This window comes from Homarus americanus, unplaced genomic scaffold, assembly GCF_018991925.1.
Source record: "Homarus americanus isolate GMGI-L3 unplaced genomic scaffold, GMGI_Hamer_2.0 scaffold74, whole genome shotgun sequence".
NCBI lineage: Eukaryota > Metazoa > Arthropoda > Malacostraca > Decapoda > Nephropidae > Homarus > Homarus americanus.
The window spans coordinates 6,354,256-6,426,344 of NW_024716951.1; the positions used below are offsets into that span (position 1 = coordinate 6,354,256).

The 72,089-nt window shown below is 37.9% G+C and overlaps 3 protein-coding genes across 9 annotated transcripts; all 3 read left to right on the forward strand.

Moving 5' to 3' along the window:
* The first annotated feature begins 307 nt into the window (after positions 1-307).
* Positions 308-28,030, forward strand: LOC121858732 (serine/threonine-protein kinase Warts-like). Of its 4 annotated transcripts, none has more exons than XM_042355359.1 (9): positions 308-457; positions 2,300-2,753; positions 15,525-15,649; positions 19,034-21,236; positions 21,549-21,733; positions 22,189-22,286; positions 23,083-23,261; positions 24,716-24,996; positions 26,534-28,030. In XM_042355359.1, the coding sequence occupies exons 3-9, from the start codon at positions 15,569-15,571 to the stop codon at positions 26,948-26,950; spliced, it is 3,444 nt and encodes a 1,147-aa protein (XP_042211293.1). In that variant the 5' UTR covers positions 308-457; positions 2,300-2,753; positions 15,525-15,568; the 3' UTR covers positions 26,951-28,030. The 4 variants fall into 4 exon arrangements, with proteins under 4 accessions (XP_042211293.1, XP_042211295.1, XP_042211294.1 ...); XM_042355361.1 differs by having other exon boundaries at positions 319-470; XM_042355360.1 differs by lacking the exon at positions 308-457 and adding an exon at positions 489-662.
* Positions 28,031-30,166: 2,136 nt separating this feature from the next.
* Positions 30,167-56,438, forward strand: LOC121858733 (elongation factor 1-gamma-like). Of its 4 annotated transcripts, none has more exons than XM_042355365.1 (10): positions 30,167-30,231; positions 35,772-35,921; positions 37,608-37,743; positions 40,906-41,117; positions 41,219-41,407; positions 44,649-44,767; positions 51,844-51,963; positions 54,096-54,145; positions 55,837-55,961; positions 56,239-56,438. In XM_042355365.1, the coding sequence occupies exons 1-10, from the start codon at positions 30,193-30,195 to the stop codon at positions 56,392-56,394; spliced, it is 1,296 nt and encodes a 431-aa protein (XP_042211299.1). In that variant the 5' UTR covers positions 30,167-30,192; the 3' UTR covers positions 56,395-56,438. The 4 variants fall into 4 exon arrangements, with proteins under 4 accessions (XP_042211299.1, XP_042211300.1, XP_042211297.1 ...); XM_042355366.1 differs by having other exon boundaries at positions 44,652-44,767; XM_042355363.1 differs by lacking the exons at positions 51,844-51,963; positions 54,096-54,145; positions 55,837-55,961; positions 56,239-56,438 and adding an exon at positions 44,973-49,617.
* An 11,084-nt stretch (positions 56,439-67,522) lies between these two features.
* Positions 67,523-69,224, forward strand: LOC121858577 (F-box/LRR-repeat protein 16-like). The gene has a single exon (XM_042355066.1). The coding sequence runs from the start codon at positions 68,013-68,015 to the stop codon at positions 69,222-69,224; it is 1,212 nt and encodes a 403-aa protein (XP_042211000.1). The 5' UTR covers positions 67,523-68,012.
* Positions 69,225-72,089: the final 2,865 nt, after the last annotated feature.

Here is a 72,089-nt window from a genome sequence, read left to right on the forward strand (position 1 = left end):
TAAGCTGATATGTATTGACTTAAGAGAAATAAGGAATTAAGGAAATGCGAAGTAAAGGGGAGGAGACAAAACTTGGAGTATTGGCCCCTCGACCGCCGTCTGCCTCCCTTCAGCTCAACACCATCCCCACACATTCCACAGTAACCAAACGCTACTCACTCGCATTCCATTGATGGATATTTGTGTGCAGAATAAGGTGGCTTTCTATTGGCTAGTATCGTGAGAGTCCTTGTCTCTTTGTCCAATGAGCGGCGGGATTTTGTTCACCCGACCAATAGGAACATTTGTAACATTTACTGCCGCATCTCGCATAGAAGTTTCTTGATATTACTTTTGAGTGAGTGGACTGAGTCGTGTGTGTGAGCTGAACCTCAATCATGTGTTTTAAGTGGATTAATTAGTGACTTTGTGATTACGAAACAAATTCTCCTTCCCTGAAGATATATTAGTCACAAAGGTAAGAGAAGCAGGTCCGTAATAATATGAAAAACTCTTGAAAATTAGAGCGTAGACCGAAAAGTCCTGTTTGATTCTTAAGGAATTCTCGCTTCAAAATGGCGTCCTGCAAAAGGCTGAATAGAAATCATAACATAAGAATTAGATGGTCTCTTGTGAACATAGTGACAACAGCTATGTGTCTGGAAGCACGGCCATAGATCCCAGTAGGTATTGGCAAGTGTAAAAGCTTTGAGAAATGAGGAGAGTAATGATGGTAGAGGTGCGTGTGATGCAAGGTATCGCCCGCCAGGCTGCTAACTTCCTGGCTCATGCACTTCACTCTCCCACTCGTATATCAGTGCCACTGTGTGCACTACATACCTTTCACACCTCCTCTTATTTCGGTTTAGCTGTTACCGAAAAATATTAAAATAGTAGGTTTGATGTGTGGGTGGGAAGTGTGGTGGGGGAGGCTACGTGATCTCGTCTAGTGAGTGCTGGTGTGTTGTGGGCCTGTGGCTGTTTTTTGTATTAGAAAAATGGTTTCTCTGCAGTTCATTTTACGTGTGGACTACAGCTGTACACTGTGTTCAACTCGTGCTAGTGAAATTGGCTTAAATTTGACAGTTGTTGGTGATTGTGAACAAGGAAGTTGTGTTATAGTTGTGTCCAGGTCTGATATTTAATAAAAAAAAAAGTTCTCAAGTGTATGCAGTGGTAAAATTACAGTACAGTATCTGTATTAATGTTTGTTGAATTTGGTCCTGCAACATTGAAATTCCAGTGTTGAATTATATTTTTTACACAACTAAGTAAATGAAATTTTTGAGATAATCTTTTGTGAAATGTAGCTTGTCTTGTGTGATATGTTAAGGAAGACTGAAGGCGGCTTCTAAGCTTACCTATAGAAAAACTTAAAAACTGTAACCCATTTTCTTGGTAGGGAGTATCCCTCAAGCACTGGCTTAATACAATTGTGGACTACCATACAGCATAGAAATTCTTAACCTCTGACAAAATAATAAAATAAAGTGAACAATGTTGTGTGCAAATAAAATTTGTGAAATCGTTTCATATGGTACGAGTCATCCTTAGTTTCGGAATAGATATAGGTACAGCAGCTATATTGACGGACTGTATTGTTAATGGTTAGGTTATGTTACATTAGTCAGAAAGAAGACCATAGTAACAATCATTGTATAGTCTGTCCACCACATGTGCACATTAGGTTGCTGTACCAATGAGCAATGATGTTTCGCATATGGTTATTTTATATAGGAATCACTGAAGGTTATGGTGCCTGTTATATAGGAATCACTGAAGGTTATGGTGCCTGTTATATAGGAATCACTGAAGGTTATGGTGCCTGTTATATAGGAATCATTGAAGGTTATGGTGCCTGTTATATAGGAATCACTGAAGGTTATGGTGCCTGTTATATAGGAATCACTGAAGGTTATGGTGCCTGTTATATAGGAATCACTGAAGGTTATGGTGCCTGTTATATAGGAATCACTGAAGGTTATGGTGCCTGTTATATAGGAATCACTGAAGGTTATGGTGCCTGTTATATAGGAATCACTGAAGGTTATGGTGCCTGTATATATACTGTATAGCAAATTTCTATTGGTGTTTCATATGGAATTTTATTATTCCTTGATTTATAAACTCCATATTAAGATATATAGTATGGGGCATTTAGTTGTCCTATGCCAGTTTAATAATAGGCCTGTATTCTAATAATATACTGTATAAAGGTGTGTATTTGGATTGATACTCTACCTACAGAGTTAGGTTTGTAAATATTTTTAGCTTCAACACATTGATGGTTGACTTAAAAAAGCTTAATTTTTCCCAACAGGTAGCTGTATTTGACAAGAGGTTACGGTAGGATCAGTAGCGTGGATGTTGTGTGCAGTCCATTCATCTCACCAGTGTGCAATACGAAATACCCATTGCAATACGCAACACAAGACATAAGTTTTTCTTCATATAATCTCAAGCAGCCAATGAGAACTTTCTGCTGTGTCTCTTCATCTCTGAAGAAAGAAAAGTGTTGCCTTTTCATGTGGTTTTACTGTGTATAATTGTGCTAGATAATGAGACAGAGAAAATTATATTTTTGAAAAGTGATAAATTATATTGAAATCAGCCAAAGTTATTATATCCAGGAATAGTATATATATATATATACATATACATATACTGTATATACATATATTCTATCCAAGAATGTGCCAGTGACAGAAAAATTCTATTGCATTCTGTGCTGTGCTCATCTGAGTACACTCTGAAGATCTCCCAGTAAATATAAGGTGAGTTGACTACACTTTTATAACCACATTTTTTAGTACTGTACTGTATACATATTGCGGAATCAATGTAAATAAGTTGACTTATTATTCCCAATTTATTTACAATTGCTAATACCATTTTTCTAAATTCAGACGTTTATGGACTGTCTAACCCTTTGCACACATACGGAAAATGTTTGGGTTGAGACACTGTTGCAGATCTTACTGAAAAGTACATACTGTATGTGATGTATATTTATTCTGCATGATATGGGAATCTGACTAATTCTGGATTCATCCCAGGCAATATAAGAATTCTTATACAGTACTGTACTGTAATGCAATGCCAATTCTGGAATTCTTCCGTATGTTTTTCATGGCAATAGAGTCCCTTGAAAAAAAAGGAAAGTACAGTACTTTCTGCAGTAAAGCACAATCAGATTGTAAACTTTCTGAAAGAGCCCAGGTTTGATTTGGGTGTGCTTGACATTATTGTGAAAAATGCAGCCGAGTTTAGTTGTATCAAGGGAAAAAAAATTTCATCTAGTCAACTTTCCTGAGCTCATCCTTATTGATGTTTTCTGCATTCTGACAAAGAAGCAAGTACTGTATGTAAACTTTGGTGTGGCAGTGCTATTTTCCATCTTCACCTCTCTGTCAAAGGAATGGTAACTACATACTGTATAGTATAGTACACTGTATATGTTGGGCTCAAAGACCGAAAATGACCAGGAAGTGGAATTTCTCAATATGTTAGGTTTGGTTAGATTAGTTTAGGTTAGGTTCAATTAGGTTTGGTTCAATTAGGTTCGGTTAGTTTAGGTTTGGTTAGATTAGGTTTGGTTAGCTTAGGTTTAGTTAGATTTGTTTTGGTAAGATTGTAATAAAAGTGTTTATTATACCTGTCTTTTATTTCTTCATAATTCTTTTTTCTCTATTTATTTACTTTAATCTCTCTTAATTTCTAATTCTCTTTATTCATGAGAGAGAGGGGAGGTGTGGAGGGGAGCAAGGGAGGCAGGAATAATGGCTGGTTGTGATCAGGCCACCCTCACACCAAGGGGAAAGGGCGGGAGAAGGGAATAAATGGGGGAGAATAGGCCAACATACAATAGCTGAGACTAGGAGACATTGGGGATAGTTATGTTATTACTAATGGGTCACTGTGTCACTGCATAACACCAAAGACATGTAAGGCGAATGTTTTACTCAATACAAAGAGGGGGAATTCATGACATTATTTAACGGTTCTTTGTTTATTGAACACTTTCAATTAAGATTGACAATTACACTTCCAAACAACACCTATTTTCCTAGCTTGTGAAACAGATGATACCTAAAGTGTACTTAAATATATACACCTCGCCATGTTGAAACCTGCAACCTCACTCATCTACACTTCACCATCGCTAACCACACACTGTCTTAAACAAAAGGCGCCCTATAGGACGCCACATTTTCATGACGTCACATCTCTCAGGCTCTCCCTATTGGTTCAGGCTTAAGGCCCTCACAATGTAATTGGTCAGTTTGAGTGGACACACTCTGACAGCTCTCTGTTTCTCAATTGAATTTTCATACATATTTTCTCTAAAACAAAATGCAAGTTACTCTAAAATCATGGCATTGCTACAAGATTAGGTTAGGTTTGGTTCAAGGAATTTCAAGACTCCAAAACTGTAGGGAAAACACGATGCAAATTTTGTTTTCAGGTTATTTTGGAAATGTCCACAATGCGTTGTGGTCACTCCCCCCTCCCCCCAGTGAGCGAATACATATACGTACTGTATGTAGAATTCCAAGAGGAGGTTCATATTAAATATATGAGTCAGTACCTAATCTAACATTACCTTATGGCTATTATATGTTTCAAGAATAAAGGCTGAGTGCTTGGGTCTCGGTGAAATTATGAAATATAATTTGGGCCTATATAAGAAGTGCTTGGTAATTTATAAAGAGGTAACAACTGCATTGGCTTTACCATACCATACCAAGGAGGATATAATACGAATTTAGAAATTTTATTAAAAACACACAAATTGTAACATGTCCTGTATGTTGAAGGATTTAAAAATACGTGTAGGGGGTCTGCGGGTTACAGGTGGATTCCGTTCTTGAGGATGTTCCTAAGTCGGATTTGTATGCAAGTCCGAACACATGCTATGTGCATACCGTACTTACAGAACAATGTTTAAAATCCCACTGTATCATAGCCTAAGTCCTTATATACATCTAAAATCATTTAATTTAAGAGAAAAGAAAAAATAGAATGACAAAACAGTACAGTCTTTCCGTGACTTACGACGGGGGTCCGTCCAGATGATCAGGTCGTAAGTCGAATTGGTCATAAGTCGAAAAGACGATAATAATACATAGAAATTCTAAATGGGTGTCTCTATTTCTTCTCAGCACCATGAGAACTCTCACTTTTACACTTGCCAGCCATTTCAAGGGAATTACAAACGAAAATTTTGTCAGTACACAGCGCGTTCACTAATGTCGGGACTTGAAAATACGTAATATGAAAAATATTTTATACGACCATGGTCGTCGTATGTCCAGGTTGTCGTAAGTCGAGGAGAGACTGTAAATGAAAGAAAAATGAGTCCTCGGGTAAAAAAAACTACTGTGAATTTCAAGTTTAACCCCGTTTGTATCAGTGGGCGTTTGTAAATCGGGGACCCCCCCTGTACATTTAATGTACTGAATATATGGTAGTATCAGGAGGAGTTCCAGAACCCTTGGACCTCCTTGATAAGGTAAATTAATATTTTATAGTGCTTTTGTAGTATGTACTCTGCGATATTTATTTCATTCTCTTAATTTTGACAAAAAAAAGTGGAAATGTGTGGAACTGTGGATACAATACACTGTACACAAGGAGGCAGCATGGCTGGTACCGTACTGCTCTCTACTGCCTTCACTCCTCCAAGTTGTAAACTAGGTACTCATTTACAGCTGGGTGAACTTCGAGTGCTTGAGAATCGATCCACTTAATTTTGTATTATAATGAATGTTGTATATTTGTTATTGTCACTGTTAATGTTACAGTTCTCTATCAAATGCTATTGGCTTCCACTTTGCAGCTTGAATTTATTTTGTAATTTTATATGATTTTTATTGTCGTATTCAAGTTCTGTATTACGGTATTAATATTTACTCAACACATTAATACTACAGTACTGCCATTAAACAGTACTGTACATCTATGGCAAAGGAGTTTTACTTTCTTAGAAGCAGCACTGTGTTCATAGACATTACAGTATGCTAATACTTATTGGTACTGGCGATATTTATAATTGTATTGCATATTCGGTTTTGTATATACATACTGTACTGTAATTCATTTAAATCTTTTTGAAGTGCAACAGTTAATGTAGCTAGAAGAAGCGGTGGCTTTTATCATCTGAAGGCTCATTTAGTTTCAAATATACAGTACTGTATAGAGCTGTACTATATTGATTTAGGCCTTTAAAATTTACATTTAATTATCTTATCATAAATTATTTCATGTGATGATTTGTATCACTGTATTGACCTGTAAACATGGATTCCAATCATGATGCATTATCTCTGTATGCTGTACTGTACAGTGCTTGTAAATAATAAATGTAGAAAATACTTAAATAATGTAATATAGAGTACTTGCCAAAATTTGTAAAACTTAAGGAGTTATACAGTAGATGGATTACTGCATCGGGAAACATTCTTTATAGCACGACATGAACTGCTTCTTCATACGTATACAGTATATCATGCACAGTATAGCTAGACTAACCACAGTCTTCATAGGCAGCTGGCTTTTATTATGATTGGAAGATTTGGGGTTCTTTTTCAGCATGGTGAACACAAAAACATGCTACTGTACAGTATTAAAAGTTACAGTCCAGTATGGTACCATACAGCATATAATTAACTACACAACATAGCTCTTATTATTTTTTCCAGCATGGCACAGTTATGCAATGATTTAGTGTATTCTTTTATTTTATTATTAATGTAGGTACAACTATACAGTTTAATAATGCCCATGTGTACTGTACCTAATACTGCTGCAATATTAACAGTCTTCATAAAAAATAACTATACATGTATATCCTCGAAGCAATTGAATCTTGTAGTTAATGGATTAGGGTTATATCTTTATTTAGTTTATATTGTTAGATAATATAATTCATCAAAAATGTCACATTTTCTTAGGCAAAACATTGCTGCATAGTGGATAATAGGCATACTTATATATCTAAAAGTTTTTTCAAGAATGCTTGTTTCCCCGGAAAATACACATGTACATACCCTGTGTATGGTATTTAAACTTTCAGCAACTTCAAGGGTCTTAGGCATCTCCAGAAACCCCCTGTACAGTATTGAATTCTCATATTGCCCTCATACTTCAAATTTTATTGTCATCTCAGATATGTCTTATAATTGTTGGAAATTAAAAATAAAGTGTTATACTTCAGATATTGATATTTATTTTTATAGTGTGGTACCAGTAGCTATTTATTCATGGATGGTCAGTCTTCAAAAGTGGATCATCATTCCCCAGAATACTGTACATGTTACCAATGTATAGTATAGTACTTGGTTTGTTTCAGTGTTTATTACTAGTGAATCATACTTGAACACTTGTCTTCAATAAAATATTTGTTTGTTCAAATTTGTCACTAGCTCTTCATAAATTTTCATAAGAAGTTACTCATCATACTTTTTTTTTTTTTTTTTTATATATATACAGTACCGTAAATGAATAGCAGAATCTGCCATGCAGTGATGAACTAAGATACTTAGCATTGGCTTCACAGTTGTGAAGGTTATCTGTCTCAATAAAAGTCGATAACAATTATTCGATACAGTACTGTATTTTGCTCCCTGTTTTAGGAGATTTAAAGTATGACCAGTGCTGTACTGTACATTTTTGTTAATATAATAATGTATTCCATCATTTCATACACAATACAGTATTATTATATATTGGTCTTTCATTACTTTTAAAAATAAAAGATTAGCTAAGTTGGCAATATTAGTTGCTTTAGTTTATGAGTTTGTTTGTCTCTTCACACTCTAAGTGTCCACAATTTCATCCAATCATTGCAAAAAGTCGACCTAGGTGTAGAGTACGCACTACGGTACAGTACTTATATTTGGTTTACATCGGATAAAGGTCAAGGTCATTAGTCTTCAGTGAAGTTCACCCCACTCACCAAACATCCACATGCTCTTATGGTCACTATACAGTACCTGTACAGTACTCCATTGTACACACTGAGATTTTACCATGTACGTAATGATTCATATTAGATATTGTTCATGTATATATTTCATTTTATGTATTATTTATTGCTCTTAATTCAGCTATATTTTGGATGAAATTTGTTTTTGAGGAGAATACTGAGTTCCAGTGATGTAGTTGAGATCATGAATGGGATCATTTGCAATTTTAGCCTTTAGGAATCACTTGAAGATTAGCCCCTTGAGTTATTATTTGAAGATTTGTCCCCCCCCCCCAGCCTAAAGTTTTTCCACCCTAAAATTATCGGGGGGAGGGGGGGGTCTTGATGTGATCCGTAAGCTTGTAGCTCAAGGTCATTGCAGTTGATGAAACTGAGAACAATTTATTTTTATATCTTCAATTGTATGTACACGCATGGTACTGTAGAATGGTAGTATATGTATGGTATAACACAGTAGCTATTCTTTAGTGGTAAGAAAGTATCCCATTGTATGATCAAAGATCAAGGTCCTTGCAACCTGAGCAAAAATAATATCACGCACACACACATGCTGTACAGTACAGTGTATATTCCTGTCTCCGCTATGATATTGTTTAGTAGTCAAAGAAAGTACAGTACTGTACTGTAATTCTACAGCTAGATTATTATTATTATTTTTTTTTTCTTTTTTCTTTTTTTTTACTTAATACAGGTTGAACCTCTATTTAACAACATTGGTGAGACCTGGACCATGCAGTTAAATCGAAGTGTGGGGGGGTGGCAAATTTTAAATACTGTACGGTCTAGTTTATGTATCATTTCAATCTGCACAATGTTCAGGGAAATTCTGTTCTTTGGGTCACTAGCAACTCCGTTAGGGTTTTCAGGTCGCTTAGAGGCCATAATTGATGCAAAGAAAGTAGAAATTTAAGGTGATCATGAGCACAGAACCGACTGGACTTTAGTGCCAAAACAAACTGACTGCAGTGCCGTGAGAGCATTGCAGCAGGTAGAGGAACTAGTGAAAATTACAGGCGGGCCTTTTAAATTCACAATTTCAAAATTTTGATGTTAAATGCGAATTGCCAGTAAAGCCAGTGCCGTTAAATCGAGGTTCAACTTGTATCTCTTAAGTTATCATTTTTACTGCAAATAAATTTCACTACTGGGTAATTTAGAGAATAGCCAAAAGATCCCATTCACATAAGTTCTTATCAGCCTTTGATAAGTTACAGTAATCCACTCTGGCAATAAAGGTACCATACAGTAAGTGGTAGCCCTGACATCAGCCCATGACTAGAGCCAATATACTGTACTTTATATTACGAAATCACCTGTCTGAACCAAACTTCACATAATAAGATGAAGATCCTTTTTTTGTTTGAAGATGACAAGTTCAAAAGTCAAGGGCACTAGTTGTAACACTGCTAGTGCTGTGCAGTGTTGATTACTTGAGCATTTGCAGAGGTTATATATTTTGGTAAAGATTGTAATGTTAACAAAGCAAACTTCCATATGTAATGTGATGAAGTTTTTTGAAACATTTCTCTATAGGAAAGGTTTAAAATTTTTATAGGTCTGCCATTTTTTTTTTACACATTTTTCATATGTATAGTAGCTCTATCATAACAGTTACAGTATTTTCTTACAAACAATTCTCCAGAGGATGTTTGTGGTTTCTGGTTGCTGGTGAAAATTATGTTTTCCTCTGAAGTTGTTTGTGTAATGTGAAGCTAATAGAAGTGTCACCCTTCTATTCACGATCATTGTGGGTCCTTGAGGGTGCCACTAGAGATATATTTCCTCTGATTTCTAAAGAAGAATGTTGATTGTCCGTGAGTGCTGGAATTTCCTGTAGTTACAGTGAGGTAAACAACCTGACCATTGTCTCACAGGAGAGATTCTCACAAGTTCTTCGCTTTCTTACCATCTTCATTAGTTTGAAATTCTGTTTATGACATAAATAAAAAGCATGCCAAGTACTATACAGGCTTAAGAAGATAAAAGCAAAAGATCTTTTTACTTTTTCACAGTGAATAACAATAATAAACATTGATAGGTAGCTAAGTTTACATATACAATCTCTTGTTGCAAAATACAGTGTGGTACTGGTGATTTCTTATTATTATATGTCACACATGACCTTTAAGTCTTAATTTTTGGGTTTTATAATTATGGTACTGTACCCTGTGCAGTACTTTTATAGACAACCTTCTGGTTGGTATAACACGCTGTATTTTATATAATTAAGGATTAGTGCTCACAGTATTCAGGTTCTTATCTAGTCCACATATAAATGTGCAGTGTTTAGAACTTCAGTATCTGTATAGCAAATATTTCAATTTCATCATACCTAATCAAAAAACTGCTGAATGCATTGTAATCTCACACTAGGCCAGTGGGGCTGTCCATTAAAATATATTTGCCCTCAAATTCCACCAATTACAGTACAGTATTTTACTATACAGTATATAAATTCAAGGGCTCTAGCATCAAATGAGAGCACAATATCTTTTAGTCAAGTTGTTGTAACTGAATTAGTTAAGTGTTTGAATGATCTACAGGCATTTTTCGTAAGAGTTTCTAGTTTATTTAGAATTTATTCCATGTCTGTAACTAAAAAGGAACACAAAATAGGTTGTGTAACTCCAACTGAATGATTCATAGGATATCTTGTAATTAGTGGTTGTTGATTGGTGGATTATAGTGGTAAAAGAACCAAAAGTTGTGGCAGCATGAGTAATGTACTGTATTTAAAAACATTCAACATTAATTTTGTTATTATGTCAAATATAAGTACAGATGAATACAAAGTAATTTTGTTTAGATAAAACACCAGTTGTACACACTAAACAGTCCACATTTGTTTGTTGCCTTTGAAACACATTGGCATTTGTATCAATCATACAGGATGAGAGAGAGGTTACCTCCAGTGGTCCTCATAGCTATCTGAGGAAATGCCATGACATTCTTATTATTTTTTTTAGGTACAGTACAGGATTTACCATTCCAGTAGGCTAGGTGTCCACTCTTGAGATTTTTTATGAGTGATCCAAGATATAGCTGTTGGTTGCCTTCAATGTGCTTATCCATCATAAATTGTTAGTTCTGCTCTTAGTAAAGATAAAAAGTTTCAGTTTCTGATGTATGTTTTTGTAAAGGTGAATATTATTGTTCTTTGGACATTACAAAACTGACAGGACACCTTGAACCTCTTACAGTATATTGCATTTCATATTTCTCTGCCAGAGGAACAGACAGGAAATGAGGACATTTGCCCAATGGTTCACTAGATTGCCTATCAGTAGTGCACATTTCATTCTGGTAATTGTCATTACTTAGGACTTTTTTTCTGATAAAAAGTAATTCATATCATCTTTTGCTGAAGAAACAATTTACTAATTACATGACTTGTGTATTATTAGGATGCTTACAAGAATTATGTTTCATTACCTTTAACTCTTATGAGGAACTACATTTTTTTTTTTTTTTTTTTACCCAGTTTTCTTGCCAGTACTTTTAGATGTATGATCCCTGACATTTTGAAGTATTTCACATAATAATTACCGGTATTACAAGGTCAAAAGGTTCATTTAATTGGTGACATGCTCAAGCAGTAGCTAAACCTTACTATAGTACGGTATACAGTATCCTGGAATTGTTGGAGGCTTCACTAAACTTTGAAGTAGTTTCGAGTTATTGTCCTTCTCATTTTGAGGTATCACGTGATTACTTTTCCTCACTAAATTTTGATGAAAGTTGCAGAACTTATTTTTAGTTTGCATATACAGTACAGTACTGTACTGTAAATCTCACTATTGTATACATACATTACACTATTTTAACTTTTTTGTTAGGGTGCCACTTCTGTATCATCACTGCTTTAGAATTAAACTTCCTAATTAAAGAAGTTTCTAATGAGTTTCCTTAAAGTAACTTTTAATTGAAGTAAAGGATTTATTTCAGTCTTGATTGGCAAGGGTATTTACTACATACAGAGTGCAGTACTGTATGGTATTCTTCATTAATATTGACAGTGCAATACTGTATAGTACTGTATTATGTTTCTTGTGTATATAGTACTGTACTGTACTGTACTGTAAAATTAACCATACAGTACTGGTATTTTGAGATTATAAAATTATAGACTTGTGAATGAAGTGTGATGCATATGTTTTTAAAAATGAACACAATTCGTTCCAGAGTCGTTCGTTAACCGAAAATTTCGTTAACCGAATCTAGTATTTCAATGGGATATTGGGTTATTGGTTCCAACTCAAAGAAAAAGTATACAGGTACTCCTCGACTTACGACCACCCAGACATACGACCGCTGTAGTCGTATAAAATATTTTTCAAATTACGTATTTTCTAGTACCGACGTTAGTGATCGCCCTGAGTACTGACAACATTTTCGTTTGTAATTCCCCTTAAAATGGTTTTGGTTACCCAATGCCACCTGTAAGATAAAAAAAAAAACATTGACCTTGTTGACTGAGAATCAGCTAGCTACAGGTATGTACTTTAATCTAATCATTAAGGAATGTAGATATTTAATCAGCAGATAATGGGGAGTTCAGTTAATTTTAACATGTACAGTGGCTGTTTTGTGCTGTGTTGGATGTTTTGTGAGGTATTGGATGAAAAACTTACTCTTTTGTTGTAAAAGATAAGGTTGAACTTAAGGTGTTTGTGGTGCCTTGTACAATATGTATAGCAAACTGCCATACTGTAAAGCTTTATCAGGTACCACACAGGTATTTTGTTAGGTTTTGCACTGTTGCACACATGTCTTTTGTTGTCAAAAGACCAAAACAGCAATTGGCAGGTAAGAGTCATTAGTATAACTCGGGCTAAACTCAGTATATCATGAAAGAAATACTTTAAGTGATTTTTTTTTTTTTTTTTTTTAGATAAGCAAATGTAATTTTTGCGTGGATATTGCCTATGGAATTTAGTTTTTGAGGTAACACTTGTTTGTCCATCAACCTGGCTGTTTCCTTAGCTGATGCTTAAGTGTATTTTTCCTAAGTACCATACTGTACTGTACTGTACTGTACTGTACTGTACTGTACTGTACTATACTATACTATACTATGAAGAAAATTACCCTCAGTAGTTGCCTCTTGATGGTTTTACAGTATTCTGTTCATAATATAGTTTTATTTACTGGCATCAAGTTCAAGTGAAGGATCCCTATTTATCTCTGATCATTACCAGTTACCCGTACATGGTTCTCTACATTTTGTCAAGTTTAGTTTGTACATTCAATGATGTGATTCTCTCCAATTTGTAGTACTGTACATTACTGTAATTTTTTAATGCTTGTTAGATAACCTACCAGCCTTTCCTGGATCATTCTTGTTTGATATCTCTGTTGTTTGCTTTCCATTGAAATACAGAATTCATTGTAGTTAATATATTAATGCATCACTTTTATCACTGGATGATTAATACAGTATACCTGTGTGCTTTCACCTCAGCATTTTACTTTAACTTATAAGGTGTCACTCAATGCAACAATTATCAAGACAGGACAATTTATTTGAAGAGTGTCATCATTAACATAACTTGGGTTTAAATGTTCCTAAGGACACAACCATCATCTTCACTGATGTCACATTGAAGACTTCTGCATTGTTGCCACTGAAGTACATTCATTATCACAAATAGTTGAAGCTTTTCTCTTAAAATTTAGTGTCATCCGTGGAGAAACTGGTAATGGTGTGTGGCTAATGAGCCGATCAGTGGCAAAGAGGATAAGAGGAAAATAGAAGAAGGCACTTAGATTCCTACAGTAGATGGTCTGTCTCTTGTAAAGGTCTTTAAAAGTGGGGTGCTTCCTTGTTTGAAGTACATTACAGTGTACTTCCATCCCATTTGATCCTGTCCAAAGGAAGGCCACCAGATTGGTGCCTTCACTATGGAACCTCAGTTACCCAGAGATTAGAATGCCTGCAGTTGCTTAGCTTATACTTAAGATGGCAAGGGGTGACTTAATAAAATTTATGAACACCTCAGAGGAGAGGACAATATTCAGTTGAGTGTCTATAGCTGGAGGATGTCTGCTCCACTAGGGCTGACACCTTCAAGTTGAAGAAGCCACAAATTCAGGAAACTGTAAGGCCCTGTATGGGCCAGTCGGCCTCCTGCAGTATCCCACTTTCTTATGTTCTTATGTTCTTAAACTTTTTTGGAGTGAAGATTATGAACTCTTGGAACAATTTGCTAGAGAACATTGTGATGGCACCAAGTCTGAACTCATTCAAGACCAGACTTGACCAACTTAGCACAGGTACAGATACATTCTTGAGCCAGTACCATACATGCCCAGTACTTAACAGAGACGTAACTGACTGCCCAAGCGACTAACAAGCCAATCATTGGCAAAGAGGATAAAACTAAAAGTAAATTAAAATTTTCTCATAATAATCATAGATATGGTAATTTCTGGTGTAGGGTAAGGGAACCTTTGCTTTACATTTGTGTTTAAGTAAATGCTTTGAGTCAGCCTTTATGCTTTTGAATGATGAAAACTATTGCTTGTTGTGCATCAATAAAACTTGCATACATTAACAAAATTACATGATATGTGAATGAACATTCATGTAGATAAACAAACAGTAATACAAACTGCAATTAGCATCAGTGCTAACCAAACACAACTTACCTCACTTATTCTGATACTATTATTGAGTGTGCAAGTGGGTTTAGTATTGATGTTGTGCAGTGTGATGCCAAGGATTTTATAGTTTACACTATATATATATATATATTGGAGTGTTAAATAGTGTACTGTACTGTAATGTGTAAATCATATAGGCTTCAGTTAGCTTTTGTTCTAGTGCAACCAACTACAGTACTATATTGAAATACAGTACTATTGTATATTAGCAGCCTGTGTATTTTTTGTATGGTACTGTACATTAGAAATAGTGTACTGTATTTAAAATTATTTTAAAATCATGATATTGTACAGTACTTGTAATCACCAGACATTTTAAGGGATGGTGAAGAGTTCTTGGAGCCACGAATCGATAGTCATTAGACCAAGAACCCACTGCAGATAGGATGAATGCTTGACAGAGTTAGGTAAAAAACCTGTCATGATCATAACTTTGTTAGGCCTATTAGGATGGTGTAACAGAGCAAGTGTCATGTAAACCCAGTAGCTATGTGTGTTATAGATTTAAAGTACCGGGTTTGAGGGATTACGGCTAATGGATATATTACTGTACCCCGCTATTACAGTACAGTACTTGTTAGATAGTACATTAATTATGAGTGACATTTACAGTAATAGTACAGTACACAAGTTTCAGATTAAATAGGCCATGATCATATTAGACACACCCACTTGTGCTTACTGACAATTTCATTTGTCAGATTATGGTTGGCATACAGTATTTTGATACAGGATTGATACTACTTTTCTAACTGGCATTAATTCCCTATGATATAATATCAGATTAATTAGGAGTGGGATTCATTCCCTGTTTATTTGTCCATGAAATATTATTAAGTACCATATCTCTTTTCAAAGGTGATAAGTTTTTTAAGTGTATAAATTTCTCTTACAGGTTAAATTGGCCATGGTTAAACTGTGGTAGATCTTCATGGCCCGATGGCCCCCCAGATGCCTCATGCGGGTACCATGAGCACCAACACAATAGGCCGGTCTGCTCGAGCTAATTATAATAAGGAGGTAAGTCTATCTTATCTTAAATGTGGTTGAATTTTGTGTTTTTTTTTTTTTTTTTTTTATTGTATGTGACAGATTGGCTTATTAAAAATGTGATTGATAATTTTCAATGTGTATCATCTTTACACCTCTCAATTTTGTTTGTGGTGGATTAAAGGGGAACAGAAGCTCAAAGATGGGAAATTGCATTGGTGACAAACTTTGATGAATCTTGCATTTTTTCTTGATAGTTTTAAAGTTTTTGATACGGCTCCCGTGTTTTATTCTGCCTGAATCTTAAATGTTTGTGATTTATAAAATTTTCTCCAATTGCCACATCCATGCAGTTGTGGAGGATTTACTCCCAACACTGTTATAGCGCAGGAATGGGGTGTTTTGGGTAGACATTCCCATGTATAGTATGAGCATGTGTTTTATCCAAAGTTTATTTCTATAAAGATTTTTTGGGCTAACTTGCCAAATTATCGATGAAAGGAGAAAGTCCACCTTACTCTTTTTATTATTGTTATGAATGATCTCATCTCCATTCCCCCATAACAGCACATCATTCCATCATTCTTAATAATGCCACCACTATTCCATAGAAGATCGATGTGGTCAAACTTCATCATCAGTCACCTTTCTCATTTCTCTCAGTTTTCATATGTGGAATTCCTTTCCTTCAAGCCTTTCCATTCATATACAAATTACAATACTTTTTAAATGTTAAGCATTCACCCACCTCTTATTACACAACTGATTGTACACTCGGTAAAAAAAACTACAGTTACATTTCCTGCGTGAAACAAACTGACACTACAAACGAAGTGTTTCAAAAAGCCCCCCCCCCCCCCGAGGTATTCCTCGCATTGGTAGTCCTGCGCGTGTATGGGTTTGGCCACAAGTGCTTGAAACAAGTCAGCGTTAGTGCTGCCACACTAACTCAATTTGAAACTTGATAGGAACTCTATGCCTCATTTCTCTCCATTGAATACACATTGTGAGCGGTGTTGTAGCACCCCAATATTGTGATTTATGTAATTAGTGCTACCAATATTTCCTGATATCTTACATAAAGAATGTGTATGTTATCTGAACTGTGGAGCTATTCAGATGTTTCGGAACAGCACTGTATATTTTCCAATACGAATAAAGAGTGACAATGTGGCCTTAGCCCAAAGTGAAGTAGCAATACAAATACAGATTCAAAATTCGGTTGCAAAATAATCTTATACCTTTACTATATCCACTAATTCTACCAAATATATAATGCATTCCTATATGGCAACTCATCTACTTCCATGGTTACTGTAGTCCACGGTGTGTGGAACACAGTAAGATCTCGTATTTCGTGCGATTTCATTTCGCGTTTTTTAATTTCGTGAGAGGGTTTAGATGTTAACGCCTTCTGGTTATTTTCAAGATTACTGTCTAGTGGAACACTTTCACTTTCACCAAGGATATTGAACACACTGAAGGATATTTGTAACAAGATATTTCTATTTACAAGTATTTACACATGAACGTGTGTAGGTATGGGAGTGCCGGACTGTCAGTCAGGAGAGATGTCAGGAGTGTAGACATTAGATGTGAAGCGTGGGGTCATATACTGTATTTCAACACAGAACAGGTGGTAAATAGGGGTCTTCTCCTCGACAAAATTGGCGATGGAGAGCAAGTATCCTCCTAACCGGCACAGGTACTGGAGAACGGACCCGGGAGGAACAGCACAGAGGCTAGGGCTGACAACGTCCTAGCTGGCGTGCTAACATGCAGGGCTAGGAGTGCAGCTGTTCACACCAATGTGACCATGAATAAAAAGAGAGGTAGCAGGTGACCAACTGGGTCAGAGGAAGGGAGCCAAGTGACCACCCATACGATCATACCCGCACTATGACTCGGTTCGAGCTACCCATGAGCAACACCTGCTTCATATGCAGAGAACAAACCCAACACTGTACCAACAATCATTGAACTGGAATATAAACCCCTTTCATACAGTACTCGACATACACATACTATGTGTTACCAAGTTTTCCCAAAAATTTGTACAGTGTTCTTTCTTAGTTGCCAAGTGTATAAACCCCGACACAATTACCATATTTTCCCCCTTTACTGAATATACCCCCATACATATACCTTCCCTTTTACTGAATATACACCCACAAGACACTTTCCCTTTTACTGAATACACCCCATACAGACACTTTCCCTGTGATTGAATATAGCTACCATGCGCAGTGACTTTTCCACACCAGCACTTTCCCTGTTAATGAATATGCCCCACATGGATACTTTCCCTTTTACTATATTTACTCCACATACCAAGCACTTTCACTGTTAGCTATTGAATATACACTACACAGACACTTTCTCTGTTATTGAAAATACACCACAAGGACACTTTCACTTATTGAATTTATACATATACCCTTACTGACAGTTTTCCTTTTCATGAATACACTCCTCAGAGACATTTGTTGCCCACTTACTGTTGTTTGTATCTAATCATAACAGCAATGGTGTCATGTTCAGCATACTCACCTTGCAAGTGAGTGGTCTTGGGTTCGACCCTCAATCTGGTGAAACTATGGGCAGTTATTATTGCACCATTTGGCTGTTTTCCCAATGCCTGTAGTAGCTACTTGAAAACTTGTATGTTAATTGTTTAACAGATTATGTTCTGGGATAATGGTTAACCAGTGCAATTGGCGTGTGGTTGTTGTTTTGGCGACAGCTTCTACAACTCGACAAATTCATACTTAAGTGACCTTAACTTGTCAGTCTCAGACATGATATACATATTGAGAGTTTCTTTAACTACATTGAACCCAGTTAAGCTGCTGTCTAACCAGTATGCTGCTTGCATAAATCAGACTTATAAACTGTCTTTTCTTTGCACAGTATTACCTCCTCAAATTAAATAAATTGAAGTTTTGTATTTTGCTTACAATGCAAGTTCTAGCTTCAAATTTATATACTGTATATGACTTCTTGTCACAGCTTGGAATAGGAAGGTACTGAATAAAGAATATATTATCAACTGTGTTCATTTCTCACCTATCCTTCCCTACCTTGGAGAGGATTTATTAGGTACATACAGTAGGTATGGTATATTAACACATAACCACTGAATCAAGTTAGATACAGTACATTATATCAGATTTATCCTCTTGAGTTATGTTATTTTTTTCTTTACAGGCTGAGAAAGGTTATGCAGTACAATACAGTATTTTATAAATTGGATAAACTTTTTAAACTAGCTATTGGCTAATGTTTTCTTGTAGTTATTTTTATACAGTGCTGTATGGTCATTTCCTAAAACTTTTACAGTATTTCAATTGAGCAGTTATTGTGTTGCATATATACTGAGTTTTGTGACGTCTAATGTGAATATTTTATCAACAGGCTTTACATCAGATACGAGCATCTTTGCTGCCCTATGCTGCGGGCAGCATCCCTCGGGAGAGGCTTAGCCCCATTAGCCCGGGTGCTCAATGCCAGGGCTCCTTCAACCTGGGCCCCTCCGAGGAAGATATTCAGAGGGCCTACAATGGATACCCCCCTAAGCCTGCTCCTCAGGTTGAAGGCAGCAAGATCATACGCAAGTCCAGCTTTGACCGGGAGCTGAATATACATAGAGGTAGTCCTGCACTTGAGAGCAGCAATGCTAGCACACGCTCAGATAGTCCAGGTATTGGGGGACAAATATACTATGCCAATAGTATGCCTGTCAGACAATATGCAGAGTGCCCTCAACCTAGATTTGGGAGTGGAGAACCTTTAGTTGGGGATATAAACCATCCTGCTGTCTCACGACAGTACAGTAGTTCATATCCTATAGCACCAGAGGCACCCCCTCCACCCCCACCAAGAAGTTTGGGTGCAGCAGCTCCACCTCCAACCCCGCCACGAGGCACTACCCCACCACCACCACCATATCCCTGTGCCACGAGCTGTGCTCCCACCATAGTAACCACTATTGGACAGAGACCTATGTTACTTTCAAGACTCTCTCCAGGTCCTAGCAAGAATAAGTCTCAAGCAAATTATGTAAATATCAATAATGTGTCACAAAGCTCAACCTCTCAAAGGGGTACTAGTCCTGTTTCGTTTGGTGGGCGACAGCCAGTTGTGATGCAGAGTAATGCTCAGGTGCAACAACAGCTTACTCATCAAATGCAGGCCCTTAATATAAACAATGGTAACAACTATGGAAACCAGTTGGACCGCCCACCTCCATACCCAGTAGGATCAGCCTTAAAACATGTTGGTGCAGTCAAGTTGGCAGCACCCCCACCTTCATATAATGCTACCATGCAGAACAGACAAAGTCCCACCCAAGACTGTAGAAAAAGTCCTCCGCAGCTAACTTTCCAAGGACAGAACCCCATCATGACCCCTCATCCAGTCTCACCATCGTCACTCTCCCCACCTTCATCCATGTCTCCTGTTTCACTTCCACGTGGAGGCCAGACTGCTCGTCAAGCCAAAACTCCAACTCCCATCATCATGCAGTCCGTTAAAAGTACCCAGGTGCAAAAACCCATTCTTCAAACAGCTGCAGCCCCTACGTCCCCACCTGTGTCAGCGCCGCCGCCTTCTTATGCCACTTCAATCCAACAGAAACAGGCTCAAGCTGCTGCTGTTGCCCAGGATGTGCCTAGTATAGCTCTAGCACAAATGATGTCCCAGGATAGTGGTGGGTCATCCTCTCCTGGGCTTTCCTCATGCAATTATCAACTAGCAGTAACGTGCAATAGTGGAGTAGTGCCAACTACTGATCCTCCAAGTTATCACTCAACAATACAGGCGATGGCAGCAGCAGCTCGAGGCTACAGCCCTGGTTATTTATCTCAACCTGTAGCTAGTATACCTGTTCAGGAAACTCCAGTGCAAGAACTAGATTTGTCTTCCACTCCTTTGGCTCACATACCAATCACCCAAGTTAGTACAGTTGATTCCATTATTACAACGCAGCCAGCATGTGGAGTGGAAACAGTCAGTAGCTGTTATGAGCCTCAGTTAACACAGAACATTAGTCATCCAACACTGCAAAGAAAATTCTCTCCGGTAATGGCAGACACTGCCTCTATAGCATCTCGATCTGAAAGTCCTGTTTCTTCCGTCAATTCCCATGACACACATGCTTTATCTCAGTCCCCTGTTTCGTGCCTTTCTACTGCAACTTCATCTCCATCCACACAATCAGATCTAACGTTAGAGTCCGGTTACTCTTCTGGCCAGTCATGTCGAGGTATGCCTCCACCACCACCTCCGACAGTACAGAAGACTACTCATCACTCACCCATACCCGAACGAAAGAAATTAAGTACAGAAATGGAGCTCCAGAGATGTGAATCCAAGGTCCAGAATTTGTCTCCTCAGGCCTTTAAATTTTACATGGAACAGCACATTGAAAATATTATTAAGTCATGTGAAGAAAGAGAGAACCGAAGAATGCAGCTAGAGAAAGAGATGAAGAAGATCGGTTTATCAGACAAGGATCAGTCACAAATGCGGAAAATGCTCTCACAAAAAGAATCTAATTTTATTAGACTGAAAAGAGCAAAAATGGACAAACAGCTTTTCCGCAAAGTAAAAACAATAGGTAAGTTTACTTTTTAACCTTGATTAACTGGCTTGGCATAAGTTCCATATATTGGTGATCAGAATTTTGAAAGGAGTTCTTATTAATCAGAGGTGACAACAATATTGGTCGCCTCTAAATGTAATATATATCTATATCAACAAAAGTTTATCCTATAATGAAAGCTTATGAGACACTATATTACCTTTGTATTTTTTCGAGTCCAGAAGAACTATGTTTAAATTTTTTTTTAAATCAATGGTAACATCGTGTACAGATATCTTGATGATGGTGTACAGATAGTATGGTTAATAATTGCTTCCCAATTAACAGGTGTAGGAGCATTTGGGGAGGTTGCCTTGGTATGTAAAATTGACACCCACCGACTATATGCCATGAAGACCCTGCGTAAAGCTGATGTCCTCAAGCGTAACCAGGTAGCTCACGTAAAGGCAGAGAGGGATATTTTGGCGGAAGCAGATAATGAATGGGTTGTCAAGCTGTATTATTCATTTCAGGTTAGTATATTTTTGTGTTTTTCTGTTATTGTATAATATGAATGGTGCCGAGTTGTTTAAAGTGAAGGGACAAACTAGTTGGAAATCTTGGGGCTTTGTTGTAGAGGGGAACACCAAAGCAGAACATATTAATTGTAGCAGAAATATGATAACAAATGAGAGATAGTCTATGTTACTTATATTTCCAGCTGCCCTGTGTCAAATCAGGGAAAGGCATGCAGTGGAAAAAGAAAGATTTGTTTCATCCACCTTTGTATTTATGTTAGTGTAAACATTCAGATATAAGACCCATATTAAAACTGAAACTGCTTTTGTTTGACAACGTTCTTTTGTTCGCTTTCAGTATTCTAAAATATTTTATCATAATAGTACAGATTTAATTTGTAAAGAAGTAAATAGAATTTATTGTTTGGATTAACATAGAGCACATAATGACACATTTCCTCTTTCCACAGGATAAAGATAATCTTTACTTTGTCATGGACTACATCCCAGGTGGTGATCTCATGTCTCTTCTAATAAAATTTGGCATTTTTAAAGAAGAATTAGCAAGGTAAGTGTTGAAAACTGTGTGTGTTTTAAATGAACAAATTGCATGATATCTGACTTAAAATTTTTAGGCATAAAGTTGGGACAAATGATCACTGTGGCTTAAGTTGCAAGTCAAGCCAGAAATTCTAGAAGAACAGTTACACAAATGTTGCTCTGTTCTTTAAAAAAAGAACTTCAGTGGTACAGTATCATGATTAGTTAAGTCAGTAGTTTTTACTGGGTGAATGAATTTTATTTATTAATTTATTTATTAATGACAAAATTTCTAGCCTTAACCCAAGTCTAGATTGTGGGAAGTGAGAAGTATATGTACAGGTAAACCTTGAGATATGATGGGGTTAGGTTCCGGAAAAACCCATCGCTAGGTGAATTATCGTAAATAGGGAGCATTATAACATGGGGTTCAATGGGTTATGTTCCCAGCCAGTCCCCAAACACACATGTATCACAGACAAAACAATTCCGGAATTTTCCAGAAAATTGTTCCCAAAGCCGAAATTTTCCGGAAAATTACGGCTTTGGGAACGATTTAACGAGAAAATTTCAATTACGGCTATCGGAGAGTTCCAGGTTTGAGGGATTCCAGCTAATGGAGATATTACTGTAATATGTTCTGAATGTATAGATTTTGCTTTTGTATAAAGTGGTTCATTATTGTTGGATAAAGTTGGGATAAGATTTTGTAGTCTTGCTCGTTTGTAAATTATTACTGTATTAAGCTTAAATTAGGCTTTATTTTGTGATATTTTTTGTGAATAATTGATATGGTGTGTAATGAATGTGTCTCCATTTTTCAGATTCTACATTGGGGAACTGGTGTGTGCAATAGAGAGTGTACACAAGATGGGTTTTATTCATCGTGACATCAAGCCAGACAACATCCTCATAGACAGAGACGGACACATAAAACTCACAGACTTTGGTCTCTGCACTGGCTTCAGGTGGACCCACAATTCCAAATATTACCAGAGAGTTGGTGAGTATTTCTTCCATATTTGCAGTCATGTGGTGTGAGAGTTTTTAGTTTTGTGATTATGGGAAAAGAGTGAATTAGGGTACCTGTAAAGAATTGTTTTATTTTAATCAGCTGGTAACTCATATCATTTGAAAGATCTGTCCATGTTGAAGATAAAAGCACGTGTATGGGTGTTTCTACATACAGTATGGTATGGCTTTGCCCTATTTTGTTACTCTTTACCATTTTTTTTTTGCTTCTTTGAAGTTTATATCATAAGTTACTTCAAGTAATTGTTAAATTGTAATATGTTTATGCTCTGGTTCTTTGAACATTGATGGAAAGATCTTACACAAGATATATTACATGTAGTCTTATTATGTGTGTGTGCCCTGTCTGTTTGAAAAATTCTGAATACTTTGTACCACAATTTAACTATTTTTGTTTTTGAACTTCTAAATTTGTCATACGTGAAGTACTCTCTAGAGGAAACCCTTATGGATTACTGAAGCTTGGCTCAGAATTTTGCCATGATTGATTTTTAATAATATTTTAGAGAATTTTTTATAGCATAGATTATGTACATGTCTGTTTTCTATACTCTTTTCCCACTCTTTTATATTGGGCCAAGAGATACAGAAAACTCATTCAGGGAGAAAATGGTATTTGAGAATTATGCAAGAACGGTAGACTGGAAAATGCTATTACATAGAGTAGAAATTACTTCACTTGTCCATATTGATATACAGTAAGTCTGTGCTTAACGTTGTCCCGCTTAACGTTGTTTCGGTACGTCTCTAAACTTTAAGAGACCAAAAATTCGTTTAACATCCCTGTGATCGGATACTACGTAGTTTTGCGCCGTCACGGACTATTTTCTATGGCGCATCACCCGCTCTTGTCTGGTCCAGCTATGCTCTTTCGGCTTGGCACAAAGTCTCAGCAACTCGCCGCCCTCCTCCTCTCCCGCCCTCCTCCGCTCCCACCCTCCTCCTCTGCTCCCGCCATACTCCTCCCCTCCCACCATCCACCTCCTCTGCTTCACTATCCACCACACACTCACTTTACCACCCCCGCCCATCGGTGAGTACCAATACAAACTTAGTAGTTGTATATGTATGCACTATTTTCTATAGAAATGGCAATGGTTTTATGTATATGAAATGTATTTCATGGGGCAAAGGGAGGCTCAGGAACGTAACTCCCGTATTTTATCTATTTCTTATGGGAAATTAATCCGCTTAACCTTGTTTCGTATAACGTCGCATTTTTAAGAATGTAACCCCGACGTTAAGCGAGGACTTACTGTGTATACTGAAACACCTCTTTATTGATTTTCAATTCTTAATAATAATTCATGTGCCTTGCAAGTTTGAGTTTTTAGGAAGTAATTTGCATAGGGTTGGATGCCTTTGATAGACTGGAGTTCAGTCTAATGCTGTAAAAGAAAATAAACAACTTCATTTGTTTTTCAGGTGACCATAATAGGCAAGACTCTATCGATCCTTGTGGAGATAATGACCTTGTCTGCCACTGCAACGACCTCAAACCCTTAGAGAGAAGACGTAGAAGACAGCATTTACGATGCCTGGCACATTCTCTGGTCGGCACTCCAAACTACATCGCACCAGAGGTGTTGTCACGTACAGGTTACACCCAGCTCTGTGATTGGTGGAGTGTGGGAGTGATCCTTTATGAGATGTTGGTTGGTCAGCCACCATTCCTTGCTAACACACCACCAGAAACACAATATAAGGTGAGCATTCTCTCTTTATTTTTTGACAAAATGAACATTTGCTTTAATGAATAGCAATCACATTTTTACACCCTTTTTTCTTGAAGAATGTGAACGTTAAGCTATCACATGGTCAAAATGGCCACTCTGGGTGCATTTATTCTTCACTATTATTTTTGTTAAGTGTATAGTGGTGAACTTTGTGTAAATTACCCCCTAGTTGATCACATTTTCTCTCACTGGAACAAACCCCCAATACTGTATATACAAAAGGAGTTAAAAAGAAAAGAAGAATGAAAATTCTAGAACCGTAGGAAACAAAGAGAGAAAATAATAGCAATAACTTTTATTGGTTAAGTTTTGAAACTAGAATATGTATCGAATGACATATTGGTCAGATACATAGTGTAATAGATGATACTTATGTTGTTGGGCTCATAATCTGTTATGATAATGAATCCCTACTGTTTGTGATTCATATAGCTTGGAAGTTACGGAGAGGTAATTTGATTAGCCATACATTTATGTGTCAAGTATTTCAGGTGTTTGCATCACATCCAGTAAGGGTTCACCTACACCGGTGGTCCCCAACCTGTAGTTGTGAAATATTTGGGATTAATTGCAAGAGTGAAATTAATGAAAATATTTAATAACTTGATACAACTGTCGTGTACAGGACGTGTGTATTTACCACAGAGAGAGAGAGCCAGCCTTCTCACTGGGGTAAATACATACATCCTGTCCAAGAGTAAATGTAAAAAGTATGTAACTGGTAACAGCTAGATGTGTAAAACTGCAAAAAACTGTACTGTACAGTATATATACCTGTATGAGATTTTAGTTTCTTGAATGTAGATCAAAAGTCTTGGTGCTCTCCATTATATTTACAGTGATAAATGTAACCCAGAGTCTACAAAAGGTTAGGGACCACTGACCTGTACAGTAATGTAACATTTTGATGGACTGTTGAATTTTTAGTTAGATCAAATATATTGAATAGACAATAACTTACAGCATATTGCCATCCCCTTGATCAATAAACACAAGGAAGATTTGCAATTAATTTGACACTCAGTCACCTGGATTATGGGTCAGCAATTTGCATCACTGCTAGTATCACATAAGTGCCACCAATTTATATATATTTATGAGCCTATTTGATGTACAGTACCTGCATTTCTTGATATGTACTTCAAGAATACTGGATACACAGCATGTAAAATACTTTATTGTAGAAGAGATGGAATGGACTGATATAAGATTAATATTATTTTATTTAATATTTATTTTTGTTTAAATATTCTAATGGTGGAAAGATGTCAAAAATAACCCCAGATTTTAGTTGAACAATAGATGTTTGAAGTGAATTACATGAAGTTGGCTTTTAAGTACTGTATTCCATCCTTTAATTAGAGTGTCTTAATTGTATGATTTTGTAGGTACGCTTTATCAAATTTAATTGCAGGGTCAGGCTGAAATTATGCACTTCCCAGTCAGCAAAATTTGGTATATCAGATATTTCTAGAATATAATGTATTAATACTTTTATTTTAACTAGGTTATCAACTGGGAGACAACTCTTCGGATACCCAAACAAGCCAAATTATCGCCAGAAGCAAAGGATTTGATCCTTAATTTGTGCACACACCCAGAACAACGCCTAGGACGCAATGGTGCTCAGGAGGTCAAGAGTCACCCTTTCCTGGAATCACTAGACTTTGAGGGAGGATTGCGGAAACAACAAGCACTCTATTTGCCCAAGATCAAACACCCAACAGATACCTCAAACTTTGATCCCATTGATCCGGACAAGCTGCGACCAAGTGAACCTAATGAGAGTGACCTAGAGTGGGTTAACAACAGCAACCAGCCACTCCATGCTTTCTTTGAGTTCACATTTAGAAGATTCTTTGACAGCACGCCGGGAGGCAGTGGGAATGATGAAAAAGATAGTCAACACCCAGTCTATGTATAATTGGGTCTTTACAGGCAGCTCTAGATGTGATAGGATCTGACATTTTGTCTTTTATTCTTTATGAAAGTAATTTTTCTGGTCATGGAAAAGGAGAATCTTTTAGAAACTTTATATGAGGATCAAAATATCTGATCATATCACAGTAACTGTGATGGTGGGAGGTAGTGGTAGCACGCATTGTCACGGCAGGCCAAGTTCAGCAGCATATTAATATTAGCTTGCTTGACATAGGAGCAACTGTGTTTTACCTCAATCTACCACTAGCTCTTTGAATTTTAGGAAAATTTTTGGCAGAAAGGAGTAGCAATCTCGTGTTGTTAAACCCAGTGCTGGGAAAAGCAAGCTGTGATTTTGTATATTTTCGAGTGTTAGATATGGTGATATATTTGAAAAGCAGGGTATGTATGATATGGGATTTGATGAACCAAAGACACACCAAGAAACAGATTGAATTTCAGCTAATAGGGACACATTCCCAGTATCTTCCCCAGAATGCTTTTAAATAATAGTGAATAATTTGGTGCCTTCTGTAGTGTTTTATTGCTTAATATATTGGTGAATCATATGATGCTTATATCAGGGTTTAGAGTCAGCCATATTCTTCTTCTTATTGTACAACGATAGGAAGTAAAGAGTTTGGATGTGTCTAATATTTTCTCTGTCAAGGTATTGCTCTCACTTGTCTTATTACTACAAGACCAAAGTCACAAAGTCCCAATTAGCAATGGTTTAATTTGTTTTATACTGTAATGCACTTTACAGTGAAATATGAAATACTCGTATGTTTGTCATAGACAATTGTACATATATTTTTATATTGTATGCTAAGGTCTTGAGTGGATGAACGATGTTTTTCATCTTAACAGAATGAGTGTTAGGGCCCTTGGAACACATTTAATTAAGGAATCACCTTTTCCACCTAGCAAACAATCATTGTCTTCCCATCTGGGATAGGGTCTTTCCTCAAGTGTCTTCGATATATGGTAATTTTGCTACCATAATATTTGTAAATTATGTATAGCCTTATCTTATATGTTGTAAATGGCTGTATTGTTTTATGTAAATAATATTGCAGATAAAGAGAATTTTGCTTAACCTCCTTCTGACCTTTACATTTTTTTTTTGAGAATTAGTCCACCTGGGCACAGGTCAAACGACCCACAACGGGCCTGGGGGGATAAGAACAGAAAGAAATTGAATATAGAGAAAAACAGGTTACCCCTGTATACTGTGTTAATCTACACCATGATATACTGTATATATGGAGGTGGAAAACTGATAGAATGAATAATGAGCATACAGGATAGGTATAATGGAAATTATAGTACAGTGTAAAGAACCCCTCTATAAAGGGAAATGTGATAGAATGAATGTTTAAATTATTAAGAAGCTGTCTGTTAAGTACAAGTTATTGCAAAATCAAAAGTAAGAAGCATATGATGAATAGGAAGAATTTTTAATGGTATTTATTAATTCAGAGGAAATGGGGTCTTGAAAATGTGAGGGAAGTAGAAAACTATTTTTGAATGCTGTCCAGAGCTTTATCGGGAAAGTAGGACTCGAGCACATGTAGTCCCTAAGGTGGTTTCAATATATACATGAATGGGTTAGTAAGAGGGTTGAAAACAAGGAAGATAGAGGTGAAAGATTTGTGGATGATAATACAGGATGCAAAGGGAAGTGAGTTGGCTGCTGTTTGCAATTGACAGCTTAAGTGGGCAGTTGAAAGAAAATTCGTAAGTACCCCTGTACTTGTGAATGAGTTTGGTAAAGTGTGCCAAGAGAAAGTTGGAAATTGATGTGAATTAAGGTGGGTAAAAATTGAGAAGGGAAAAATTAAAGTTAATTTAAATGGAGATGGAATGAAGGAAGTGGAGTACAGTATTTCAAATATCTGGGAGTGGATGAATTGGCAAATGGAAACACAGAGTAATGGAATGGATTGAAAAAGTAAGGGGATTGAGAACAGCATGGAAAGTGAAAAATAGGGTTATGGGACCTGCACCAGGAAATGGTGCAGGAGATATCTGAGGCTTGGTGTGTCTAATGATGAACACTTGAAATATGTACAGTGTTCATGAGGGGTTTTTGGGATGAATCCCTAAGACTGCAGATGAACATAGTGAACATAGCCAGACTATTGTATTGTTTGATGAAGTCCTCAGAGATAGAACACGGGGAGAAAAGTGAAAGCATGGCAAGCTAACAAAGGGTGGTTGTAACTGGTGAAAAAGTGAAGGAGGAAGTAATTCTACTTGAAACAAGGACTGGAGAGGTAAAAATGAACTGGCCAATTTTTAGTAGCAAATGATTGGATCAAAAGAGATGACTGAATTCATGGTTGTAAAGGTGCCTGCAGGCTAACACTGTATTTATCTTGGGAAATACTCAAAGAAGAAGAGGATTCCCATATTATGGATGGTGCTATTAGTGTGGTAATAATAGACCATAGAGCACAGAACTGTTGTCATAGAAGGAATGGCGATGACATTAGACTAAGGCTGAGACCATTGGGCACATCCATCCCAAAGTTTACCAATTAGTACCTAACACAGAAATGAGGCAATAAGATCACAGCAGAAGTAAACCCAGTAGGTACAGTACAGACCAAAAGGCATGCCATGGCACTGAAGGAGAGGGCCTGAGTAATAGGAGGGGTGTGTGTTTTGTCTCAATAAATTAGGTGCAGTGAGGCAATATTGTTACCTAAGGAAGTACAGTACCAGTATATCATAATGGCTCCAAACCCAGATGGCCTGATCACGAGGACAGTAAATGAGGCCTTAATCCCATACAGAAGAATCGCTGTGGTAAATATAAAGATCATTGAATGAGTAATTGAGTTGTGTAGAGTCACCTTAGACACACCCACTTGGTATACCAACTCATTGCAGAAAACTAGTTAATATTTTCTGTAACCAACACTGATGTTATATATTCCAAATTTATGTCAAATATTTACCTCTTTTAACCACAATAGCGATGCTCTTTTATGAAACGTGTTTAAACGCATCTTAAATGACAGATAAATTGATGACATCATCTGCTACACACATTTAAGTTAGAAATCTGTGGTTACATCTCTTATGCTATTTTACACATGTGTTCTTTTTCCAATATATTTATAAATGTTATGATATTTTTTTATAATAACAAACTACTGAGTTCATCAATTCAAGAATAAATAATAAATATATTAGTGCCGTTGTCATTTCCCTGCAGAGGCTGCGCATGCGCCAACGATGATCCGTCCTCTCACAACAACCATGGCAGCCAGCGGGGTGAGTAACAGAGATGTCCATATATATCCCAAGTTATTTCTTCAATCATTAACTGTGGATGTAATTGGGTGCGCTGTAATGGTTTGTAAAAACTCGTTGTGAATACTTGTTGTAGTTGGAGTGACAGTTTCATTGAAATTTTTCTGATATTCTTTGAAAATTGTACAGCCGGTATGATGGCTTTCGTGAGCCTAGTGAAATCTTGTATGGTATTTGTACGTGATTGAAGTGGCCCTATAGCTTACTGCAGTTGACCTGTAAAGGTAATATTAAATGCGTTATGACTTTGTGTGAACAACCTTCTCATATTTGTTAGTTGCCAGAATAATGTTTGAGGAGTAAAGCATTGTTTAGAAAATATCCACTATTACTGTATAATGAAGGACGCAAAACACATTGTATCTGGAGTTGCCTTCTAAATGTTACTGAACGGCAATTAAAATAGTCCCAAATTGTTATATTCACCTTACTTGTATATTTGGCTTGGCCTAGACACTTACAATATGTCAGGAGTGAATGAATTACTACATGTGTTAAATTGAAGGGCTAAGGATCGCCACTTTTATACCATCTGTCATTGCATCATGATGCACGTGTTGGATTTAATTCACAAAGGAAATTCTGCTGGCACAGAAAGAAAAAAAAATCTGATGTGCAATCCGCTGGCAATGTCCCATTAAAGTACTGTACTGTATTGCAGCTGCCATTAAAGGTCCTTCAAGGAGGCTAGGGTCGGATTGTAATTGGCTGCAGAAAACACATAGGTTAACGTGAAGGGACCAACCTCCATTACCCATTATTTAAAGAAAATATTCAGGGATGATGTTATTACTCAGAATCGGGCAGCAGACATAATTTTGGAATAAAATCTGATGGCAGACATATTAAGTGAATCAAATTATATTATAACTCAAAGATTGAGAACCACAATGACATCAACCATTGTGTACAGTAATCAATATGAGACTACTGTATTGATTTTTGATAGTGTATGAGAACCGCTAACACCAGAAGTTGTTAAATTTCGTCCATTTTAGTATTTTTATAGTAGTTTGCACAACATACCTACCACCTACTCTTTTATCATATTCGAAACATGTCAAATTTTAAGATAAGTTTCTTCTATTACATTACCGTCGGAAACGTATAATAACGGAGATAGCGCATGCCAAATCTTTCTCCGTTTAATTCCATTAATCTTCAGCCATTATCGCCTACCCGACCTCCCATATGCGTTCCCGTAAACATCACGCGACCAATCAAAAGCTTTTTTTTTCAACCAATTAAAATAAATTGTGGTTTCTGCTTTTAGAATTTGTGGTATTTTTTGCCCAATCAGATTTGATTGTGATTTTGGGTCTCATGCTTCAAAATTCAAATTCATTTCAGACTATGGAAGTCTGTGATAAGAACAACATAAGAAAATAAGGAGTCTGCAATAGGCCGGTTGACCTGTGCATGGCAGCTCCTGTCAAGAGTTACTACCACTATCATTCATGAATCTCGGTCTGACTAATTACCCAAATGTAGCCGCAGTGAAGTCAAATAATGGTCCTACAAGAATAAATCGGACTGCCAACCACTTCTCGACTAGTATTTGGTGTCACAAAGTCACAAAAAATTGGAAAACTTAATTTAAACTGAGTTAATAGATCGCGTGCTTGTACCGAGGGAGCGAGTAATTACCCAAATGTAGTCGCAATGAAGTCAAATGATGGTCCTACAAGCGTACATCGGGCTGTGAATCACTTCTCGATTATTATTTGGTGTCATAAAGTCATTTATAAAATTGGTAAACTTAATTTAATCTGAGTTAGGTTAGGTTAGGTACATGCACTCGATCTATTAACTCAGATTAAATTAAGATTACCAATTTTTTGTGATTTCGTGACACCAAATACTGGTCGAGAAGTGATTGGCAGTCCGATTTATTCTTGTAGGACCATCATTTGACTTCATTGCAGCTTCATTTGGGTAATTACTCGCTCCCTCGGTACAAGCACGTAATCTATTAACTCAGATTAAATTAAGTTTTCCAATTTTTTTTTTTACTTTGACACCAAATACTAGACGAGAAGTGATTGGCAGTCCGATTTATTCATGTAGGACCATTATTTGACTTCATTGCTGCTACATTTGGGTACATTTGGGTAATTAGTCGAACTCATGAATCTTGTCTGGCCTCCTTTTAAAAATTTCCACCATTCCAGCACTTACTACAAAGTTGCTAAGCTTGTTCCACTCATCCACCACTTTATTTGTGAACCAGTTCCTTCCTATCTCCCTCCTAAACCTAAACTTATCCAACTTAATTCCGTTGCTACGAGTCCTATCCTGCTCGGATATTATAAGAAACTTTATCTCTATCGCCTTTATTGATTCCTTTCACCCACTTAAATACTTTTATCATGTCTCCCTGCATTCTTTGTCTTTCTAGGGAATGCAAGTTTAGTTTCTGTAACCTACCTTGATATGAAAGGTTTCTAAGTCCCGGAATCATTTTTATCATGCTTCGCTGCCCCGACTCCAGTGAATTCATATCCATTCTATAATAAGGGCACCAGAACTGAACCGCATAATCGACTGGCTAGCGCAAGATGTAGTTGCAATAAGACCTCTGCATTCTTATTACTTACACTTCTAGATGTAAAACCTAATACTCTGTTTGCCTTATTTCGAACATTAACGCACTGTTTTCTAGGCCGTAGGTTCGGGCTTACAAGTACCCCTAAGTCTCTTTCACAAGTTGACTTCTCTAGATTGATGTTGTTAAGGCTGTATACATTGACAGTATTTGTTCTTCCAATATTAAGTACGCTACACTTTCTGGTGTTGAATTTCATTTGCCATTTTTCTGACCACTCCTGCAGTTTATTTAAATCTTCCTGAAGTGCATTTGCATCCTACCCTGAATTAATCTGCCGCCCTATTTTGGTGTCATCCGCAAACTTGCTTATGTCACTTCAATTATATGGAGTTAATTGTGCGTTTTTGGGAAAAACGAACAATCGATAGCATTTTTAGATCTCTTGGTGTTCTCCCGACCGCAGTAAAGATTTTAATTCGGAATAAGGTAAGAAATAAGTGATTCCTTCATATGGTGAAAGTCTGGTTACATAAAATCACTGAGAGTTAGGTTAGGATAGGTTAAGTCAGGATAGGTAAGGTCAGGTTAGGTTATCCAAAAAAAGGGTAGGTTTATATATTTTTCTAATGGTTTTTGTTGTGTTTTGTATTCAATTGGCCATGATTTTTGTTAGGAAACGCCCCACCCAAAATCCCGGTTCCCAACAGGATCCTCTATCTTGTTGGGGGTAGAAGGGGGCGATAACTAAAAAACAGGCAATTTCTGATGGATATCAAGGTCAGAATCAATCAAAACACACAAAAATATACTAGAAAAGCATAGTTTTGACTTTATAACTTGTGTGAATTTCTATAAATTTACCTTACATGTTATTAGCATTACAGGCATATAGTATTTTGAAAGGCGAAGTTTACTAAAACCTAATGGTATTATCATTTCGGTCGCGGATTTTAAGTTTTGGAATTGGTAGTTTAGACAATTCTAAGACTTTTCTTAGTATTTCACTTGTTGCCAACAAGTAAACGGTTTACGGTCCATTCACCCACACATGGGAATCGGTTTGCCCACACTTTGTCAATTTCTATTTGCTTATTCATTTCCCCCATCCTCCACGCTCTGCCCACTACAGGTGATTTATGATTGTAGATAGAGAAAAACTAAAAAATGAGAAAACTACTGATAATCAAAATAAAAAGTTTTGCTTCTTTTAAAATACTCAACTTACTGTAATAAGGACGTCAGGAAAATATGAACAAAATTGAAAAACTCCTGGTGGTAGCGGGCAAGGATAATGTACTAGTAAGGATAGTTCACCAATCACACTACACAGCTCTGTGATCTCACTGTTGTAACACGAGTCATCTGGTAACCTCCATGTTTACTCGCATCTGGTCCCAGGACCAGTGTATCAACAATTATAGATATTTGTGTAATATACGGGTGCACTAGCAATGCTCAAATCCCAAGCAGAGCACAGCAAGTATTACAGATTTCCCGGCGATAAGAAAGCTTGTGATAATGGATAAATGCCTGCAAGCGCTCTGATAAAATAAATGCCACATTAGGCTAGCTGAGAACTTGTTTGAAGAGATTTTGTATTTCTTTTGTATTTCCTTAATCTGGAATGTCTGTTGATATCCAGTATTTATAAGGTGAGACATTTATCTTGCAGTATGTGGCCAAAAAAACTGGACATATTTAATAATCTTGAAAAAATGAAAGTACATTGGTATGTGGGTTTCAGGTGTCAACACTGTGCTGGTTTCAAAATGCAAAGGAAGATTTCTTTTATTATCTTAATTCTGCAATGTCAGTCAATATCAGGTCATCCAGAAAATAATATTGACAAAAATATAAGAAAAACCAGTTGCATCACCTAGTACAGGGGGCCCCCCTAAGTTTGCGGATTTTTACTTCACTGTTCTCGGTTATTTGCGGATGTACCCTAGAATGTCTGTGGGTACTCTAAAAGTTGACGGCATTTTAGCAGCTGGGACAGGGAGCCATTTGTCTACCCTCAAATCCGTTCTCTATTACAGTCCTTTATTAATAGAGCACGGATGGAGGGCAGATCGTCACATTTTTAATAAATTTGTTTCAGATTATTTGTGAGAGGATTTCCAATTATTCTTTATCTGCACCTGTATGTGTTTTGTATATGTATGTAGACACAGTATATAAATGTAGTATATGAGGTAATACAGTAGTTATATATGAATGTATTATTGAAGTGCTGTTAGGGGTGCTGATGACTTGACCTGCACAACTAAGGTAGTAGAATAATGTATAATGGGATGTGGAACAGCTTACCATTACACAGTATGGTACTTTGATATTAAAACTAGTGCTGGCAGAAATTACACTACAAAAATTATATAAAATAAATTGCCTAAAGATAATTGGTAGCCTCAGGTTATTTCACCTGATAATTAAACACCCTTACTAGGAGGGGGGGGGGGTATTTCTGATTAAGCTCGAATTGGATATCATTAGGGTAGTTAATATTACTGTAAAATAAGCAGGGGAACCAATCTTGATGTAATTCAAATAAACACAATTCCAAAACAGAATTTGAAATACAACAATAAATAAGTAGTGTAGATTTTCAGAGTACCTAAATCAAAACCTTATACTGTACCAATATCAGTCAACCCAAGTATACAGTACTTGTAAAAGCCAACACTAGACAGTAAGCAATAAGGTTACCTTATAAGCCTAAACAAAATATAACAAAGATCACCTATCACCTGATGATTTTCCCAGCTTATTTTCTTAAAGGTTTACTACCCTAATTCTATCACAGTTTTATGCACAACTTCACGTGCAGTTGTAATTAGTATAGCTCATGTTTTTCTTGCTATTAATGTAACCTTTCACACCTCAATTCTCATAACTATAATTTAGACACGTTTTCTTTTCTCTCTGAAAAAATAAATATATACTATTTTTGCAGACGCTGTACACTTACCCAGAGAACTTCAGGGCCTTCAAGGTCCTGATATCTGCCCAATACAGTGGGTCTAAGGTCAATGTTGACAGCAACTTTGTTTTTGGCGAGACCAACAAATCTGAAGCCTTTTTGAAGAAGTTCCCGTTGGGCAAGGTAAGGTAGCTACCCAGGAGTGACTGTTAATGGGGCAGGGTTAGGAGGAGATAAAGATGAATATGAGGGCTTTTACAAGTGGAAATATGCTGTTTTTAGTATTTTGAAAATGGGGAAAAGTGCAACATTGTCACTGACCATTTCTTTTTAATGTAATGAACATGACCAATTTCGTTAATTCATTTTAAATTTAAAGAATTTAGCCATCGGAAGTATTAAAAATTTTTTACAATATATTAATTGGTAATTTAGTTTGTCCTGATTGTAATGTCTTTTTTCAGTGTTTACTCTTATTCTTATTCATACGTTCTTGTCCCTTTTACGCTTTCACCTTATTTATTTGAACATTTATTTAACTGTGTGTGTATGGGAGTTGGGAGAAGAGAGAGCGATGAGATGACCACGGCGGTGTGAGAAAGGAGAGGGGGGAGGTGTGTGGTGTCAGTCTCTCCCTCTAGGGTCGGCTTGTCCTTCTCTGGTAACCTAGGTTGAGAGAGGAAGAGAGGGAATAATAAGGATAATATAAGAGGAGAAACTAAGAATAAATTGGGAAATGTTAGAATTGAGTTATTACTTGACTCACTGCATCATATAAGCATTCAAAGTACTATTTTTGCATAAAACTTCTACCCAGTGCCACTGAGGGGAGACTGAAAATGCTCTTGATCATTTCTTTCATTTATTTAAAACAATATAATACCTTACAATGGATTATACCAGTGTACTCACAAATATGCCATGATCAGACACAAAACGTTAATGCAACTACAATTCCAAAGCCAGACGGTCCATTTTGAAAAGGGCATACAGTACTTGTGTGCTTGATGCTGCAGGTCTTGGTCAATCAGCTCAGTGTAGGCCTACACTGAGGGTGGCTTTGAGATTTTGGCTTAAAAACTGTTTTCTACTACTTGAATTTAAACAATGCTGTAAAACACGATATTATTTACAAAAAAAAAATATGACAGCTACACTGTGAAAATGTTACATTACTAGAAGATATAATATTTTGAAAAATTAGCAGGCAAACCTATTTTAACTTGGAAATGAAATGGGGAAAGAATATAGTTGACAAAGTGAAGAATGAAATGATGCTGGAAGCCTGGGAATAATTGCAAAAATGCTAAAAAACATCAGATGATGTAGAGGGTGACCAAATTGACTAATACAGTCATGGATGATTGTAGTGTTCCAGATTGGTAGAACATGGGCATGAAGCTGTTAGATCAGGTCGTGTGAGATGTGAAAAGAGTGATTTAAGAAATTGAAAAGGATGACACTAAATGAATTAAGTTCTTTGTGGAGGCAGTTCTACTGGCTGAGATGGTTTGGGCATGTGGAGAGAATGAAGGAGACCAACAGTCAAAAGGTGCACGAACTTAAATGTGGAGGGGAGGAGAGCCAGGGGTAGGCCAAGAATGACATAGGGAGAGGTGAGAAACGGCATTAAAATTAGGAAACTAATAGGGCTGTACAGTGTGGAGAGCTAATTCTGACAAAGAAACTGCAGCATGGACAGCTGCTATCAGGTAACCATGGCGAACCCATGTAAGCTTGGAAAATTTACGTAAATTGGTGATGATAAAATGTAATTTATTTCTCCATCCTCTTCCTTCTTAAAATTCTTCCATTTTTCTGAAAAGTCAAATTCAGTAGCAATAATGCTGTTTGCATCTTATTTTGTAGGTGCCTGCCTTTGAGACCAGTGATGGCAAGTGCATCTTTGAGAGCAATGCCATTTCTTGGGCCGTTGCTAATGAACAGCTTCGTGGCAAGTCTGCCATGGACCAAGCTCAGATTGTGTCCTGGATGAACTTTGCTGGTAAGTTGGTGTCTTCTAGTGTTCTCTGACCACAATTTAGACCCCAAGACATTTGTCGCCTTTATCGCTATTATACCATTCATTCCAATTACATTAATATCATATGTACAGGTAGACCCAAATTTACAAAGTTTTAATTTATAAATATTCAGCTACGAAAAAAATGTCCAATCCTTTGGTTTATGAACGAAAACCCCTATTTTTTTCTACATCAGAAGATGCTGAGTTGCTGACACAGACATCTCGGGGCTTCCTGCACCAGACCTGGTTAGTTTATAAAGTCAAATTATAAACAGCGTATAAGAGTGGTTAACAAGCAAAAAATATTAATTTTACTTATCATGGCTCACAGGATTGTTATGTGTAGCAGTATCAAGATGCTGACTTAAGATATTTTGACTGGAGATAGTGATGTTTATTTTCCTAGAGTTTAATCTGAAATTGAACAAAATGCGCTAGATTCATTTATAGGAGTCCTAGTAACGATGAAAATATGCTAATGATTATATATTTTTTTGCTACTAAAGTACTACCACCACCACCAGTCTGTTTACATGTATAATAGAGTACAGTATTGGTTTTCCATCATGAATCACTGGAAAGAATAAAATGTTAAATGTGTAAGTTTAACATTTATTCAAATAAAATTATATAAAAATCAAATTCATTAAAAGCAAAACATCTCAAGATGCATACAGTATACTGTATGTAGTGTAGTAGAGCTACTGTTGATATTAGTTATGAAAATAACTCCATGTAACTTGGCTGGGCCTCAGTCTTGTTCTGCATCAGAACCAGTGGTGCAGTTTTCTCAGGTACTGTCTCCTCCATTGCAGAAATTTTTTGTTTATTATCATCATTAAGATTTGTAAATAAAAACATGGTTTGTATCTTGACTTACGAGTTTTTTGGGGGGGGGGGGGTGCATACGGTAGATTTAAGAAAGGTCAAGGTCATTCTGTAATTTTAACTCTTTTGTAAGTTCGGGTATACCTGTCCTCTTAAAAACTGTTTTGGCCTTGGAGACACATTGCTGTCTCCATAGCCCCATTCTTCCACCACCTCTGTCTTGCCATTCTCTTCTATCATCCACTTACTTTTACCACCTTAAAAACCTTAGTCATTTGTGTTCAGTACTTTTCATGTCCATGCTGTCTTGTCCAGGTATCCCCCAATTTATTATTGGGGTTACATTCCCCCTAAAAATATCCATCGCAGGTTGAAATATCGTAAATCAGGATCATTATAACATTGGGTTTCAGTGGGTTTCGTTCCCAGCCAGTTGGACCCACTTGCATCACCGAAAATATAATTCCTACAGTAATACTATACCTACAACACAATAAACAGCACTAACCACATTATCAAGAACAAGCCTGTTCATCATAACATGTCCCCTTTGAGGCTGAGGGGACTCATGAAGGTGGAGTGGAGACGCTCTCCCACACAGCCTCTGGGGATTCTAGTACCTCTTCACAATGTCATGTTTCACCTCCAGAGAGACAGTATTCCTGGGTGCCATGGCCTTCCCAGACATTTTCAGTTACACTGCTCACTTCAGTCATAAAAGCAGAGCGAAAACACTTGTCACAAAACGGAGTGAACAATGAAACGGCTGACACTGCTCGCATCATGTAAACAACAACAGAGGCAAAGCACTTTGCAGTCACAAAAAACCAGCAAAAACTACTTAACAATCACCAAAACAGAGTACATTGTGAACATTGGTGATGTCCTCTCACTAAGGTAAAATAAAGGGTACCGTATTTGCCGGCATATAAGACGCACCACCGCATGAGACACACCCCTAATTTACAAGGATAATTTGTGGAATCTTTATTAATATGTTTCATCATACAATTATTGAAAGTGATTTTGTAGGAGAAAACATGATTTTGTGCATGTAAATACAATATATACAATACTGGAATCAAGTAGGAAATCATATATACTGTAGTAACATTATACTAACCAACTCTGCCTCTGACCAGAGCAGCTGTGTGGATTGTTTATATTTTGGTCAAGAGAATTACCGACAGGATGTGAAACTCGTATTTTTGGCTGCGATGTTTTGTGTTGCCGCGATCTGCCACCAGGGTGTAGCACCGTCGCTAGTGTTTTGGCATCGACTCATTGCAAATGGCTGACTGGCGGCTGAACTTTCTATTAACATTTCTTTAATCTTTATAGAGGCATTTTTCAGTTAGATAATAATCAAATGTTTCTTAAAGGTAATACAGTCATTAGATAATATGACATGCATCTGGTGTGGGTTACGTTTGCTGGGGAAGGAGGTACAGTGAGATGTTGTGAGCTTACGTCTGCCATTAAGCCAATGTAAGCCATTATTTATGTCTTTGGCAAATTTGCCCTAAGTTTGTGATAATAGATTGTGATAATTTTGCTTGTTTTTCATTTTTTTATTATTTGTAATATTATTAGTAACACAATTTTTGTGCTTAGTGGACTACTGCTCGTCCCAGACTCCCTAGCTAGGCACCTACGGTGCTCGGTCTCCCATCCGTAATATGGGTGCATTAGACGCAGGGTAATTTGTGATACATTAAAAAAAAAGTTTCTTATTCGCCTGCAAATACGGTAAGTAACAACACGGATACTGACCAATTATCATTGAGCTGCATGATCACAACCATGGAACAAAGATTGGGACTGTGGTGCACTGGGTAACCGTGAGGGTAGACAGCAGCTGACAAGTGCACCAAGAGATGCTTTCCATATTCTGCGTTGGCTGGACGATGACTATCGTTCATGGAAAATTTTTTTTTTACCATAAATAGGGGGTGGTCTTATTACATCACCATCGTTAAAGAGAGATATCATAGGTAGGGAGATTGTAAATTAGGAGATACCTGTACAGTATTGGAATTTCTTATTCCGCTCACATTTCTGACCCCAAATGCTGTATTTCCCCAAATACTGTATTTTTCTGAAGTGCATCATTTTGTCAAATGCAGATGTGCTGGTTGTGGAACATTTGATCCAGCAACTCTATACAGTATATCTAGTGTACCATAAAGATTGTTGTTTGCATTGTACAATGAATATCATAGAAAGTGTTATGAAAAGTGTACAGTAAACTTAGGAGTTTCCCAAGATTATGCTAAGGCAGTGAATTCTGTAAATATTTCAATTTTATTGCAGACAATGAAATTTTACCAGCTTCTTGCACCTGGGTCTTCCCATGCCTTGGCATCATGCAGTTCAACAAAGGTAACTCTGAGCGTGCCAAGGAGGACGTGAAAAAAGCACTGGGTGCCCTTAACACGCACCTTTTGCCCCGCACTTTCTTGGTTGGGGAGCGCATCTCTCTAGCAGACATCTCGGTGTGCTGCACCCTGCTGCACTTGTACCAGGTACTGAAATAAGATTTTACAAAGTATCATTGTACAAATTGGACTACATCTGTATTTAAAAAAAAAATCAATGGATAGTTACATTGTTTCTTATTTTGCAGTATGTCTTGGAACCAGCTTTCCGCAAGCCCTTCCAGAATGTTAATCGTTGGTTCACCACAATGATTAACCAACCCCAAGTAAAGGCTATCATTGGTGATTTCAAACTGTGTGAAAAGATGGCCCAGTTTGATAACAAGAAATTTGCTGAGGTTCAGGGCAAGATGAAGCAGGGTGGTGGCGGTGAAAAGGTAATTGTTTTTTGTTAAATGACCTTGAGCACTGTAGTCTTAGTGAAGACATGCATTATCTGCATAATTTATTGACTATTTTGGGACTGGGAGATGAAGACCATTCATAATTAAAGCATGCATGTAGGGGATTAGTAGTAGTGTGAGTTATTCCTTTGAAGTGTTTCTACATTGCTTGATTATCCCGGCTCTGTAGCGTCAAACAAAGGATAAATTAATCCCATTCTCTTGTAAGTTTCCTCTCTTTGAGGTTTTGGAACAGCCAAGGAATGGAACATATTATTTAATCTGAAATATCTATTTAGAACACTAAAAAAAATTGAAATTCAAAACTGGTTGTCATTCTTCCTGGACATCTATCATTCTAACTTTTAGTTAGTTTGTAATGCTTGCCATTTTCTAAGTCTATGCAAGTACAAAATGGAGTTTGCTCTTTCTTTTATGGATGCACTGGGTAGTGACTTCCCATCATGGCAAATAATTTTTAAAATCTGGTTCAGATTATCCAGCCAGATAGTATACTTTACTTGCTTATTTTTGTATAAATACTCTAGGCTAGGGTGACAGCAAACTTACACCTGCTCTCCTGCAATAGTCTAGTATCTTAGGTAGCTTACACTTAAATGGTCATTCACCTCTCCTATTTTTGTCCAAGAAACATTCTTAAAAGTTGTTACATAGCAGCCACATGTTACCTGTTTGGCTGCACACACTGTCCCTCCATGACTTACCTTGTACATTCTTATAATCATTATATATACTGTACTGTACATTATATAAGTTTTACTTTATTTATATCCAAAATTTTGAATTTTCTCAACTGAAAAATACCTTCACACACTACTTATAATCATTATGTATACTGTACATTTAAATTTTACATTATCTATATCCTAAATTTGGAATTTTCTAAACTGAAAAATGGTTATTTATTTATCAAAGACAAATGGTTTGGTATACTTGTACAATACTGTATACAGTATTCACTAGAATTTTGTTCAACTGGCCTAGAATGTAGGCTGATAAAGACAACCAAGCAGTTACAGCTGCTATGTGCTTCAATGACACAAGTCTATGGAGACTTTATTTTTCATGGAATTAACTCTAAAAATTAAATATGGTACCTATGGAAATTTTAAGGATACAGGGCATGGGGTTACGGCAAATTTCTGAAGGCTACTGAAAATATTTTAGAAAAAATCAACCTCTTGATAACTCTAAGCTGTATCAATAGGTTAGGATGATTACCCTACTTTTGGGGGTTAGTGGGAATTTCAAAGAAATGAAGGAGTCAAGCCCCTATTGGTCTGTTAAGTAGGTGTTATATTGTATATAGGTAGCCTTGGTAAAATGTGTCTTTCATACCCATGGATATTTACAATACTGTATAGAATACTATATAGACAATGATTGTTTTACTTAAACTACTGTACTATTAAAAGTGCAAATTCTTAATTTACACAAGATATAGTAAACTTCTTTCATCAATAGTTTAGTAGTAAAGTACTTAAAGCTTAAGGTTAACCAAAAATTTGCTCAAACAAAAATTATTTTTTTAAATAGTAATACAGAGTATATGCTTTAAATCAACAACAGCTTCAGCCAGACTAATAGTGTCTACATAAGTATGTTTACCTATACAGATACTTTGTATCAACAAATTTGCAAGAAATAACTAAACTGCACAGTACTTTATGAAATGCTAACCAAAACATTTTGGGTGACAACCACCACATCATCACCATTTGGACTGCTATAGCTTACCTTACGTCCTCCAGACCAGTGATTCTCAAACTGGGGCCCGCAAAAAGTTTTTGAAAAATGGTGTGTTAAACGTTTGTGAGAGATTTGGCGATTCCAATTCGCAGGATATTTTGGATGTGGCTTGAAGTGAACAAATGCTCTGGACTAGGATTTATTCATTGATTATTGACAATATTTGTATGTGTCATGGTATATAAGGGGTCCTTGGTTGAAAAAAGTTTGAGAACCCCTGCTCCAGAGAGTCACGCTAAAAAATTAACTACAATATAGAGAAAATTAAGACTAACAGTAACTAATAATAGTCCAACTCAGTCCTTTTGTTACCTGGTTTTATTTTTATCTTATGTATGTATACTTGCCGATAAAATGCTCTCAACACGTCATATTGCACTACTGTACTCGTACAGATATTCTGATTGTGACGCAATGTTTCATCTATCCTGTGTTCTATAAAGCAAGGTACATCAAAGTGTAACTTAATACTTGGTTTTTGGCCTTTACAAGGTATATATTTTTATGTTGTCTGTTTTCTCAGATGCTACCAGATATGTCGAGAGTATTTTGTTGGTGAATGTACCATGTACTGTATACTGTAATTATAAAGTTGAAAATTTTAACACTTGCTATTCAGCTGGATACCAGACAGTGAAAGTATCCACTATCTTGCTGGGTAGTCCATCTGATGTGTCCATACTTTTTACCAAGGGGGTAAAACCTGAATGATCAACTCTATATTCAACCCCCTCTCTCTTGAAAAAAATATAAGTAAGACTTGGCAATGCTTAATCTCTTGCACTAAGTGTTCTGCCAACAGAGATGCAGTACAGAGTACTTTAACCCTGTAAATGGTTGGTAAGGATTCCCAAGTCCACCCCAAATGTGCAAGACTGGAATGCTAGTAACTTCAAACATCCATTAATGATTGCCACTGTTCCTCCAACTAACATCAACTGCTGTTTAAAAGTCAAAGTTAGGCAAGGTTGCTTCAATATAGTTACTGGTAAGAATTTAAAAATATAGTCTCAGAATGAAGTGGTGAGTAAACAATGCGGATAAAATTTGTTTTTTGGCTGCCTTTCATTTGATAAAATCAATTACAACCTTATTATATGCTTTATAAATTTGTAGTTTTTGTTACCATAGGAAAGCTGAGACTGCATTATTTTCTTTTTATTTAGAAAATGGTGTTTTGTATAATTAAAATGCGTGTTAATTGAAAATGAAATTACTAATTTCAACTTGGAACTTAACAAAACATGAAATTTTCCCTTTTATTTGCTCAGTGATTCCTTACAAGATTTTCCATTTATAAACATTGATTAAATACCATAAATATCAATATGTCGTATGAAAAATTTGCCTGGTTATTGAATATTTTAATTTTTTCACTGGGTTTCTGGATTCTTGCTGACTGTGAGGGGGGGTTCTGGGTAGTGGGTTATAGGACCATGAAAATGTTAAACTTGCTTGTGTTCAGCAGGAGAAGAAGCCAAAGAAGGAGCAGCCAAAGAAGGAACAGCCTAAGAAAGAGAAAGAGCCTGCTGCAGAACCTCCAGCACCTAAGCCTAGGGATCCTCTTGATGCCCTCCCAGTTGGGTAAGTGTTTAGGAGAGCATCAGCTAGTTTCTTCCTCAAAAACTACTACCTGTAGTAAAGATCAGCATGATGGGGAGGATAATGTCTTAATATTGTTCCTTATTTTTAAATGGTGACCATATCAGGTAGGCATTAGTATATGATGCATTGATATATAAGGTAAGTTTTCTGAAGAAAGGATATTTAGACACATATTGTGTTTTAGGTTGAATGAGAGTAGTGCCCAGCTTGGGGATGGACAGCCCAGCACAGATGGAAGTGGGTTGACTCCAGATCCCACTTTGGTTCCTTCAGTGGTTGAGAAGGTTTTATTGGAGCATATTGAAAATATTCCTAACTTGGTATTTTTTGACTTAGAAACTACTGGGTTTCAAGGGGATAGTGACATTGTCCAGCTGTCTGCTGTGATTGGAGAGAAAAAATTCAATAATTATGTGTTACCTACTAAAAGTATATCATGGCAGGCATCTGAAATTACAGGGCTGACTTTCAAGTCAGGATCCTTGTACCATCATCATGTGAAAGTCGATGCTAAAAATCCAGAAGTAGTATTGCACTTGTTCCTCACTTGGCTTCAGTCTGTTTCACCTCTTGCTTTAGTGGCACACAATTGTTATAGATTTGATTCTAGTAGACTTTTGAATGTTATCAAGAGGTACAGATTGGAAAGAGATTTTGAAAAATTAGTTGTGGGCTTTATTGATACTCTTCCCTTGTTCAGAAAGGCTTACCCAAACCTTGAAAATCACAAACAGGAGACATTGGTTACACACATTCTTAAGGAATCATATAATGCACATGATGCTCTTGCTGATGTACAAGCCTTACAGAAGCTAGTAATTAAATCTCAAAGTGATCTGCAACTTACTCTGAAGGATTACTCTTTTACATACAAATCATTCGTTGCACTTAGGGAATATGAAGAGCAAGGAAGAATTAATTCACGGACATTAGACCCACTTGTAGCTTCTAATCACTTATCTGTTGGTATGGCAGAAACTATTGGCAGATCTGGATTGTCTCTGAGAGATCTAAAATTGTCTGTTGCCAGTGGAGGCAGAGACCTATTGCAACAGATCTTGAGCCAACCAAATCGGTTAGGAAAGCCTAGAGTCACGAAGAGCAGATCTGTTGTAGATAAAATACATAATTTCTTCACAAGTAGGGTTGTGGAAACAGATAAATTGAAATGTCAATTTGCTAACTTAACAATTTAACCTGATAACTGCAGTAGAGTGATTCGCCGATCAATCCTCCAATGCGCAAAAAAACACGTACAGTACTGTACTTCAAGGAGGTTACGCGACATCAAAATTGCTAGGAGTAAAATTCCTCAAAAATATATGGATGGCCCTCAAAATACAGATGGAGTATGAAATTTTCTATATTGCAAAACAAAACTGTTGTCAGTAGAAATAATGCAAGTTATCTGCTCTAGTGATAAAATCACAAGTCAGGCACTTAGCATTTTTCATAATACTATTCGTGCCATATGATGCATCGTTGTTTTTACAGTTAGTGGCACAAGGCTATGTGCTCAATTTATGTCCATTAAATGGTCACGTTTTCATGTCACAAAATAGTGACGTGCTCTCATTCCTGGAGTAACTCCTGTAGGTGATTTGCTTTTGGGTTTCATAATGGAGAGGATGGATGCAAAAATAAGCAGTGAAACAAATTGTCACATTTGCCTGTAAACAGCCAACTCCAATATGTGGGAAAGTTGGGATGTGCATTAGTGATGTTCTTTTCTGCTGCAAAATATATTTTTTTGTAAGTGTGGAAATTGCTTGTGTACATAGAAAATTTATTCCAAAGTTCTTTATAATTTGTGAAATTTTTTTATGCAGAAAGTATAGTAAGTAAATAGAGGAATACTTTTACACTTTGAGTTACTATGCTTTTTATTGTGAACACAGGCACTTTCATTATCATTTGGATATACAGGCATATATATCTTTAAACTTCCAAAAGAATTTAATAAATAATGACTTATATTTTTAAGTAATAATGGTCAAATGAATGCGCAATGAACAGGTTACAGCCTATACGAGCTGTGCTTCAGTTCAATGTTGTACCTTGTCCATTGTAGTTATAGTGTGTGACTGGGACACAGTCACACTTGCTTATTTCTCCTAGTGGATACTGTATAGTGTTTGCCCTGCCTTCGCCACTATTGATTCAGCTTCTGCAAGGGAAAGGAAAGTGATGTGCTAGTTAGAACAAAAGAGCTTTATTTGATAGTGCAAAGAGTGAGAGGTGGTGACTTGGATTTTATACCGCAAATTTTTTCTTTTACCGTAGTTATTATACATTACTGTATGGTACAGTATCAATTAATGATGAATATTACATCCCTGGGAACCAGCATGGTGATGCTAGGATGTTCTGTCCAATTGGCAATTGATGTGTGTATGACCTTGTAGCATAGAAGTAAGATGGGAGATGTACAAACAACAAAAACAAGTCATTTGTCATATTGATGCAGATTACATCATAAATAATGTATTAATGAGGTTATGCTCTAGCATATGTAATAAGATTTTTAATGTAAACATTTTGCTTTTGATGTTACTACTGATAGGGCTTTTAAAATTTTATACTCCAGATGGAACATGCCGTGAATGGAGGTCCTCAAACATGTTGGGTTGTGCAATATCGTGCCTTAGGTCAGAAAATACCATCCACCTCTATTTTATACATTATTTCAAGCCTGTTTAAATCACAATCTTGGGGGTGCTACAATACCGCTCACAATGTTTTAGTGTGGCAGCACTAACGCTGACTTGTTTTGAGCACGTGTGGCCGAACCCATACACGCGCAGGGCTACCAATGCGAGGAATGCCTGGGGGGCTTTTTTAAGTACTTCGTTTGTAGTGTCAGTTTGTTTCACGCAGGAAATGTAGCTGTAGTTTTTTACCGAGTGTACAGTACAGTGAACCCTCCATTAACAAGCGGTTCAGTTTACGAGATTTCAGCTAACGAGTTACCTCCTGTAAGGACTTTCAGTTCTATTAACGACAGCCTTACGAGAAACACGTCTGGTGCGCGCTTCAGCTGACCGACTCGTCCGCCAATAATCGGTTATATTTTTATCTTTGTTTCCAGTGGAGTAAGTATTGAGAAAGTTGTGCTTTTGAATATGTTTGCATTTTTACATTAAAATTATTGGTCATTCTGAAATTTAGTTAACATAATGATAATATAGTGCAGTGTTGGTTTAAGTAAAAACATCTGGACCCGGATTTTGGAAGATTCAGACAAAATTTTGGGGGTTCTCGGCTAAGAAGCATTCCCAGAACAGGGTGAAGGTAGATTTAGGCTTAGTTTTTATCTTATAAAATGTCAGACTAAAATTAGCAAAATATAACCTGTATTGCTGGAATCCTTGGAAAACAGCGAATAATTTGAATATGGGTATAGACATCATATATTTTGCACAAGAGATAAAAATTGTAGTCCTAAAGCGAAGTACATTTAAGTGCAAGTTTTTAAACTCGTATTTTTGGGTAGATATACTTAACTTTCTTCATTTATTTTTACTCATTTACATGCACACACCATCCTAAATACATATTGTTAATTCTATTACTGGTATACAGTACTTTGTCTGTACTTTTTAATTAGTTTTAAGGGAATTCTGTGATATGGAACCATAAACCCAATATCCCATTGAAATATTCAGTTTACGAGTGACTGTGGAACCAATTGTGCTCGTTAATGGAGGGACCACTGTATTCAATTGTGGACTAGATTCTTACTCAAGTGAACAGAAAATTGGGAGTATTTGTGAAAAACCAGCTGTCATATAAATTTGGTTATTGAAGACTTCCAGGTAAGGAAATGCCACATTTAAGTGGTTGCCAGTGAGTTATAAATGGATTAAGGTACTGTAGTAGATTTTGAAAGCCCCGAGTCATTGTACTTGCTTATCTCATGCTTAGTTTTAACTACGTATATTGAAGTGCTGAGTCCCGACAAATTATGATCAAAATATAATTTAGAGAATTTTTTTCTTGGATACTGTATAGAAGTATGCATTTACTGTGCTGCATTTATAAATTGGATACAGCATAATTAATAATTGGGTAAATATTTCTGGGAAAAAATATTGAGATTAACAAAAAAGTTTTAATGTGTTCATACTCTGATATTTGGTGCTATATCATGTGATATCCTCTTGCAATACCTGTAATTCGTTTGATAAAACCTTGAATCAGTATTATGGTCCAATAAAACCTTGATTCAATATTACTACTACTGTTAATAGTTTATTTTTTATATTGAGAGTCTTTTTGTGCATATTAATTTCCATTGTTAACATTAATTGAAAATGTATTATATACAGTATATACAGCCATCCCTTGGTTATAGCGCACTTGGTTATCATGATTTTCGTTATCATGCCTCCATCAAAATCTGCACACCTGCTGTTATAGCGCATTTTTCAGGCAGAGAATTTGGTTATCTCGCAGTTGCCTCCAGGTTTACGAGGTCTGTCCGGAAAGTATCCAGCCATTTACTATTAAAAAAAATTTTGCTTACCTAGGACAATGGCACCTTAGTCCCCTTCAAAGTACTCCCCTTGGGACCTCACACACTTCTCCCAGCATCCCTTCCACTTTTCAAAACAGTCTGTAAAGTCCTCTTTCGGGATCTTCATCAGCTGCCTCGTCGCATTCTCCTTAATCTCATCCACGGTCTGAAATCTCTTCCCTTTCAACGGCGATTTTAGCTTTGAGAAAAGCCAGAAGTCGCAGGGAGCCAAATTTGGGCTGTAGGGGGGCTGAGAGACCTGGGTGATACGATGTTTTGCCAAAAAAAACCCAGCATGAGACGTGAAGAATGGGCAGGCGCGTTGTCATGATGAAGCTGCTGGTGGCAGGAGGTGGCGATGACGAGGGTGGTGCAGTAGTCCACTGCCAAACCTTGCTAGTGCTTGGTGGTGGAGGTCACTGAGGGATGGCATTTCCAGGGTGGAGAAAGTGTTGATGTAGCCGGAGTAATCTGCTCCGAGCATGATTCTGGAGGCACTTTTCTGTACCTTCTCTAGTCGACGTTGTTGGGTGGAGTTGAGAGAAGATGACCAGGCTGGTGAAGCATACGTTAGTTTGGGGAGAATAAAGGCGTTGTAGATAGTCTTCAGCTCTGGCGTGGGTGTCCCAAGTGACCTAAGTCGTCGTAGCATGTAGAGTCGGTACGAGGCTGCCTTGATTGTGTTATTTACATGGGCCTTCCAGTCCAGTTTGTGGTCTATGGTAACACCCAGGAGTTTGGCAGACTGCACTAACTGGAGAGGATGGGCACCCACTGTGACTGCTGGAGCTTGCACTGGAGTGGTGGCGGTATTGATGTGCATGACTACGGTTTTGGTGTGGTTGATGGTGACCTGGTTCTCTGTAGTCCATGCCTGTAGCCTGTCCAGGGTACCTTGTAGCGATGAGTAGTCTGGTGCGGTGTTGTCCACTAGCCCCCACAGTGCAGTCATCCACGTACATCCACCTGTGTGGAGTGTCCGATAGAGCGTCGTTGATGAGGATGAGGAAGCACAGTGGTCCCATCTTGGTCCACTGGGGAACACCACAGGTGAAGTGTTGGAATGTGGAGACAGAACCCTGATACCTCACTGCCTGACGGTGTGTGTGTGTTACTTTTCTTTTTTGTTTTTCTTTTTTGTGAACTTGGCTATTTTGCAAAATTCCCAGCATGCATGCCGGTAATTTTTCGAAATAAATTACAAACAGGCTAACCAAAGTTCAAAACAAAACAGGACCACATAACTGTGTATCAATCTACATGAGCCATCCTAGCCTAACCTCTTACTTAACCTAACCATAAGGTTAGTTTAGGTTGTCTGTTTGCAAGTTGTTTTGCAAAATTACCAGCATATATAATCACACACATGCACTGTAATATATAGCACTACTATCAGGTAACCTAATGGATTGTATAATCCGAATAGGAGTAACCTGTTGGTGCCTTGTGTGTGCCTTTCATCCTGTGCACTACTATTTCTATCATATTCCTGTATTGTTCAGGTACTTGACCCTTTATGTAGTTCAGTGATCAGTGGTTTTTCTATTTCCTGTAGTGTGTACTCAAATGGCAAATAAAAAAATATAGTATTATTACAGAATTGTACTTGCACTTCCTATTTTTATGTAACTCTTAGGATACAAGAAGAAACATTTGCCTATGTGCCCTGTAACAGGTAAATCTGAGATGTTTCTGATTAAATCATTGTGTGATGTAAAAGCTGATATATACTGAAGACCACTCTGATTTTAATTTTCAATTGGGATATTGTTGAGAAGGAATGCTTTCCTGAACTTCTGGTTAGCTCATTTATATTTTGGCATTGGTAGGGCACAACGTTAATGAAATGTTAAGGCCATTTCTTGAAACTAGTTAAAGTACGTTAGTAGATTTATTCCATTTAGTTGAAGTTAATTGACAGGAAGTAGGATGCTTTTACTTGAATTTTGAATTATGTGGATTTTATAAGTAATGTATTGTATTGTACTGTATATGCAATTATGTGTTAATATTTGTCATATCTTCCTCATATTCTTCAGTGTAAGTTAACCTTTTAAATTGGGAACAATGTAGCTGTGTTTTGTCTGGGTTTGTTGTGATACAGCTTAAAACTAGGTTGTTTGTTGAGCTGTATCAGTCAACAGAACAGTTACCAATCCTACTAGTTGACTCGCTTAATGTTTTGCCAGGCACCACCAACATCCTTTGTGCTGACAGCATAGGACCAAATCTTGGTTTGTTACAATATTGTTTGATTTTTTCAGTTCCTTTTCATTAACACATGATGTACTGTACTTGTCTTTGAATTTTGGGTCTAATTAATAACTTTGGGACTTCATTAAATTAGTAGTAAGTTTAATGCTTCACAATTGTAGGGAAATTGAATTGTATTTCTAAGATAATATTAAGAAGTCACTCGGCTTGTATATAGACGAATATAAAATGCTTTGCTGGCAACGGTATATAAATTTTTAGATGGTTAACTTGTGAATAGAGGTTGTTTTCCTTTTCCTTAGTCTGATTAATATTGATCTTACAGAAACTTTAACATGGATGACTTCAAAAGGTTCTACTCCAACAATGATGAAGATAAATCTGTGCCTTACTTCTGGGAGAAGTTTGATCCAGAACACTACTCCATCTGGTACTGTGAGTACAAGTAAGTAACTGGTATTACCCTTTAATGGCAGACATGGTCAAGTGTTTTGTAAAATTTACTCAGATGCACCTCCAACAAATGTCAAATACTCATATGTATTTAATGTATAAAAATCTACTTTTGTTAGTATTCAAACCCTCTTGAATTAGCTAAGGGCATTCATGAGAATTTGACCATAATTTTTATATTCTACTTTATATAAATTTATTAGGCAAAAGTTCCACATCTATATTAGCACAGCTTGTGGTGTGATTGGGATTGCATTATTGCTACCAGATAATCATTTCTAGGTTGTCAGGAGTGAAAATACTCGTAAGCAAGCTTAAGGAGTAATCACCCTGATAGTAAATTATCACAGAATTAAAAATTCAAACAATTTAGTGCTTTCTGGGTGTCCTTTGTAGATGATTTTGTGACAGGTGTGAAAACTTGGATTTGCCTTTCAGTATGGCTGGTCATCCTGCTTCTGTATACTTGCCAAGGGATAACTTCTTGATTTTATTGCAGTTACGATGGAAAATTTTTCATGTATGGTAAAATTATATAAATTTCATCCAAGGCCTGTTCACTATCCTAACTATACCAACATAGGTTACCTTAACAAACTGTTAGTATGTTTGGCATATTCACATATAATAAGAATACAAATATTGAACAAATTTACTAATGCATCTGCAGGTTTTCAATGTATTTTCTTCTTATTATTGAAACATTCTTGATGAAGCTATTTTAAAAATGCCTTTATATACTTTAAGAGTTTTCTTCTCAAATTTTTATTTATTTTTTCCAAAGCTTTCTCCAGTCATGGGAAATCTAAGAGCATACCTAGATTGAAATCGATCTAAAAAATCCACGAGGAAAATTTTTTATGTTCCACTTCAGTACAGGTTTTAACAATGAGTACTGTAATTGACAAGAAATTAAGAACGATGCGGCAATTGCGCTTGATTCCAGTTGTCTTTGATTATGGCCCTGAATAAAATATAATGAGGCTGCACTATTGTGAAGGGGTTAGTGGAGATAGTCTACTAATCCCTTGTGTGTGGGATTGCTTCTATACCAAGGGGGTTAGTGGGGTGTACTAACCTCTTGTGTATTGGGTTGCCTCTGCACCGAGTTGAATCGTCTGGCGTTAGCCAAATAAAATATTAAAAGTGCCAGTCCTGTAGTGAATGGGTAAATAATGAAAGGATTTAAAGGGTCTACAGAGCTAGTCCCATGTTTCATGTTCGTCTTTATTTGTGAATGAAAAGTTGTACAGGCAGTCCCTGACTTGCAACAGGACTACGTTCCTGGACCCTGATCATAAGTCGATTTGCTTGTTAGTCAGAACTGTGTTAATTCCATAGTTTAGGTTAAGCTAAAGCTCAACCCCACCCATACAAAACAACAATATCCTATACATAAATAATATAAATACTGTAAATGAAGTGATGCTAAACAATATAGAATAATGAAAGCACAGGTTTTGTAAACAATTTAATTTTAATACAAATTTTGGGGATAAATCTATTGGGCCAACGTTTATAAGTGCGGATGATCTAAGTTAGACGGTCATAACTCGGAGACTGCTTGTATATGATGTATAGAGTGCATCAGTATAAGGTCACTTAGTGTTTAGAAATGATGCTCCTTTACATAGTACAGTAATTAATGTACCCCCTTTGATGTGTTTCCTGGCCACTGTATATTGAGTAGCTTGGGGTCAACCAAAGGGTAAAGCAATAACTTCCTCTACGACTTGTTACCCCAATTGTGGGCAAATGAGTAACCATTGGAATGGACAGTTGTGGGTATCTATTCATATGCTGGTGGCATTTAAATTGTAGCTGGAATTGTGTACTGTATATAAAATTTTGAAGATGTGCTTGAAAAAAAAAAGTATGTAGAGTATTGGGTTACCTGACATCACTTAACACTTCATATACAGTGTGTGTGTGTGTGTGTGTGTGTGTATATATATATATATATATATATATATATATATATATATATATATATATATATATATATATATATATATATATATATATATATATATATATATATATATATATATATATATATATAGACAAACCAAATTTACCATTCGTTTTGGTACACCATATATTGATAGCATTATTTCTTTACAGATATGCAGAGGAGCTTTCAAAAATCTTCATGACTTGCAATCTGGTTAGTGGTAAGTAAGAGTTATTTTAGCAGTACGATAATAGTGAAGCTGACCCAACAGATTGTTCATGGATGTATTTTATTAATGTTTTGCTTGGGTATTAATTTATTAGAAAGAAATCATTCCCATGGATTTTAATACCCTTAATATGTCAAACTCGTAACATACAAAAGGTAAAGTAACCTTGAACAAGTAGTGTGTGAGAATGAACAGAAAATGGATTACGGTAGTGGTGCTGACATGTGTGAAGCAAAAAAGGAAGAACAGATTTGTAATAGAAGGGGATTATCAAAGAACAACTTTTACAATAGTAAGAATGAATGACAACGAATGAATGGAAAATGTATATTTGCTCTTATTTTGGACTTTTATGACTTGGAGGGATCAAGTATTCAGGTCATCACAAAGACTTTTTTGATACTTGCTGTTAATTATTAGAATTCATGCATGCATATACAGTCAGAAATAAAAGTTCTCGAACAGCTGGTCATGATATTTCAGAAGAGCGCTAATGGCTCTTGTCATCAAAGAATGGTTGGTATGCCTGGTTGCAAAGTGACTCGATAAATTGTAATAATGTATGTTGCTTGTTTTTGTAATTATTTACAGGTGAAAAGGAAGTAATTTAATTTTCAATATTACTTCCTCAGAAAGCAACATTAAGATTTCTAGTTCATTTTGTCGTATTTCATGACACTTCGTTCAAGAACTATTTTTGCCCACTTTACATTGGTTGTGTATGTATATAACGGAGACCTAATTAATCACTAACCTGGAGGCTGCCACTATACAGAATCTGAAACATAGGTGTAAAGCAGGCATGAGCAACCTTTCCTCAAGTCATGAGCCACATTATGATTTAGGTATTTTTCTGTGGGCCAACCCACCAAAATTTATATGCTACCTTACTTAAAGGTAATGTTAATACACAAGAATAAATACGTATGTACAACAGACAGCCAGGCATGAAGGATAGGGTACTATGGAGATTGTCAACAAGGCAGAGACCTTTACCTTTGACCCATGTGACCACCACATGTGACCCTACTTGGACCTACCCAACCTTTGTTAATTTCCAAGTGACCCCCTGCAACATAAGCAGCTAATCCATCAAGCAGACCGCGCTGAACTTGGCCCGTAAACTCGTACAAGTTAAAATGTTTATATTGTAGTAGGTAGTATCAAACAGAGGTACTATTGCCTGGGAGGATATTGGAAGCATAATGTGTTGTCTAATGGTAGACCCTGCTGCCATAAGGCACTACAAAAAATGTGACCCAAGTCCCAGGTTGCTGATCTGACTTTCTGCCTCATTTACACACAATTGTAGGGTCTCAATTGTTTCTCTTTACTATTAACACAACATACATACTGTATATTGTTTCTCACTCTTGATTTAATTTTTTGTTTTTGTATTTATTCTTTTGATAAATGTTGCTTTACTCACCATAAGCTGGCTGCATGTAACTGAACTGCAGGCTGCATTAAATAGAATTACTCAATCTCTCTGCGGGCCGCACAAAGACATGGTCTGGGTCGCTTATGGCCTGCAGGTTTCCCATACCTGGTGTAAAGGATGCAAGATTGTGGAAAATTAAATGGATATGGCAGTTTTAAAGAATAATTATTCACAATTGGTATTCTAATTTTTAAAATTTCATTATGATAATGAACTACTTTTACTCCTACCTCCCCCCCAGGTATGTTCCAGCGAGTTGACAAACTTCGTAAGAATGCCTTTGCATCTATGTGTATATTTGGTGAAGACGGGAACAACAACGTTTCTGGAATTTGGTTCTGGAGGGGACAAGACCTGGTATTCCCAGTAAGTACATAACTTTACATTATTAGTTTTTTCATATCACTCAAGACTGCAATTGGTATTAGAAATACAGTATACACTTTGGAAATTGCTGTAGATGAGTGATTTTCACATGTTAGTGGTGTTGGTGATTAAAAGCTTAACTTGGACCGCTTTACTGATCTGCACATTGTTGATAATGTGAAATACCGTGTGCTTTATTGTTATACAGTCTATTGTGTTATAGTGGAATGATTTCATCTAAAATTTTCATCATGGGAAAACATTTTTTTATCGACAGCTTTGTGAAGATTGGACAGTCGACTATGAGTCTTACGATTGGCGGAAATTGGACCCCAATGCAGAAGAAACCAAGAAGTTGGTTGACCAGTACTTCAAGTGGATTGGAGAAGACCGCAAGGGTCGAAAATTTAGTGATGGCAAGATCTTTAAGTAGTGATGCTCATCTAATTAATTGTTCTCTTAAAATTTATATGAATATACTATTTTTCCTTTTCCCTAAAAATTAACGATAAGGTGAGGCATGACCTCAAAAAGAAAAAACAAGTAGGGGGCATGAAAACAACTATTGTTTAAAGTTGTATCATTGTCTAGCAAAAAATTATGCTGTACTTCTTGTAGCGAGTGTACGTGCATGTTGATTTAATATACTGTATTCTATACTGCGTGAAAATTAGACCTTATATCAGTTACTTTTATACAGTGTTTATATTCAAATACTGTACCTATACCATATATAATTTTCTTTCTTAATCCTATTCAAGTATAAATTTCAAACATATACACTTGCCACAAAAAATTCTCAAACAGCTGGGCACGACAGATTTCAATATGAGCACTATGGCTCGCCATTATAGTACGTACAGGCAAAAGGAAGTACCGGTATTTTGATTTGCAATAAAAGTTTCTCGGAGCAGTGTTCAAATTTATCATTCATTTTGTCAGTCTCTTACTTGGACAACACAACATACATAATATATCATTTCTCACTTGGTCGTTTTTAATGTTCTATTTATTTATGGTTCTATATTATTATCATTATTATTATTATTTAATTTTTTAAATTTTTTATAAATTTTATTTACTATGAACATTATTATAATTTTTATTGTTATTACATCCCCCACCCCAGGCCCTGATGTGAGTCAGTGACCTGTGCCCGCGTGGGCTAATCCCTGTAAAAAAAAAATGCTCATGATGCAAGGAGAATATCCACCAGCCACACAAACATGATTAAGTTTTGCTCCCATAAGTAGATAGAAAAATGGATGGTGTGATTGAGGCATGGGTTATAAGATGGGGGGTTTTGAATGATGTAAATGAAGAATGGGTGGTGTGACTAAGGACTATCGAGGAGGACAAAATTCTAGGTGGAGACAACATTTAGGGACGGGACTTAAAAGACTAAAGGAGATGCCCCAGACCTGCTGCCCCTAGAGGGCAGACGGTTCGACACAGCACTGACCCACATTGTGTTCACAGAAGAGGGTATTAGAAATAAACTGTCAAAGCTAAAGGTCCATAAGAGTCCTAGTCCTGACATGGTGCATCCTAGAGTGCTAAAAGAGTTGAGCAACGAGCTTACCAAGCCCCTGAAGATCCTGTTTTGTAAATGCCTGGATGAACGAAAGGTCCCCAGTGAATGAAAAGTGGCTTATGTGAGTCCTATCTTCAAGAAGGGTGATCGTCACTCAACGAACAACTATAGACCGGTGAGCCTGACCAGCATAATATGTAAAGTACTTGAGAGTATTATCAGACATAAGATTCTCTGATCATGAATTAAATGTTTGTAGGGCGAAATAATTGAATGTATAAATATTTCGATTATGATCCCCATTCAACCTTCCCAAAGGAGCAACAGAGGTACAGTAAGTGTAATGAGGCAAATAAACGGTATTATTGCGTTTTGAACCACATTTTTATCTTCTGCATCATTCATATGAGGTAAGGTTAGGGCCTAATCCTACCTACCATAAGGACAAGGTTAGGTTTAGTTTAGTAAATTATGTGGTTGAGAAATAGTTCCATAGCAGTTGGCCTGTTGGGGAGGCAGCCCCATTGAGTTCGCTTATTTAGAAGGGTGTAGGATCGCGATTTACGCCAGAAATGGGTATTATGAGAGAGTGCCCTTAATCACCGACCTTTTTGTGTGTTCTTTCATATTCTTGGCCCAAAATAGGGTGGATGGTATTTTTGCAGTTTTTCATAACCATAGAATCGAGATTTTTCTATTTGTGTAACATACTTAAAAGGCTATTAAAAGAAACTTTTCTTCTATACCATTTTCGTTGCAAATGCATAATAGCGTTGGAAATTAAATAATTTATTTACGTAAACACGGTTATAATAGCCTATTAAACTAGTTTTTAATAACGTAATGATTTGGGGCCAAACGCTATATTTTTACAAAGCAATGAAAGTAAAAATCGTTTGATACTAATTTGTCAGTATAAGAGGGGGGCAAGACTTTCAGTTTACGTACATTGAATGATTGTGAACACAAAGGGGTCATTAGTAATAATGATAACTGAAAACACAACCACCATATGAAATGTTGTCCCACAAATACAGTATATTCCATGTAAACAATTCATTTATGTATGTATATGGGAGTGGAGTAAAACAACAATATCTAAATATGTAAATAATTTACCTGAGATTGCATTGCCTGTATTGATTGATTTCCAGCATGCCATATGGTATAGTACTGTTATCTGTACATAATGAATTGAATTATTCTAATAACATTAAGTAGGTATTTATTGATAATAAATTAAAAGTTTCTTACTGAAGGCAGTATAGGGGTATAGGCGAGGAATAGGGTCACGAGTTTAAAAGGAGTTACTCCTGATACGTTTCTAATTTAGTACCACGCTCACGAACTAGATGGCGGGGCTTACCCGGGGGTAAAAATCGTACTGATAAAGGGTAATTGGTCACAGATTACTCCCGGGCTCCTCTTGAAGAGCGCCGCGCTTTCCTCTCCTTCTTTGACCTTCATTGCTCCTCTTTGCGACATGTCAACCAATGATCTTCAAGTATCGTGTCATGTGACTTTGGCCAATCATTTTGAAGGCTGAAGTAGCCATTTTAAAGTTCGTGATGGCGTGCGAAGTGATCACTCCCTTATCTAGCTGTTATTCAGGGAGTTTATCAGAACAATAGTGAAGCAATCCAAATATTACAAGATCACGATGTCCTATCAACTTTAAGACTGTGTCCTACGTGTGAAAATTGTTTATTTTTAAGAAAAGAAACTCTTTTGTCTGTAACCGTACTGTAAGTGTACCAGACCGCCCAGCTGTATTCTCCACCCTCGTAGCAGGTAGGCTCCAAAAATGGTTAGGTTAGGTTAAGTTAGATTAGATTAGGATATATGTTTTATGGTGTGTTTTACTCTAACCAGACCGCCATTCTGGTGCAAATTAGCGGTTTCTGTTGCAAATTAAAATAATTTTTTCAAACACCGCTAATTTGTGCAAGAAACTAGGTCAGATTTCAGTAAAACATACTATAATACACACAACAATTATTTAATTTTTTATCAAAATCTGAGAGCAGCTTATGTACGAATATTTACCGATAACAACTTTAGTCTTAGCCACAAGTTCAGTCGACATCAGAGCGCTGAGGTGGAAAGTTGCTCTCTGAGGGAAGGTCGACTAGATATTGGCCCTCCAGACTTGAAGCGAGATAAGAGCCAGCTCTGCTGGCAAATGGAGTTTGACAATGACTCAATCGGGTCGTTGCTCGTCGCCATGACTCAACGCTGAATAGAGTCAGCTTGGCTGACAGCAGACAACTTCTTGGACCCCCTCCCTTTTTGATACTCCTGGATCCGCCCTTGCATATGTATCTGCCTACCTATATAGAGTTGTAATGGTAGTAGGTAGCTACCAAACAGGTACCACCGTCTGGGAAGATATTGGAAGCATAATGTGTTGTCTAATGGTAGACCCTCCTGCCATATGGCATCACGAAAATTGTCCCAGGTTGCTGATCTGACTTTCTGCCACATTTACACACAATTGCTGGGTCTCAATTGTTTCTCATACTATTGACAACACAACATACATATATTGTTTCTCACTTTTGATCTTTCTTTTCATTTTTGTATTTGGTTATGATTCTTTATTATTATTATTATTATTATTATTAATTATTAATTATTTATTATTATTATTATTATTATTATTATTATTATTATTATTATTATTATTATATTTTCGCCCCCAGGCCCCGATGTGGGTCAGTGACCTGTGCCTGGGTGGGCTAATCCCCGTAAAAAAGAAAATAAATAAATTTACTTGTTATATTGCAAATCAAAGACTATAATAAGAAAGACAGGAAAGCGTTTACCTTTTTCGAAAAAAAGGTGAGCCACTGAGCTCCGATCAACGCCATCTGTTGGCAAAGCGGCTAGCTAAAGCCTGGAGTGCGTGAGGGTAGCTTGCCCATGTTTCCATGGTAACCAGCGGAGTCACCAGAGTAAGCTTGTGTTTAACATTTTCATGTTGCTATATATCATTGATTATATAGAATTTACTGTTTGCTATTGTATGTGTGTGTGTGTGTGTGTCATGTGTGTATGTCAGTGTGTATGTGTGTGTGTGTCAGTGTGTATGTGTGTGTCAGTGTGTATGTGTGTGTGTGTCAGTGTGTATGTGTGTGTGTGTCAGTGTGTATGTGTGTGTGTGTCAGTGTGTATGTGTGTGTGTGTCACTGTGTATGTGTGTGTGTGTCACTGTATGTGTGTGTGTGTCAGTGTGTATGTGTCTGTGTGTCAGTGTGTATGTGTGTGTGTGTCAGTGTGTATGTGTGTGTGCATGTGTACACATTAAGAACATAAAGGCAAAGACGTCAAGGTAATATTATTACCACGACGATTTTGCCTTGACGTTCTTAATGTGTACACATGCACACACACACACATACACGCTGATACAGACACGTACAATATCACACAGTAAATTTTATATGATCAATAATATCTAGCAACGTGAAAACGTGAAACACAAGCTCATGGTGATCTGTTTTTGTACGTGTGCATACGGCACACGGGTGATGGTGACGCCCGCTTATGGTTAAATGTCCCGGTCTTCATATAAACTAGGGATCCGCAACCTTTTTATACTAGTTGGCCACTTCAGCTGGCAAATAATTAGCGATTGGCCGCGGCTGGACTCAGACAACAAAAGTCAACAACGCATTTAACGGGATTGAATGAGCAAGTAGAAATGCAGGACGATATTTTACATTAAGAAAATTCTTACAAATAACACCGATATAAAGGCATTCACAATTGAAAAAAAAAACCCACAAAAGTACTTTACGATATATTGTAGTGCAAAAACAAAATAAAACCTTGTGATATTTTTAGAATAAAAATGTCTTTCAGCTGTTACTATAAGGTAGTATAAAGCTGGCTTTTTGTTATGCAAAATAAGGGTTCACATTCCAAATATAGATGCACAGAACAATACTAAAACTAATGTGAGGGTTGAACCTGGATATGATTTGCAATTTCAGCAAAATTTGGTTTAAATTTGGTAACAGCAGCCTTCACAAGTTCTGTGGTGTGAATGTTGGTGGGCTTTGAACGGTACTTGTTTTCACAAAAGTAAGCAAATACAGTTCTGAATGTTTTGCAATAACAAAGAATTCCTCTTCCCAAAGAGGGTTAAATTTGCGATTTTCTTCTGCAATTTGTCGTTTCTTTGTTGCTGGAGGCGGCATGTTTCCTTTCAGGACTGAAACAGAATACCTATATTACAGGACCTTTCCGTCACTTAACTTGAGTCACTCATATTTAAAAAAGCATTAATTGTAGCAATTAATTTTAGACACAGTAATGGGCAAAAGCTAAATATGTTGTAGGATATTCATAAAAGGTAAACAAAATGCAATGCAAAATTAGCCTAGCCTCGCCTAGCATTCTGCTGGCCCATGCAAACGAAGCTTGTCAGCAAGCAACTTGTCCCCATACTCAGCTGTGATGTATGCACAAATCCCCTCGCGTTTGTTATAAAATTGTATATGACCATCGTAATTCCAGTGCAGTTGTCTAAAATATCTACGGTAGTGGGCGTAGCCGAGTAGCTATCAGTTGATGCAGTTTTGAGGTAGCAACAGACGAGTTGCGATAACACACGCTCTTTTCTTGTACATTACGATTAAATAATTAATTGATATATAAACTACTTTGTTCTGCATATATTCACGATTAATTTATAATGTTACTAGCAGAATCGCCCCCCTCCGGGCGGTTCATCCGCTAGGCCACGGTAGGACGCCACCCTCCGGGAGGCTCCACATTGTCTCACTGTTCAGTCCCCAAAACTTCCTCTTACATCACTAGTTCATTAACAGTGGTGTATGTAAGTTCCACCATGTTTTTCACTACAACGGTACAGCAAAGTATATTTTTTTAGCATTAAACTGTTATTATTTTATTGTCTAATCATCACTACATATACCACCACCCATCATCACTACATATAACACCATCCATCATCACTACAGATCGGTAAAGTAGTTTCCGAGATTCTCGTGTGGACACAAACAAATAAATAGACAGACAGACTTCTTTGTTATATATATATATATATATATATATATATATATAGATTTTGTATAAAACTTAGCAATAATTGGGGCTGTGCAAAGAAAACTAGGGAGCACTCAGCGTGGATCAAGCCCAGGATGACGTCATGGTTTGTAGTGGAGCGGCAGCTGTCAACGTCCACCAGCAAGTCGCACGTGACGAATCCCATGCTTGCGGTTAAAACTTCCAGCCGCATTGCCCGAATTTTGAACGTCGTTCAGCCGGCCGCATGTCTAACAATTCCCGGCCACAAACGGCCGGAAAAAGTAAGGTTATGGACCTCTGACAGACGACGTACAGACGTGCCTTGCATACTAGCGCCATCTGTTGATCCTGCGGCCAACTATATGCTATGTGGCTTAGGCGGTTTTCGCCTTGCTTTCCTGTTTCTCTTATTGTAGTCCTTGGCCCGAATAAACTTTTCTTGGTGTATCTCAGGAAAACACAATTCTTGCTAATATTTACCTGGAGATTTATTATGGTTGGAATTCAAAGTTTTTACATATTATGTTAATGAGAAGTTTTATGTGAAACTTTTACTGTGTGTGTGTGTGTATGCACTAGTGTTCTCACCAAGCGTAAAAACAGCATGGAGATGGTTATATTTATCAGGATGTGAACTAAGCAATGATGTAAACATTACTAGATTTCCCGTGAGAGGAGGAAGACGGCCTGCGACACTTGCTCACATTGTTGGCCCGCACCAAGGTATTTATCACTGTCATCACACACACACACACACACACACACACATACCACTTTTTAATGAATACCCGGTATGTACGGTAAGTTAGCTTAGGTCAGGTTATGGGACTGTATTTACACTCTCTTAATTAAGTCACACTGTACCTGTCATATTAGTGGATATGTGCACAACGTATTTAGTCAGGATTCTCAGTGCTATGTTGATGATATTTTTACGGTCGTTTTAGTGTTATATTTTTTAATTTATTAATTATATGCGTTCTCATATTTCCAACCAGACTGCGTGTGCATGTGTTCACATATCCTTGAACAATTTGAATCCCCTGGTTACAATCATGAGATAATGTCTATTACAACCATAAAACTCGCCCGCAATGTTGAATAGACAAGTTTTAAGATTAGAAAATCAGTCCATTTCTTCAAGAGTCACAACGTTTACACTAAATTTAGGCCAAGTATGCAATGGTCAAAACTGATACGGCGCGTAATTGTATAATACAAGGTATCTGTAATGGACCCTGTTTCATAAACAGAAGAATTATATAAATGGGTTAATTACATTTGATTTATATACTGATTCACCCCCTGTAACTTTCCACTGGCTATGAGGTGACATGTTCAGTGCACATGATAAGGTGGGAAGCTGCGTCATATTATGCTGAGTTAAGGCATTAAGTAGCAGGCTCCCTGGCCACCCAAAGCCGGCAGTAGTTTGATATCCTTGACTAGTGGAAGACGTTATTTGAGAGCCGCAGTGGATGGCTCCGTCTTCCCTCGAGGGAGGACGACGTGCCTATTCCGTTCTCCCTCGATGGGTCACTACTCATAGATTACGACTCAATCCCTCACACAAGAAGGACGTGATTAAACGGTCTATTTACATAGCCCCCTTCCTTCTCTTAACACTCATAGCTACAGTGATTAAGTTACGGCTGATTTACACTCTGGAATTGTATCAACAGCAGTTCCTCAATAAAAGGAGAAACAGACAATTGGGTTTCCCTACTCTAACCCAATATAATATAAATGTACCAGCCTAGTTAACTTCGACAGAACCTATAGTTAACCGGCTATAAAATATCCGCGAACTCTCCAATGACAGAAATGAGAAGGGAATTGAACGTACGAACCTCGGTTTTAGTTTAAAAAAAAAATTATTGACAAAGCCTGGAGTACAGTTTACCTAATCTGAGTAATTCAGTCAGGTCTAGACACTGAGGGTGGTATCACTTCTCATTGCCACGCATGACAGAGGTTCATGCACAAAGAAATACATTATATTCGTCGCGGTTCAGACTGCGGCTAAGTGGTATCTCGTATTACTGGTGGGCGTTGACGCGTGCGCGGGAATAATAGAGAAGTAAGACGACACCCTCGCGGGAGTTTAAATAGCATTTGGATAGCATTTTAAAAAATAGCATTTGGATACGTTTTAACATAACTGGTACTTTTATGGAGCTCATTAAACTCCTTTTTTTTCAATGATGCAATAAATAAACAAACGTGTTGTTCATTAAAAGCCCAAATGGCAGTTTTAAATTCTCTCCTTAATTCCGTAGTTTAGATCCGCCGATCAAATATATCCTTAAATACTGATGGTGTGCCTCGACCATTATAGTGCCTGGCTCACTGTGCCGTGAGATGAAAAAGGTTGAAAATCACTGGGATAGATGAACGCACCTCTTGCAACAGCTCTTACATAACATGTTGTAAAATATTATAGTGATCTTGAGTTACGATTCATCACGATTTGATATTTCGTGTCCACAGTGTTACCACAGAAATGTGCTACCAACATAATATATCAGAAATTTAATTATCACTTATTCAAAAATTAATTTTCTTATTTTTACATAAATTATAAAAAAACTGACACAAGGCAGGGAACCGTTCACTCAGTCGCCCTGACCTCTGATACTTTATGTATTTCTAAAATTATATTAATGGACTTTCAACATTAACATTTTCATTGAAATTTGAAGCCAAATATCAAGAACTAGATGTTAAGGTTCAGACGACCATGAAGTCTTCGTGAGGGTCATACCTTGTTTGTATTAGTACTTTGTTACCATTAAACTGCTTCTCCTCCTCTTACAAACAACTCCTGTGGTTCAATGTATACTGACAAAAATCTGTACAACGACGCGTGGGGTGGAGGAGGCGTGTGCGTGGGGTGGAGGAGGGGTGTGCGTGGGGTGGAGGAGGCGTGTGCGTGGGGTGGAGGCGGCGTGTGTGTGGGATGGAGGCGGCGTGTGCATGGGGTGGAGGAGGGGTGTGCGTGGGGTGGAGGAGGCGTGTGCGTGTGCGTGTGCGTGGGGTGGAGGCGTGTGTGTGGGATGGAGGCGGCGTGTGCATGGGGTGGAGGAGGGGTGTGCGTGGGGTGGAGGAGGCGTGTGCGTGGGGTGGAGACGTCATGTGCGTGGGGGATGGCAGAGGCGTAAGGTTTATGAGGAAATTACGAACGAAGAGTGTGAGTGGAATACGATATTATTTTGACCATCAACATCTGGTAACTATAACAGACATTCTGATTGGCCAGCATAACGACCAGTGATATCTGAGATTTAACCGGAACATAATGAGTGTGTGGGAGCAACCAGGGAGGGTGCCAGCTTATATACTAACTTGGGTAACAACCAACAAACTGTGCACGCTAATTACCTTTCTTGATTGGGAATTAAAGAAAAAAAACATCTTAATTACGAAGAATCTCATTCCATTATTGACGCCATTTTCAAACCATCTTTGTATACTGGCTTAAATGAATCAGTTAAAACACACTCGTATTATCTGTAGGAGGGAGGACTTAATGTAGGCCAATGTAACCTACTGCGGAGGTGGCCACTGTCCGCGTGAGAAAGACGATCGTATCCTCTTCCAAAGTTAATTATCTGGCCGCCCTGACTGCTGCACCCCTCCAAAAATACCACTACAAGAAGGATATTTTTTCAGCGTGCCCTTGTCCCCAGTTCCCAACAATGGTACCAATTCTAGTGGTCTTGATTGGTTCACATGGCGGGACGTCACATCGATGACGCCAATTAGGTGGTGCTGGTGGCTCGAGGTAGTTAAGTGACGTCACGCTCTGAGAACTAATCAGATGAGCCAGAATCAGGTCCTATACTGGGGGAAGGATTTCGTTGTTACGCCATCAAGCTTATGACTGTTATCATTGGGCTAAATTTTCAGGTTTGTCACTTGTCTGTCACCTGTTTGCGGTCGCCTGTTTACTGTGTTACCTGTCTGCCATCCGTCCGTTACCTTCTGTCACTTGTCTGTTGGCTGTCTGTCACCAGTCAGTCAACATATCAGAGCAGTTCAAGTGTCAAAGGCGGTGGTATGTTGACTGAACCTAACCTAACCAAATCAATCCTAACCTAACCTAACCTAAGCTAGCCTAACGCAACTTAAACAATCCAAACATAACATACTCTAACCCAATCTAACCTACTACAAGCTGACCTGACTCGAGAATAATATTAACTGGTCCTTTCGGAGTCGTTTACAACAAGAGGGACACTTCACTATTCTTTATGAAGGACGACTAATCCAAGTTTTCATACAGACATTTTTAATACCTCCAACTCTACCCTGGGGTTTATAATATTAAGTTTAAAGACAGAAATCATATGTTAATTTGCTAATTATTATTTGGTAGAGAATGATCATTAAACATAATTTGTATCTATAATTCATCTATTCATCTTATTTATTTTATGGTCACTCAATATTTTGAAGCCCAGTATTGTTTGTGTAAGTCCTGCTGACCCCTCGGCCATCCTAACTGACCGGCAATTGTCATGATCCAGGGACTTAGGTGGAGGAGCGTGTGCATGGTGGAGGAGGCGTGTACGTGGTGGTGGTGGAGGCGTGTGCGTGGTGGAGGAGGCGTGTACGTGGTGGTGGTGGAGGCGTGTGCGTGGTGGAGAAGGCATGTGCGTGGTGGTGAAGGAGGCGTATACGTGGCGATGGAGGAGGCGTATACGACGTGGTGGAGGCGTATACGTGGATATGGAGGAGGTGTGTGCGTAGGGTGGAGAAGGCGTGTGCGTGGGGTGGAAGAGGCGTGTGAGTGGGGCAGAGGAGGCTTGTGCTGGGGTGGAGACGTGTGCGTGGGGTGGAGGAGGCGTGTTCGAGGTGGTGGAGGAGGTGTGTGCGTGGTGGTGGAAGCGGCGTGTGCGTGGCGGCGTGTGGCGCGTGCCACCATCACACACAACACTGCGGTGCCGGGCGGGTGACAGTTGAGCGCCAGCAGGGCCAGGGGTCGCACGTGCGCCCGCCAATCTGCCACACTCGCTCTGTCTTACACCGTGGCTCACGTCGGGGGTGATTAGCGCACCTTTCCTCGGGTTGTACTACCTGGCCAACCCAGGTCATGCCAGCTCCCCAGTGATCAGTGGTTGGAAGAAGGGATTGGGGCATCGCGGCCCGGGCGGGGGTCCAGCCGCTGGAAGTGTTGTTGGTGTGTGTGTGTGTTGCTGTTCCTCCTCCTGCTACTTGCTGCTGTGTCACCTGTGCCATGCTCAGGCCTGGCCTGGGCTGACACGCCGCGCTCACCCGTGCCGCCTGCCGGTGGTGGTGCTCACACTCACATCCAGTGCTCAAAGCTTCCTCGAGTGAGTGGTGTTGTCCGTGCTCGCCCTTCTGCCGCGCCACAGAAGCATGGATGTCGACCTGTACTAGTGGTGGTGGTGGTGGCGGCTTGTGGGAGCGGGCGTGTATAGGCGGTACTGGATCCGCCCATGTCCCTAACAGCTCAGGAGGTGGTGGAGCGCGCGGGCGTGGAGTTGTCCAAGTGTATCACGGGTTTGGGGCTTCGCTCCCGCAGTAGGGAGAGGGAGGTGCGGGAGGCGCCCCCGGGACCTGGCGGCAGTAGTGGTGGCGGGGAGGGGGGCAGGATGGGCTCGGTGAGGCGAGGCGGGGTCATGGAGAAGGTGGCCAACGTCCTCTGTGGCAATAGCGTCGCCTCCAGCGGACTCGTTAATGGTAAGGGAAAGATGGACAAGCCTGTTCCCCCAGAGAAGCCCAGTCGCTTCCTGCTGGGGAAAGTACGGAATGGTGGGGTGCCCACGCCTCCTCCAGGTAGCTCCGGGACCCCATTTAATGGTCACCAGGGGTCACCGCGGCCGCTGAGAGCCTCCAGGTCACCGGCCCATCTTTTAAGAGGTCACCGCTACCTCTCATGGGACGAACTCATCCGCGACGAAGCCTTCCTTGCTAGATTTTTCATGTACTTTTCGCCCATCGAGAGGACTGTGCTGGCCCAGGTGTGTCTCAGATGGCGCACAGTGCTTTACCAGCCGAAGTTCTGGCATGGTGTCCGGCCTGTGCTCAACTGCCGTGAGATGCGTCATACCAACGTCGAGCTCACCACAGACATGCGGCGCCGTTTCTACGTGTCGGTGCAGAAACGCGGCTTCGACTCCCTCGTACTTATGTGTGCTAACGACGAGGATTTGATGGATCTTGTGGCTAACTATGCCGTCAACCACACGAAAGCCCTCCGTTCAGTAGCTCTCCGTTGCTCCAACATCTCTGACAAAGGACTCGAGACGCTTCTGGACCACCTAAACGGCGTCTACCAACTAGAGCTGCAGGGATGCAACGACGTGACGGAGGCGGGGCTGTGGGCCTGCCTGAACCCCCGCATTGTGTCCTTATCCGTCGCTGACTGCATCAACGTGGCAGACGAGGCGGTAGGAGCCATTGCTCAGCTTTTGCCTTCACTGTACGAACTCAATCTCCAGGCCTACCACGTGACGGACGCAGCCCTAGCCTTCTTCAGCCCCCGTCAGACCTCCACGCTCTCCATTCTGCGACTCCACTCATGCTGGGAGCTTACCAACCATGCCGTTATCAATATAGGTCAGTATGGCTCTTATTTTCTCGTTTACTTTATCGCTCTCATCACCTTCGTAATTGGCCGGCGGTCCTCGCTGACCCTTGTTCTCTAATCGACTAAATTACCAGCGGCTGGAAGACTCAGTACGGAAGATTGTTCATTTATCCTCCACTGTAGTAGGTGGTTTGTGACCTGCGGTGCAGGTATGGTGTCTCTTGGTATGGTTATACCGACTATCAACTTACTTATTGTTCAGCTCATTTCATGCAAACTTACTTACATTAAAGAGTCACTTTAATCAATTCACACTATTATTTCCTGGCCGCTCAGCATAACAAACCCTCCAGTCACGGCGGAGGACGTACAGTACAGGTGACTAAAGATTTGCAGACCTAATCTTTGCATATATTAGACTCATCTTGTTGACAACATACTTGACTGATTTAATTATGATAAAATGATACTCAATACGAATACCTTAAAGAGACACTTGATTTGTCTCGGATGTTAGTTTTACCGACACACGAAGCGCTTACCATTATTATCAAGAGAAACTGCCTTTGCTTCCATCCGTTTATTTGTCTTTCTGCTTACTACAGGAAGAACGATTAAGGCGAAGAAGATTACGATTTGGTATGCATAATCCACACGAAGGTGTGTAGGCCACGTTCCAGTCAGAAGGTCATTGACTTTTAACGTCGATCTGTCTTTAGATATTTCCGTGACACTCTAGACGAATAGTGCAGTGGACCACCTTCCCTTGGGGTGCTGTCACTTCTGAGTTGATTAAAAACATCAGCGAATATATCATTATACTCCCAGGTACTTAATGATCTGACAGCGTGTTTGAAAATGCTATTAGACTATACCTGGAGGCCATCAACAACGTCACTCAGGCGCAGTGAGGTAACTTAACACGTGTTGTTCCTGATCGTTATCTCAGGGCGGATGTGTTGTAATTCCTTCGTCATCATTCCATTGATGCATGATAAGGTATCTTCTTGCTCTTAGTAACAAGATAATATTCTATTACGTATGACTGGTAGGTTATTTCAGTAAATTACCAGAACACTGTTGTGGCTGGCATTCGGGCGGTATCCTCCATCAGAACCATTATTACCTGAAGGAGAACCCTATCTCTTACGGTACACAATGTTCCTTTTACAATGTGGGGAGTTATAACATTCTGAAGGACCTGAGACAGACGATACATCCCCCAAGTTCACTCACTGGATTAGTTGACGTGACAAGGCGGCGTTTATTTTGGTCCAGCGCTCTCTTATGTGGGTCATAATATGAAGAAATCTAGAAGGGAGTTCACTCGTTACGTCACAACACACGCACACACACACACGCACATAGTGAATCAATAACTCACCTTCGTCAATTGGGGTAGAGATCGGCGTCACAGTTTTGGTTCTTAAATATTCTCGATAATATTTAACTTTTCCACACTCAAGTGCACGCCAGGCTTTATTTCTTCTCACACAAACACATGTAATGCTTTACTGTTTAACACACTCAAATATCTGAACCACGAAACCACTTGCTTATGTTGGTACACGTGTGTATATGTATGTATCTATGTGCGTGTATGCTTGTACTTGTGTGTGTGTGTGTGTGTGTGTGTGTGTGTGTGTGTGGATATATGTACTGTATGTGTTCATGTGTAGTGTGCACGTGGGTTTGTGTGTGTGCGACCTGTGGTATAATGGTAAACATTCTCGCCTCGCAAGCGAGTGGACCCGGGTTCGAGATCTTGGCAGGGTGAAACTATGGGTAAGTTTCATTACGCCATTTACCTCTGTCTACCCAGCAGTAATTGGGAACCTGGATGTTAATCGATTTTCGGATCGTATTCCGGGGTAATGGTTAGCTAGTGCAGTTGGCGAGCTGTCCAGTCTTCTCGGACTATTCCTTGACACTGGGTCATGCAGCTCGTTAACTTAAGGTGTGGTTGTTGTGTTGGCGACAGTTTCTACATCTTAAAAAAATTTACGCCTAGGTGGCCCTTGGGCCGTCCATCCTCGTTACACGAGGGGCAACGATTTTTAGTGGGTGCGTAGTTATATGTGTGTGTGTGTGTGTGTTAGTGCGTGCGTGTGATGGTCAGTGACTCCCATTCGTCGTCTAGACACGATAATGGTCGCCCAGTCTTCAGAAAGCCACCCGGTAGTGATTTTCTTTTATATTTTCACTTTAATTTCAGATTAATTGTACAGTATAAAATATGTATCGTAATATTTTGGGATACTACTACTACTACTAACTTGCTAATTATAAAAATGAAAATGGGTTCCCAAGGCCTGGCAGTCCATTAGAAGCAATGCGGACATAACAGACTGACGGCTAAGTCCTCACCACACAGTTTGGCTACTGTACACACTACGGTCTTTCACTGTAAAAGAAGGGTGAGATTTTTTGCATCTAGGTTGATTGGGGGTGTTCCAGAGACCGGCCATGGCCCCGGAACTGGCAGCTGTATGGGTCAGGAGAGTGTTATACAACGTTACTACTACAGTAACAACAACCTATCACAACAACAGTAATAATATTACTACTACAATACTTCTACTACTAATACTACTTCCAGTAACAAAACAACAACCACAACAACAATACTACTACTGGTAACACAACAACAACAACAGCAACCACACTTCAGTATTTCAGGAGCACTTCAGCACTATTCTCTCGCGTGATTAAAACAAGTGAATTCCAACCCAATATTTGACAGTAAAAGTTTCTTGGTGTATTTTTATTCGCCATATTAATTCAAACCTTTATTTAATAATAACTTTTGTAAGTACAATTATATTTAACGATATTTATGTTTCTTCCTTGTTGTTGTTTTTGTTGTTATTATTGTCCTTTTAATAGATTACTTTTCATCTTATCATTATTATCATTGTTATTATTGCTTGTATTACTATTATTATTATTATTATTATTATTATTATTATTATTATTATTATTA

What these genes read in the sequence shown, in the direction of transcription:
- LOC121858577 (XM_042355066.1), top strand. Translation starts at nt 68,013, where the DNA reads ATGTCCCTAACAGCTCAGGAGGTGGTGGAGCGCGCGGGCGTGGAGTTG.
- LOC121858732 (XM_042355359.1), top strand. Translation starts at nt 15,569, where the DNA reads ATGGCCCCCCAGATGCCTCATGCGGGTACCATGAGCACCAACACAATA. An exon ending in AGCTGTATTATTCATTTCAG is followed by an intron (nt 21,734 to 22,188) that starts GTTAGTATATTT and finishes CTCTTTCCACAG; the next exon opens with GATAAAGATAATCTTTACTT. An exon ending in CAAATATTACCAGAGAGTTG is followed by an intron (nt 23,262 to 24,715) that starts GTGAGTATTTCT and finishes TTTGTTTTTCAG; the next exon opens with GTGACCATAATAGGCAAGAC.
- LOC121858733 (XM_042355363.1), top strand. Translation starts at nt 30,193, where the DNA reads ATGATCCGTCCTCTCACAACAACCATGGCAGCCAGCGGG. An exon ending in GTCCTGGATGAACTTTGCTG is followed by an intron (nt 37,744 to 40,905) that starts GTAAGTTGGTGT and finishes ATTTTATTGCAG; the next exon opens with ACAATGAAATTTTACCAGCT. An exon ending in AGGGTGGTGGCGGTGAAAAG is followed by an intron (nt 41,408 to 44,648) that starts GTAATTGTTTTT and finishes GCTTGTGTTCAG; the next exon opens with CAGGAGAAGAAGCCAAAGAA.